The sequence below is a fragment of the Lithobates pipiens genome, unplaced genomic scaffold, assembly GCF_037356315.1.
Source record: "Lithobates pipiens isolate NorthernLeopardFrog02 unplaced genomic scaffold, aLitPip1_a1.2 Scaffold_16, whole genome shotgun sequence".
NCBI classification, from domain to species: domain Eukaryota; kingdom Metazoa; phylum Chordata; class Amphibia; order Anura; family Ranidae; genus Lithobates; species Lithobates pipiens.
Window position 1 is genome coordinate 572669233 of NW_027507748.1, and position 72089 is coordinate 572741321.

Consider the following 72089-nt stretch of genomic DNA (forward strand, 5'->3'; position numbering starts at 1 on the left):
TGCCGTTATATGATGGCAAAGTGGCTCTCTTTGACGGATCACGTACCTAGTACGTGATCTCACAATTCTGGGTAGGGGGTGCACAGCACAAGCCGGTCAATCGATGACTCCCAGTACCCACTGATCAGCGAGGAGGAAGACAGGACAGAACTCAGTAAGTGTAAACAATACAGAGCTCTGTCCGGTCAGTGGGGATGCAGAAGTTTTTGTTTCCCTGCGCAGAAGGTAAGAAAACTGTTACATCCCTTAGTAAAAGCAGCACAGTCAACACAAAAACACTAAATAGGCACACACTTAGGTCTTTGATTGTCCTAGACGTTAACCCCTTCCCAGCCAACGAGGTTAGTACAGGGACAGTATTTTTATCACTGTATTAGTGTCACTGGTTCCCACAAGTGTCAGACTGCTCGCCATACTATCACAGCCCTGCTATAAAGTAGCTGATCGCCGCCATTACTAGTGTAAAAAATAAAATTCGAGCATATATACCATAGTTTGTAGATGCAATAATTATTGGATATGTTTTATAGCAGAAAGTAAAAAATAGTGTTTATAGCGCAAAAAAATAAAACCCAGCGGTGATCAAATACCACCAAAAGAAAGCTCTATTTGTAGGAAAAAAATATATAAATGTTGTTTGTGTACAGCATTTCATGACTGCAAGGAAAGGTGTAACAAAAATAAAAAGGCAAAACAATATGAACAGGTGGGTATCTGCGCTACTGAAAAGAATATTTGAGATTAAAAAAATCCTGATTAAAGCAGCAAGCACTATTTGTTGCTAAGCAAATAATAAAAGTAAAAAGTCCACATGTGACGCTAATACAAAAACAACAGTATTTAAAATGTTGGAGGAGAGTTGTAATCCCTTCACCAGTTTTCAGTGTGAAAAGAGAAGCACACCACACCACGTGAGACTCCAATCTGCTTACCAAAACTCAGTATGTAATAGGCATTGATGAACCACTTCCCATCTTCAATCACTGGTAAGTAGATGGTTTAAACACACTACAAGGCTTGCATCCGTTCACTTGTCCCAGACAGCATAACAGCCTGCAAACCTCCAACAGTCAGTGGGTGTCTCACCCAATCAAGGGGATATCGTTACCAGACAGAAATAAAGCAGCATATAGTGAAGCCTGTATGGGTTGTAACCTTATTTTAGCAACTTACATATACAGGCAGAACAGTCATCAGCATAAGGCCAGCCATACACGTTTTGACTCTCGGCCGGTTCAGCAGCTGCCGATAATCACTTTATTCTCCTGCCCATCCCTGCCCCCCGCCGGGAGTAGACAATTGCTTGCCAGAAGGGATTCCCCTGTTAGCACTGTCTGTATTGATGGGGGAATTGTGCGAATTGCAATCCACACCGTATAAAGGAAACATACCTTAATTGTTCAAGAATGGGCAAGGTTAAGGATATTATAAACAATGGTAAAGAACTGTTTAGGATTCAGCATCAATGATAGTGGAGTGCAGAAGGTTTGACAGTGGCCAGTACAAGCAGGAGAGCAGTGTACGGGGTATCATACTGAGAAACACATGTAAGAGAGGAGTGCAGAGGGTATGAAAGCAGACAGTATTTTCAGGAGAGAAGTGTGGAAGATGTGAAAATTGGAAATATGTACAGAAAAGGGGATTAAAGCAGACCAAGTGTTTCATTGCAGAGGGTACAGCGGTGGTCAGCATGGGCAGGAGCAGAATGCAGAGGGAATCATAAGAGACTAGTTGTGCAGGACTGGAGTGCAGCGGGTATGATAGAAAGTATGTGTGGAAGAAAAAAAGTGTGGAGGATATGACATCAGAGAGTATGTGCTGGAAAGAGTGTGGAGGATATGAGAGCAGGCAGTATGTGCAAGAGAGGAGTATGGGTGTGGAACAGATTATAGAGTGAAGGAGGACTAGCCTGCAAGAAAACTTGGGGAATATGTCCTCAGGGTTCTCTCAGCTGCTATGGCTCTGCAGATCTTCCTGTGGTATCCTTTTGCATGGTGGCTGCTGTAACTGCAAAGGCAAAATGTACATGGCTACAAGTTTAAAAGTTTTTTGTTTTTTTTGCCCAATCATACTCATCTAGGTGGATGCAGCATCGGTCTGATGCTGCATCTGTCCCTCGCTGCCTCTGTACTGAGAACAGAGCGATCGAACACCACCGATTGCTCGGTTCTCACAGCTCCCCGAGCAGAGAGCTGCTGACTGTCAAACAGCATCTCTCCGCTCTGCTCCTCCACGCTCACTGGAGCGCTGAGCTGTGGAGGGGTGGGAAGCGGCTGTCTCAGCCTCTCAGCGGCTCGCTGAGAGGCTGAGACGGGCACTTGCCCAAGCACCTGGCGGAACCATACTTTGTCACGATTATGCGGTGCCTGGACTGATTCCTGTGACTGAAGTCCGCACTCTGCTGAAAACGGGTCACAGGATTACAAAACCAATTACGAATGAATAGGAAAAGCCCAGCCAAACAAGCTCAGTCTGGACTTCTCCTTTAAATCCCAGCATGCTTGCCTGTACAAGAGGGAACCTTGGCCACTTCAGGGATAACTCCAACCAGCTACAACAAAATAGTCACACCTTCCCTGTTGAGCAAGTTGATGGTGCAGTGTCCTGAGCTTCGGCACAGCAGTGGGAGGAGGAAATTATAGCAAAGCATTAAGCACAGGCAGCACTAGCAAACCACAGTTTCCCAGACTGGCAGAAAGAGCAAATGAGCAGGTACAGAGATCAAATGAGGATTAAAAAGTGCTAGCAGGAAAGTATTGGAAAGTGTTGATTGTGGGAGGGATGATTGGAGAATGCTGCCAGGGACAAGGAAAGACTGCACAATGCTGTTGGTGAAAACATACACGGGTGGATTTGGGGGTAAAATTAAATTCCCCTCCAAAAAAAGTGTTTGAACCCCCTCCCCTACATACATGCACATGTTGGAGTGAGGCCCATTATTCATCGTTACCTCCAAACTGCTGATCTGTAGGGGATTTTAAAGTGTCACCTATGGAAAATATACGGTACTGATGTACCGTTGTTGACTTTTCATGGGTGCACCCAATTTTTAGGACTGATTTGTTGGGTATTTACAGACAAACAAATTCTTTATCTTTTACCAACTAACGGGGTAAATATTGTACTTTTGTGCCCTAAAATTAATTTCAGCGTTTTTTGTTTTTGTTTTGTTTTTTAACTGAAATTTTGTGTTTCATAAGCTGGTGCACTAATAATGTGTGACATAATTGGAAATACCACTATTTTATTCTCTAGGGTGTCTGCTTTCAGAAAATATATAATGTTTTGGGGTTTTATGTAATTTCCAGGCCTAAATAGTTTTTTTTTTTTTTAACGTGTGCAAACAAATGCAAAACAACTCTGGCAGATAATGGGTTACAATGAGGCAGATGATTTAGTTAAGTAGTGTAAGGTCCCCTACATTTAACGTTTTACCAAATGACCTTAATTTTCATCAAATTTAAGGTGAATCAGGAAGCATTACTACAAAGATACTATCATTTCAGGCAATGTGACAATGTCTTTCTACAAATTATTCTCAGACAGTAGAAACAAGCAGATATGTAAAGGAATACACAGGCAGTTCTTATTTTGTTGCTACAATATTAAAATGGCAGTACAATGGATAAAACAATAACAAATTACACATTTACAGGGAACATGAAAGAATATATTATTAAATCTTATATTGGATAATTCATTTACCTATAAAATAAAAACAAAAAAAAAATCAGTTTAAGGGACATTACTTATCTTTAGTGAAATATGTTCCCGTGCTGCTGTGTCATCCTTTCACCAAAATCTTCAGCCTCTGATGGCCCCATCCCTGTAATCTTCCATTGTGATGGGAATTAATAGAACTAAGGGGCTGTAGCAGGCAGTCATCAAGAGTGCCCCACTATGCCCACCCTTTTCACCCAGCTCCTTCAATGATACATACATAGTTACATAGTAACATAGTTACATAGTTAGTCAGGTTGAAAAAAGACACAAGTCCATCCAGTTCAACCTTAAAAACAAATAAATAAAATAAAAAATAATCGTACAATCCAGATACCCAATTTTATGCCCACAATTGATCCAGAGGAAGGCGAAAAAAAAACCCAGCAGAGCATGCTCCAATTTACTACAGCAGGGGAAAAAAATTCCTTCCTGATCCCCCAATAGGCGATCGGATTTTCCCTGGATCAACTTTACCTATGTTAGTACCTAGTTATATTATGTACCATCAGGAAAGTATCCAAGCCTTTCTTAAAGCAATCTACTGAACTGGCCAGAACCACCTCTGGTGGGAGTCTATTCCACATTTTCACTGCTCTAACTGTGAAGAAACCTTTCCGTACTTGAAGCTGAAATCTCTTTTCCTCTAGACGTAAAGAGTGCCCCCGTGTCCTCTGGGTTGACCGTACAGAGAACAACTCAACACCAAGTTCACTATATGGACCCCTAATATATTTGAACATGTTAATCATATCCCCCCTTAATCTCCTCTTCTCAAGAGTGAATAAATTTAGTTCCTCTAATCTCTCCTCATAGCTGAGTTCCTCCATGCCTCTTATCAGTTTGGTTGCCCTTCTCTGCACTTTCTCCAGTTCCCCGATATCCTTTTTGAGAACTGGTGCCCAAAACTGAACGGCATATTCCAGGTGAGGTCTTACTAATGATTTGAACAGGGGCAAAATTATATCTCTTTCTCTGGAGTCCATACCTCTCTTAATACAAGAAAGGACTTTGCTCGCTTTGCAAACAGCAGCTTGGCATTGCATGTTGTTATTGAGCTTATGGTCTACCAAAACCCCCAGATCCTTCTCCACTATGGATTCCCCCAGTTGTACTCCCCCTAGCATGTATGATGCATGCATATTCTTAGGCCCCAAGTGCATAACTTTACATTTATCAACATTAAACCTCATCTGCCACATAGTCGCCCAATTAGACAGTGTATTGAGGTCGGCTTGTAAATTGGAGACATCCTGTAAAGACGTTATTCCACTGCATATCTTGGTGTCATCTGCAAAGACAGAAATATTACTTTTGATGCCAGACCCAATATCATTTATAAAGATGTTAAAAAGTAAGGGTCCCAACACTGAACCTTGGGGTACACCACTGATAACCTTAGACCATTCAGAGTAAGAGTCATTAACCACGACTCTTTGAATTCTGTCTTCTAGCCAATTTTCTATCCATTTACAAACTGATATTTCCAAACCTGTAGACTTTACCTTACACATGAGCCGTGTGTGCGGAACAGTATCGAATGCTTTTGCAAAATCCAAGTATACCACGTCCACCGCCACCCCTCTGTCCAAGGTTTTACTTACCTCCTCATAAAAAGAAATCAGATTTGTCTGACAACTTCTGTCTTTCATGAATCCATGCTGTCTGTTGCTTAAAGTGTTATTGTTCAGCAAGAACTCGTCGATGTGGTCTTTTATTAAACGCTCCAGTATCTTCCCAGCTATAGAAGTTAAGCTAACAGGTCTATAGTTACTTGGTAAAGACTTTGATCCCTTTTTAAATATAGGCACCACGTTCGCCCTGCGCCAATCCAGTGGGACTATTCCCGTCATTAATGAGTCCCTAAAAATTAGATACAATGGCTCTGAAATTACAGAGCTCAATTCTTTTAGGATCCGTGGGTGGATGCCATCAGGTCCAGGTGCTTTAGCCACCTTTATTCTGTCTAAGTATTTCTGGACCATATCCCTTTTGAGCCATTGTGGATCATTTGGGGCTGTGTCACTACCACCCCCATTATGGACATGAGCTCCCCCATGCTCTTTTGTGTACACAGAGCTGAAGAAAGTGTTTAATAAATTAGCCTTCTCTTTGTCCCCAGTCACAAACTCTAGATTGTTTTGTAAAGGGCCTACATGCTCAGACTTGACCTTTTTACTATTAATATATTTGAAGAATTTTTTGGGGTTTGTCCTACTATCTTTTGCAATCTGTCGTTCGTTTTGAATTTTTGCATCCTTGATTTCCTTTTTACATATACTGTTAATTTCTTTGTAACATTTAAATGACACTAGTGATCCTTCATTTTTATATTTTTTAAAAGCTCTTCTCTTACAGTTTATAGCTTTTTTAACTTTGGCCGTGAGCCACATAGGTTTTGTTTTTAGCCTTTTAAACTTATTGCCCATGGGAATATACTTTGCAGTGAGGTCCCCAACAGTCTTTTTGAAGAATTCCCATTTCTGTTCTGTGCCCATTGATACAGTTGTGTTACAAATAATAGCAGGGTGTTTAAAAAAAGTGAGTAAAGTTCAAAATCCTTAGAGTAGCTTTTATTTTCATACACACAAATGCATTCAGAACACTGCAGTTTATTCCAAATCAAAATGCCTAAAATGTGTTATTTCTTTACAGAAATTGAAGAAAAAGGAATATTCGGCTTTAAAAAAAAAAAGTGTCTGCATTTTGGTTTACAAACTCAAACATTTACTGTATAAACTGAAAAGTGCGTGAAGATTTAGCTTTCATGTATATCACTGAACTAATATTTAGTTGTATAACCACCGTTTGAGAACTGCTTCACATCTGTGTTGCATGGAGTCAACCAACTTCTGGCACCTGTGAACAGGTATTGCAGCCCAGGACGATTGCACTACATTCCATAATTCCTCTGCATTACTTGGTTGTACCTCAAACAGCATTTTTGATGTCACCCCACAAGTTTTCTATTGGATTAAGGTCTGGGGATTGGGCTGGCCACTCCATAACATTAATCGTGTTGGTCTGGAACCAAGATGCTGCTCGCTTACTGGCGTGTTTGGGGTCGGTCGTCTTGTCGTTTGATATATTCAGACTGATCTATGATCCCTGGTATGCAAAAAAAAAAAAAAAAAAAAGGCCCAACACCATAGTATGAGAAACATCCCCATATCACAATGCTTCACTGTCCTCACAGCTTACCTGTAAAATGCTTTTCCATGATGGTTTTAAGGAGACTCTTCCTAGGCTGAGAACCCAACCTAGAGATTTCAGCTATCTACAGCTGAGATCAGACTCTGGTTTTAGACCTGAGACTGAATGATCTATTCAAAGCAGATCTTCTAATAGGCTAGGACCGCTATGCCTTGAGCCTTTAACCTGGCTAAAGGAGGTGCCAGAATCCTTCAGAACACTCGTAGTGCTGTGGCTAAGTCGAATGGCAGTGCCACGATTGATAAAAATAACTATATATCTCTCTATCAGAGATTTCTGTTAAGCGGGAAACTTTGGCACATGGAAATATGCAACTCCCCTCCTTGCAGGATAGACACAGCTGATTGAATTATGAAAGGTTCGGATGTTTAAGTGCCGATTCAGATCTCCGAGATCTAGAATGGGTATTACCTCTCCGCTTGGCTCTGGGACCTTAAAAGGTTTGAGCCAAAAACCCCTGTTACACTAAGGGAATCTCTGAAATGACTGACTGAGATAACAGCTGATCCAGAGACCAGAAAGAGACACTTCTCTTTTTTTTTTTGGAACCTTAGGAGCATTCTTTGAGGAGACGTTCACTCTTGCATAAGACTGCCGCATCAGCAGCACCAAGGACCCCACAGGCAGCACCCAAACAGGACCCGGACCCTCGGATCGAAAGCCGACTGGGCCATCTGGGCTCTTGAAACTCTAGATGTAACCTAGAGAAGAAAAACACTTCCTGGACGGTAGGCTTGAGACCTTAAAGGAAAACTTCAGGAACCGGGGAACTCTCAGGTTATCCCACAATCCTGGACCTGTGACAGCACCCTGCCAGTAAAAACATTATGGCCTTACTACCAAAAAGTACAGGATCCCAGGGCCCAGCTTTCAAAGAGAAGCATTCGCAAGCAAAAGCTTGTTTCTTCAGATTACGAGGTCCGGGTACCATTCATTTAGCTCATTATAAAAGACATCAGAATGGATCTGGTCAGCATGGCTGGCTCTCATCAAAATACTGCCCTTGGAGCTCAGCACAGCACATCTTTACTTGTGCCCAACACCTTAGACACTGGCGAAAAAAACTGAGGACTCCAAGTAATGGGAGGGGTTATATGGGGGGGGGGGGGAGAGTACACGCCTTAGGGGCGTGCCAGTGTCCAGCAGCACCGATATAACCCACATAGTAATTACTATGGCTCTGTGTCCCGTTGTAAGAAAAGAAACAGTGATTGAGCTGGTTAGAGATGTTAGACTGCTATTATATTGAACACAACTGTACTATAGCTCCATGTATGGAGGGGGCCGACCCATCAATCAACTGCCTGTCCTCCCGTCATAAAACTTGTTTTACTGCAGTAGTTTCTATGAATGGATGAGCTGGGCAGAAAAGGGCAGGCATAGTAGGGTAATTATTATTATTATAGTACAGGATATAAATAGCGCCGACAGTTTAAGGAACGCTTTACATTAGGGCAGACAGTACAATTACAATACAATTCGTTACAGGAGGGAATCAGAGAGCCCTGCTCATTAGAGCTTACAATCTAGGAGGAAGGGTCAAATTATACAAAGGGGTAATAGCTGTGGGGGATGAGCTAATGGAGAAAATAGTGACGTTGCTAGATGGAGGCAGGATAGGCTTCTCTGAAGAGGAAAGTTTTCAGGGATCGCCTAAAAGAGAATACATTTGGAGACAGTCTGACAGATTGGGGTAGCAAATTCCAGAGGATGGGCGAGGCTCGGGAGAAGTTCTGGAGGAGGATATGGGAGGAGGTGATGAGGGAGCCAGAGAGCAGGAGGTCATGGGAGGGAATTAGGTTGGTATTTTGAGACTAGGCTAGTGATGTAGCTGGAGGCAGAGTTGTGGATGGCCTTGTAACTTACTGTTAGTATTTTGAATTTAATTTGTTGGGCAAGCAGCAGCCAATGGAGGGATTGGCATAGAGAGGTAGGAGACACTGTGCAGTTTGTAAGGTGGATGAGTCTGGCAGCAGCATTCATGATGGACTGAAGGGGGGATAGTCTATTTAAAAGGTAAGACAATGAGGAGGGAGTAGCAGTAGTGTCAAGGCGAGAGATAACCAGGGAGTGAATCAGGAGCTTTGTGGTTTCATTGGTTAGAAAGGTACGTCGTTTAGAGATGTTGTGGTGATTGAGGCAGCAAGCTTTGGTAAGTGATTGGACGTGGGGCTGAAAGAAGAGTCCAGAGTTCAGGATAACACCTAGCACACCGACATGTGGGGATGGGTGGATGGTTGTGCCATTGCTCTTGGCAGATAACTCAGGGGAAGAGGCACGTGGGGGAGGAAATATTATAAGTTCGGTTTTGGAGAAGTTGAGATTGAGGAAGTGGTGTAACATTCATACACATATGTCTGTTAGTAAGTTAGTGATGCGTGAAGAGATTGATTGAGTGAGTTGAGGGGTGGAGAGATAGATTTGTGTGTCGTCAGCGTAGAAATGATATTGAAAGCCGTGAGAGGCCATCAGCTGACCCAGGGAAGAGGTGTAGATTGAAAATAAAAAAGAGACCCAGAACAGAACCTTGGGGAACCCTGACAGAGATAGGAAGAGGAGTGGAGGAAGTAGAATTGTAAGTGACACTGAAGGTGCGTTGGGATAGGTAGGACGAGAGCCACTGAAGAACGCAGTCACGGAGACCAAGGGAGTAAAGTTTTTTTGAGGAGGAGGGGGTGGTCAACCGTGTCAAAGGCAGCTGAAAGGTCCAGAAATAGGAGTGCAGAATAGCGTCTGTTGGTTTTTGCAGTTAGTAGGTCATTTGTGAATTTTAAAAGAGCAGTTTCTGTGGAGGGTTGAGGGCAAAAATCCAGATTGAAGGGGATCAAGAAGGTTATTCTTAATGAGGTGGTCACTCAGTTAGTTGTAAACCAGGCATTCAAGGAGTTCAGAGGAAAAGGGGAGCAAGGAGATAGGGCGTAGGTTGTTAAGATTGGTAGGGTCCAAGGACGGCTTTTTAAGTATGGCGGTGACCAGTGCATGTTTTAGAGCATTGGGGAAAATGCCAGAGGTGAGCGAGAGATTGAAGATGTGAGCTAAAGAGTGTAGGGTAGAATCAGAGGGCGACCGTAGTGTCTGAGAGGGAATAGGGTCCAGGGGGCAGGTGGGCGTTAGAAAGGAGTTTAGCAACTTTGTCTGTAGTAGCAGATTTGAATAAGGGGTGTGTCAATTGTACCTGTTAATATGGGGGTCTTAACTGGAGGAGATACCTGTAGAGTGGAGAGTTCATCACGGATTGTATCAATCTTGTTTTTGAAGTGATTAGCAATCTCCTGGGCAGTGAGTGAGTCAGTGGGTGGAGGCAGCGGAGGATGTAAAGTAGAGAGTTGAAGGTAGAGAAGTGTTCATGGGGACTGGATGAGAAGGTGTTAATAAGAGTTGTAAAATAGGTCTGCTTGGCAGTGTGGAGGAAAGAATAGCATTTTTGGAGGGCAGATTGGAATTGGTTGAAGTCTTTGAGACTTGGTCTTGTGCCACAGACATTCAAGAGCACGACTATATTTTTTGAGAATTTTTAGTGTCATCTGTTTGCCAGGGTTGTAGGGGTCGAGGCCTGATTCTGCGTGTAGTGAGGGGAGCAAGCTTGTCCAGGGTGGAGGACAGGGATTTATTGTACATGGAAGTGGCTTGGTTGGGGCAGGACAGGGGAGAGATTTTGTCACAGAGGTGGTCAGTAGCAGAATACAGGAGAGAAGAGTTGAAGTTGCAAAAGTTTCTATGGGTGATGGTTAGGCGATTGGGGGGAAAGGTGGTGGAAGACAGGGAAAGAGAGAAATGAATAAGGTGATGGTCGGAGAGAGGAAAAGGATTGTTTAAGAAGTTGCGTGGAGTGCAAAGGTAGGAGAATACAAGGTCACGGGTGTTGCCATCAGAGTGAGTAGAAGCCTGTACCCCATTGCTTCAGGTCAAATGAAGAGGTTAGGCTAAGAAGTTTAGAAGCAGCAGGAGGAGTGTTTGTATTAGCAGGGATGTTGGAATCACCAAGAAGGATTGTGGGAATTTCCAAAGAGAGAAAGTAGGGTAGCCAGGCATAGAACTCATCAAGGAAAGTCGATAATGGTCCAGGGGGCTGGTAGATCACAACAATTCTTAGGGATGTAGGAGAGAATAGATGTATACAGTGAGCTGCAAATGATGAGAGGGAGGGTAGTGAATAACCTGGAAGGTGCTTTGGGGGAATATGAGGAATCCCACTCCACCTCCTTTGCATCCATTAGGCCTAGGGGAGTGAGTCCAGTGAAGGCCACCCTGGGAGAGGAAAGCAGAGGGGGCGTCAGATTTGTGGAGCCAGGTTTCGGCGAGAGCAAGTAGATTAAAGGAATTGGTGACAAAGAGGTCATGAATAGCAGTGAGTTTGTTGCAGACAGAACAAGTGTTCCAGAGGGTGCAGGAGAGGGGGAGGCTGGCGTTGGGAAGATCCGGATCGGTACCTGCCAGAGCACCTTAGTTCTATTAACACTCACTGCTTATGGCTGCGGTGGAAGGGGGTTTATCGGAGGAGGAAAATTTTGGCAAAAGAAGGACACAGCAGCACAATGGACACTTTTCACCAAAGACAAGCAATATCCCTTGCGCTAATGTTGTATTTTTGTTTTAGGTAAACTTAGGCTTTAAAAATGTACAATACAGTAATGCTTCATTCTAGATGACAAAAAACTGTAAATTTAAAATACTGAAAAAAATGTGTTAAAAACATATAATCCATTAACATGTATAATATTTTAAAAGTTATTTTCTACATAAAGACCATTGCCACATAAAAGTGGAAAATATGAAAAGACATAGCATCTTTGGTATATTGGCACATACAGCAAGGAGCTAAAAAAAATAAAAAATAATTGAAATCTATTCGTCGTCAAGTCTCAATTCTGTTCCCACAGCCCCCACACAAAAAAATGGGAATATTTTATCATGAACCTGGAGAGATTTGAATGTGAAAAGGTGTTCAAAGTGTACAGCATTGTAAAAAGAAACACAGCCTTCATCGCAGTTTAGGTAGACGCCAATCCTTTCAGGGTGTGACCGAGGATTTAAGAGGGTATCAGGATTGGTGAAGGCATAGTATCGATCCATATACATGCCAAGTAGACCTATTGCCCATATTCCACCATTGGGCTCAATTCTAAATGGCCCTTTGCGGCGGACTGATGATTTAGCAACCCCAATTGTCCAATATATGCCACCTCCAACTTCCACTTCCCAGTAATACCTCCCAGATCTGAATCCAGCATTAGCCAAAACACAAGGCTTCGAGTCAAACCTTTCGGCACATGGAAATCGACTTATTGGATCTTCTACATATTTGACACATTTTCGTTTGCAGGTAACCAGAAGATTTTGATTGATTGTTTTAAGGTCAAAGGATAATGGAACTAAAAAGGAACAGGAAAATAAAATGTTATTTTCATTACCTTTATAAAAGGAAGACTTGTACTACATGCAGTAGCCTCACCAGCTTTGGCTTTGTGAAGGTACGGCTGAAACTTGCTACACTGAGGCTGGCTGCATGTTTCGGGGTCTTTGGATTGAAGATGTGAAAATTCAAAATTGGATCTAAAAAGAAAGTAAATCCAGAGTTATGCACTTCAGCAATTTAGAACTTATAGCTAAAGTGATGGTGTAACACACCCATACCACCACCCCCCCCCCCCCCCACACACACACACACACACACACACAAACAAAATTGTTATACTTCTGGAGTTTTGAAGCAAAATAAAATAAATTAAACCAGAACTCCTTTACATTTTTGGTCTTCTTGTTGCTACAGGATATATTGAGAAGAGACTCACTGCCACATCCCAAATAGACAGAGAAGAAAATGGAGGGGTGTCCCCGACACTTTGAAAGCAGTGGTCAAACCAGACAAGAGAGAGTAGAAAAGTATAGTAAAAGTACAAAAGTTTTACTATAATATATAAAATGATAGTGTAAACATCACAAAAACCGAAATTGGTAGACATACAAAATACAATACAGAACCGGTGTCATACACACGGTTGGTCTTGTGGTAGGAGATCAAACCACAGACAATTACATGGAAGATCCCAACATGTTTCAGAATATAATAAACTCCTTCTTCAGGGGAGTAACAACAACAATGGGCGATAGGTGCAGCACGGCATGATGTAATTAAAAGGCAAGGTTAGACATACTCAGAGTGTGGCTACAGTTTACAAAATTCACAACATGGTCTTTTAGTTCTTCCATAATGCCTCATCACATTCCTTGTACCCCAAAGGATGTTACATCGAAGTGGTAGATAGAATAGGGTCTCTAGCTCAAGACAAATTGCATGCAGAATGAGGGGGAAGAGGAGTAGTGACGCTGCCACCAAAAAAGCGCCCACAAGGATCACAAATGCAGGCATGGCCCTAAAACAAATGGTGTAAGCTGTGATATGTGTCCCCATAATATAGACAGACATAGTGGCTGCAGGGTTGTCAGAAATGAGAGAAGTAGAGCACTACAGGGGTGCCACCACAACAAGTATGCTTTAGTATTGGCCCAAACTGCACAGTGTCCATTAGGGGTGTTGAATATATATTCGCAGCATCGATGCTTTGCGTTTCAGACGTTCGCGATTCTGCATCGATGCTGGCAGTTGGGCGAATCAATCCCTGATGTCATCCGTCGCTCTGTGCATTGCTCTGTCTCCCCTAAAGACACACAGAGGCAGAGCCTGCTTGGTGGATAAAGCCTCCTTCCATCCCACCACCATCCCTCTGCCTGATCCTATCCATCCCACCATGCCTCTGCCCCTAATCCCATCCACCCCACCATCCCTCTGCTTAATCCTATCCATCCCACCATCACTCTGTCCACTGATCCCATGTATCCCACCATCCCTCCCTCTGCTGATCCCATTCACCCCCCCCCCCCCACCACCCTTCTACCTGACCCCATTCCCCCAGTCACTATCACTTATATTTTGTGCATTTAGGACAGGAATGCATTTCAGGTCTTTGTTGAAAACAATCTACTGAGCAGCCCAGAACTAGTTTGTGAGAGAGTCAGTCTATTCCACATTTTCACTGCTCTTATGGCAAATAAGTCGTTCTGTGTTTCCTCTAGATGTAAAGAATGCCCCTTCGTTCTCTGTAATGAACTGAAAGTGAATAACTTGTAGCCCTCTTTTAGGATGGTTATGAGAATTACCCTCCCCAAATAGGATACCTCACTAAGAGCAAATGAAAATAAAAAAAAGTTCTTCTGACTGCTTTAATTTGTGGATAAAAACCATTCACAGTAATCGTGATGCATGGCGGAATTGAATCGTGGACAGGATAATTGTAATTAAATTAAATTGTGAGACCAGTGCAGATGGGCACCCCTAGTGTCCATGACCACAGCATCTCAAATCACAGACTTCTGGGACATATAGTCACTGTACAAGTGCTGATGTGTGAGTGCTAAACAAAACCGTTTCCTGCACCCACTGCAAGACAACAGGAAGTAGAAGAATGGAGAAGTCACAAGACTACAAAAATCCAGAAAAAAAAACAACAATCGGGATTTTTGTATTTACCGTAAAGTCCATTTCTTGGAGCCCATTGAGGGAACAGGTAAACGGATACTGTGGAGTTACAGTGCCACCTACAGAAGGGGTGCACAGTGGCCAAAAAAAAGAAAAAACTGTGGACCAGCCCTAGATAACCCATCTTTCTCCCAGCATGTCTTAGTTTTGTGGTAAAAAAAAAAATAAATAAAAAAAAAAACAGTACCAAGAGCATGATCATAAACAGAAGGGTAAAACCTATGTTCCTCAATCGGCTCCAAGAAAACATTTCTTTAATGCAAAACTCCCATTGCCTTTTTCATCCACTAAGACACAGGTACTCAGATTGTAGGGACATCCAGAATCAGTCAAACAAAATGCTAACAGGCCCACAAAAACAGAACTGGGGACTGTCTGCAGCTCAAAAAACTCCCCTGAAAGACTTATGCATGAAGCTTGCACCAGAAAAGGCCTGAACATCAACAGCTCAATTGCTCACCCTGCAGAGGTGGTGACAACAAAAAACACAATCTTGTGAGTGAGAGTCGAAGGGGAATATCTGATCAGTTAAAATGGCGGTTTTTGAAGTGGCAGTAAAAAAAAAAAAAAACATTTAGATCAAGTAAGTCATGAAGGAGCACACAGTTGCCACCACATGGGAGACACCTTGCACAAAAGTCTTGAGCAAACAATGGGAAGTCAGTAATCTCTGAAACAAGATTGCAAGTAGAGAACTGATCCTTAATAGTGCTAAGGTTCAAATGCAAATTCAGTTTCTTTTTTTAAAAGGCCAGGATTCATCCCAGAGATTCATGGATGGAAATGTCTGGTCTTGCACTAATTAGAGTATGCATTCCAAGTGAGGTGACAAACCTTGCAGGATGTAGACTTCCTAAAACGTTAAGCATTGTAGAGCTCACTGATATAAAGATGCCTCTGTCCCTGAGAACCTGGGCTTTACCAGCTCTGTGATTAAAGCCATTTACTGAAGCAGGGTGGCAAGCAGTCTTTAAGCCAGCAGATCTGAACTGTTTGCAAAAGCACAAGTGTCTTGCCAGGAATCATATGAGGTCGGAGTAGCACATCCGTTAGGGGTTATAAGGATCACCAGAATGCCCTGCATCTCGATCCTGTGAAGCAAGGCATAGATCAGTGTATGGATTCCATGGAGCCACCAGAGCATCCACTGCTTCCGCTGTATATCTGTACCTGAAGACAGTTTGCTATTGAAGCAGGAGGTCCAAATCTAGAATCTCCCACCAGTGACACAGATCCTGGAACACCTTCTGGTGTAGGGAACCATCATCCGGAATCCAGGCACTGCCAGCTGAGAAAATCTGCCTACTAAAGGTCTCCAATGAAACAATGAACAGGGCTAGAATGTGAAGTTTTGTACAGGACAGGATTCACTCTACCTCTCTTGCCATGGCTTCGATTTCCACCTTGATGATTTATGTATGGCACTGCTGTGGGGTTGTTCGACTGAATCCGGATCAGATGATCCTTCAGCTGGGAGGTCCACAGTTGCAGGGACATTCAAATTACCCAAAGTTAGTTCCAGAATGTTGATCATTTAGGACTGGGAGCGAAACCAACTTGTAGTCCCTGGAAAACCACCTCTCATAGCCAAGCAACTAAGAAGAATCGGGGTGTCCACAAATACTAAGCCATCCCCTACTTTGGAAACAGTGTGCACACCCTCATGCTGACTTATCTAAGGTTTTGTCTTAACCTTCATGCTGGTTTTGTCTGACTCTGAAGTCCAGGATTTTGAAGGCGGACTGTGCATCAGACTTTGATATAGCTGTAGTGGTCAGCAAGGATGAGCTCCGGCGTGTTCGCATACAGCATGTGCGCAGCCCGCCAGGATGTCGGCACTATGCTGTGATAAATAACAGGCAGTGAGACATTGTCCCGATGCGCGGCTGCAGAGATTGGGAAATGTCTCACTGCCTGTGATTAGCGCAGCGCCGACATCCTGGCGGACTCTGCACGTGCTGTATATGAACACTCCGGAGCTCATCCCTAGTGGTCAGGTTCCTCCAAATGGCCTTAGATACGTCAGCTACAGTTCAAGAGATTAAGGTCATAGACCAGAGATCTCCAAACTACGGCCCTCCGGCTGTTGCAGAACTACACTTCCCATGCGGCATTGTAAAACTCCGACATACACAGACATGACTAGGCATGATGGGAATTTTAGTTCCTGAACACCTGGAGGGCCATAGTTTGGAGACTTCTGTCATAGACAACACAAGTCTCAGCACAGGGCCCGCAAGTGAGAACAGAATTTTAGAAAGGGTCTCCAGCTGCTTGTCTGGGGTCCTAAACTTAAGGTGGATTCTCCAATAGGATGAAGGTGTCATAAACGGGTCAGACCACTTTTTAACAAAATCCTCCTCAAACAGTTCAAATTTGGGAAGTACAACAAGCTTCTTTGGATTTTTTTTTGGTCTCCATAAAGGAAGACCGCAAACAGGGAATGCATCAACAATGTTTTGGTGTGTTTAGGAGCCCTAAAAGGGCCTAAACAGAGGACAGCACTGCTAGAGGGCTGTTCGAGTTTTATGGTGGTGCATATTCCATCAAAGAGAGTTCAATCTTTAAGTTTAGAAATAATGACAGAAGACTGCAACTTCTCAGGTTTAGGGTTGACTGTGAATGATTTGAGAAACTCAGCATTAAACTGTCTCAATGGCTCAAGGCACAAAGGCCACAAATGCAAGAGGCAGATCAGAAGGAAATGCAGGGGAAGGTGCAGGAGTGCACCTATGGCCACTGAGGTCTGGGTCAGCAACCATAGCACCATTTGGCACACAAAATCTTGCAAGACTACAGTGAAAACCTCCCTGGCTACAGTGGAGAAAGTGATCATGTGAAAACTCAGAAGATTATATAGACTCAAGCAAAGGGGCAAAAATGTCAGGCTCCTCAACAGTGTGAGCTGGAGGCACTCAGTACAGTAGGGCTTTTCCATGTTTCTAGAATCAGATATATTCAGGGTACAAGGCTATACCTCAGATGCTCAAGAACTCAGCTGCTTGGGTAGCAGCACTGTTAATTTTGTCGACTAAAACATTTTAGTCGACTAAAACAATGGAGATGACTAAAATACCACTAAAACTAAAATGGCATTTTAGTTAAAAGACTAAGACTAAAACTAAATTGAAATTTGACTTCATACCTCAATACATTAAATAATAACATGAGATTTTTCACTCCAGCAGTATATAATGATTTAAACTAAGTATAAGTGTTTAACTAATCCATTACAATTTAAGTATACCCATTTGATTTTAGACAACTAAAATGAGTTTTAATAGACTAAAATGTACTAGAGATTTAGTCAACTAAACACGGCTAAAACAACTGCAGAAGACTAAAATGGGACTAAAACTAAAATGCCATTTTACTCACAAAGTAAGCCAGGGGCAAGGAAAGCAGTAGCAGCAAGCCAGCAGGGAGTTCATGGACATTTGCATCACTAGAGTGAAGGGGAGTACAATTCCACTGCACACCTGGACAATTTTAGAAGAGCTGTATTCTTGGAGAGGAAATAATGGAGGCAAGTGTAATTATACACATGCAAACATACCTCCAAATGTCCTTCCCACAGCCATTTCCTGGAACACTTCTTTAACCACTTGCCGCCCGCCCTATAGCAAACAGACGGCGGCAAAGTGGTTTCATAATCCTGACTGGACGTCATATGACGTGATCAGGATTATGAGCCGCTGCGCGCCCCCGGGGGCGCGCATCGCGGCGATCGTTGTTGCGGGGTGTCAGTCTGACACCCGGCAACTACGATCTCGGTAAAGAGTCTCCGACGGAGACTCTTTACCACGTGATCAGCCGTGTCCAATCACGGCTGATCACAGTGTAAATAGGAAAAGCCGGTGATTGGCTTTTCCTCACTCGCGTCTGTCAGACGCGAGTAGAGGAGAGCCGATCGGCTGCTCCTCTGACAGGGGGGGGGGGGTCTGTGCTGATCGATTATCAGCACAGCCCCCCCGAGGATGCCCACACTGGACCACCAGGGACGCCACCAGACCACCAGGGATGCCAAGGACAAGGTATGCCACCCTAGACCACCAGGGATTCCAGTCAGTGCCCATAATGGATGCCAATCAGTGCCCACAATGGGCATCACTGATTGGCATGCATTATTGATTGGCACTGATTGGCATCCATTAGTATAATATATTATAATACAATGCCGCCTATCAGTTCCCATCTGTGCCGCCTATCAGTGCCTACCCATGCCCACCTGTGCCGCCTACCCATGCCCACCTGTGCCGCCTAACCCATGCCCACCTGTGCCACCTAACCCATGCCCATCCATGCCAATCCGTGCCAATTTGTGCCACCTATCAATGCCCATCCGTGTCACCCATCAGTGCCACCCATCAGTGCCGCCTATCAGTGCCACATATCGGTGTCCATCAATGCCACCTCATCAGTGCCACTTCATTGGTGCCACCTCATCGGTGCCCATCAGTGCCGCCTTATCATTGCCCATCAGTGTAACCCCATCAGTGCCCATCAGTGAAGGAGAAAACTTACTTATTTGCAAAGTTTTGAAACTGAAACAAAAAAAAAAACATTATTTTTTTCAAAATTTTCAGTATTTTTTTATTTGTTTAGCAAAAAATAAAAACCGCAGAGGTGATCAAATACCACCAAAAGAAAGCTCTATTTGTGTGAAAAAAATGATAAAAATTTCATTTGGGTACAGTGTAGCATGACCGCGCAATTGTCATTCAAAATGCGACAGCGCTGAAAGCTCAAAATTGGTCTGGGCAGGAAGGTGTTTAAGTGCCCGGTATTGAAGTGGTTAAAAGGATAGTTCACCTTTACAAAAAAATGCCTATGCAGGTAAGGGATGTTTGTAGGGTTAAAATAAAGTGAACAGCTCTGACTAAAAATGAATAATACTAGGGATGCACCGAAATTTCACCGGGCGAAAACTGTGTTTTTGCCACATTGCTGAAAGGAAAATATTGGCGATTAAAAGACCCGAAAATGAGGCAGGGCCCCGTCCCTGGTGCCGCCCATTACAGGGGTGTCATCTTGGCTCGCCACCAGGCCTCCCTCCTCCAGAGCGGCAATTTCCATGTATCACAGAGCTGTGAACTGAATTGCCCGGGCAGCAGTAACAATGTCCTGCCTCCTTTGACAGACGGCACACTGATCCAATGGTGGGACATTGAATCAGCGTGTGTGATCACAGGAGACGGGATATTGTTACTGCGGCCCAGACAATTCAATTCACAGCTTCATGACACAGGGAGATCACCGCTCTGATCCGGGCAATGCTAGGTTGCATGAGGGGCACTGGTGAGGCTGCATCCACAGACACATGCTGCATGCACAGACACAGGAAGGTTGCATCTGACGGACACTGGTGAAGCTGCATTGATCTCCTGTAGCATTTCTGCAGTCTCTGACCATCTCCTGTAGCATGTCTGCAGTCTCTGACCGTCTCCTGTATCAGATGGTTAGAGACTGGGGACATGATACAAGAGATGGTTAGAGGCTGCATTTTTCTGGAGCTTTTCTTGCACTAAAGGTGCCAATAATGGGCAACAATAAATTCATATTAATTTAAATTGATGATATTCATTAAAAAGTCAAATACAATTGTATATAAAAATATAAATATTTTTAAAAAACTGTAATTTTTTCGGTTTAGGTTTTGGTCTAGTGCATCCTTCATTTTCGGGCTCGGCACCAAAATGTCCATTTGGGTGTACCCCTAAATAATACCCTTGCTATAGGTGTAGTCCATTTACATACCTCATGAAGCTTGCCTGGAATAATCCCAGGATGTTGCCAAGTGAGGCCTAGTCATCACTGTTCACCTCCATTATCACAGAAGCGAGCTCTTTCTTGGATTCAAACACCCTCACATATTCTCTCTCTCCCCTATTTGCAGTAGCTCTGAGCTCAGTATTTGAGAGCTCACTCCTGTGATGGTGGAGGTGAGTAGTGATGACTAGGCCTCACTTAGCAACATCCTGGGAATATTCTAGTCAGGCTTCATAAAGGTATGCAAGTGGCCTACATATATAGCAAGGGCATTATTCAACTTTAGTCCGAGCTGCAGAGTTTGTTTTTAATATACAGATGCCCCTTCCCTGAATAGGCAGTTTTGTGGTAAAAGTGAACTATCCCTTTAAAGTGGATGTAAACCCACTCTCATCAATTCTAAACTACTGCCATAGTGGGGATCTATAAAGGATATACATGACTCCTGCATGTATCCTTATCCGTCAAATGTCCCCCCTTTAGATGTTTCTGATTCTATGGGTGGGTCTGTTCGGTGCTCGCTGGGCGGAGTCATGATGTCAGCAGACTCCCCGCCCACCTCTACACTCCCCTTGGCCAGAGCGTGCAGGAGAGGCAGAGCGCATTCTGGGTAAAAGTAGAAAATGCGCACGTCCCCCTGTCACATCTTCACAGTGTCCAGTGATAGTGGGGGGATGAGCTGTGCGATTGGAAAGCTGTCAGCACCGATCCCCCCTGCATGCCTTTTCATTATCTGTTTCACTCCCTCCCGTGGCTTTCACCAGAAAAGCCATGCAGGGGGGGGGGGAAAATCGGTGCTTACAGCTTTCCTATCACACCGATCATCCCCCCCACTGTCCTCAGTGTCCTCCTCTGTCCGTCCACAACATCGCCCCCCCCCCCCATGTCTTCCTCCTCCAGTCCCTCTCCGCTGTGTGTACACAACATCCCCCTCTGTCTTCCTCCTACCCCCTCGTCCCCCGCATCCGGCTTCCCTCTCCTCTCCTGCGGGCTGCAAGGGGGGGGGGGGTGTGTGTGCGGGGGATCTGTCAGGATGGAGAGCAGAGAAAGGGGCTGGTATGTCAATTACCAGCCCCTTTCTTTTCTGAATGGGACACAGAGCATTCGTTACCGATCGCTCTGTGTCCTGGGATAACTGAGCAGAGTAACCTGCGTGTTACTCTGCTTCAGTGTATGAATGGAGAGGAGCCGCTGTCTTCCCTCCATTCCCCTTCTGTGTAGAGAAAGGACTGGGGAATCTGTATTCCCTCTCCTTTCTGTCTCAAATGGGAGATGTCAGGGGTCTCTGTTTAGACCCCTGACATGTCACCAAAGCCCCCAATAGGCTGATAAAAAAAAAAAAAATATATTAAATTGTAACAAAAAAAACAACAACCGTCCACTGCCCCACTGACACCGACACCAACCACTGACACCGCCCACTCCCCCACTGACACCGTCCACTGCACCACTGCCAATGACCACTGACACCGTCCACTGCCCCACTGACACGTCCACTGCCCCACTGACACCGACCACTGCCCCACCGACACCGACCACTGCCACTAACATCATCCACTGGCCCACTGACACCGACCACCCCCTTTCCCAAAAGCACTGTGAACATATATTTTAAAAATATAAAACTCAACCACTGCCCCACTGACACCGCCCACTCCCCCACTGACACCTACCACTGCCACTGACACAGACCACTGACACCGGCCCACTGCCACCGACCACTGCACCACTGACACCGTCCACTGCCACCGACCACTGCCACCGACCACTGCCACCGACCACTGCACCACCGACCACTGCACCACCGACCACTGCACCACCGACCCCGTCCACTGCCCCACTGACACCGTCCACTGCCCCACTGACACCGTCCACTGCCCCACTGACACCGTCCACTGCCCCACTGACACCGTCCACTGCCACCAACCACCAACACCAACCAACCCCTTTCCCAAAAGCACTGTGAAAATATATTTAAAAAATATAAAACCCCACCCTCCCATCATTGTTAGAATAGTACAAAAATTAATTGTAAAAAAATAATTTAAAAATCGTACCACATTCCGACCAAACTTGCACAGGACCCTTTTCTTGTACCGCACCAGAATCTCATGGGTGTTCACACCTATGTGATCTGATTCATGTCCTAACTGTCAGTTCGCAGTGCGATATGCTGAAATGGGGGTGCCGTTAACATTGTATGACACTCCCCAGCAGTTTGCATATGGTAGTGTGAACTGCCATGCGAGTCGGATGCGATGTGAGAATCCGCAGTTCATTCGCAGGGTTCCCGAATTGCAGCCTTGGTGGGAGCAGTCAAGTGACATTTGTAGGCTATATGCTTTGAGGCTAAGTTCACACTGGTGCGATGCGGGAACCCTGCAAATCCACTGCGGCTTCCCACATCGCATCCGACTCGCACGGCAGTTCACACTGCCATATGCAAACTGCTGGGGAGTGTCATACAATGTTAACGACACCCCCATTTCAGCTCGCATATCCCACTGCGAACTGACAGTTGGGACATGAATCGGATCGCATAGGTGTGAACACCCAATGTGATTCTGGTGCAGACCAAAAAAAAGGGTCCTGTGCGAGTTTGGTCAGAATGTGGTGCAATATCATCCATACTATCTGTATGGCTGAAATCGCATTGCACGGACATCGCATGTGATTTGTACTGCAGTGCGGTGGAAATTACATGTGATCTCGTACAGCACACTGGTGTGTACTGGCCCTAAGCTCATTCAGCCTTACTGGGTGTAATTATAAAAAGTGAGAAGTCCACCCCTCCCCCACATAAAAAATCTTGGTGATGGAAAGGAATGTTGCAACTGATCAGGTGACCTCAGACACACACTGCACTATAACAATCATCAGATCACTGGATGTTCTACTCTGCCCAGCTCTGACTACATACATCTCCCCTAAATCACTAGTCTGTATATATTCTTCTCCCTGTTCACTGCAGCATACAGGAGGATCACATCCCATGATGAGAAACATCCAGTCAAAACACAGTAAAGGCAGCCAATCCCGGGAAAGCTGGAGGGGAGAGGAAGAGGAGGGGAGAGGAAGAGGAGGGGAGGGGAAGGGGATGTGAATTGTGAACTTTTTACACAGGATGTGCTTGTCCCAGGCTAGTGCACGAGATATGTAAATAACCTGTCATTCACAGCAAGGGGGAGGTTTTGACAAAGTTTTCAAGACTTTGTCAATATTTCTCTAACAGAACAATAAAAGACGATTGCTCAGTGCTGGATTAAATCTGTGTGGCAAGACTGGGCTCAAATGATAGGAAATCTTATTCTCTACGTTATGACATCGGGTTTACATCCACTTTGAGGTTAGTTTTAAAATCCGTTCCGAAGTGAAAAAATGGAAGTCCTTTTAAAAGTGTCTAAAACATACTAGATTGATAAATATTGCAACTCAACTGTTAAAATGTTTCAACTTCAATCATGTCTAATTTAAAAAAATATTCAAATGTATTACTATTGAAAGTACTGTGAAAGTACTGTGCTTAATCCTTGCAGGGATTTTAACAAACTTTTCCCCCATCTTTTTCTGTTCTGAAGAAAAAGTGGTTTGTTCCAATTTGTCCTAAAAAGACTAATTCTAAGACCCCTTTCACACTGAATGCTTTTCAGACATTTTAGCACTATGAATAGCACCTGTACAGTGCCTCTCAAGCCTTTCAGCATGAAAGCCAGAGTGCTTTCACACTGGGGTGGTGCGCTTGCAGGACCGAAAAAAAAAAAAAAAAAAAAAGTCCTGCAAGCAATGTCTTTAAGGTGGTGCGGGAGCAGTGTATACACGACTCCTAAACCTCCCCTGCCATTGAAATCAATGGACGGTGCTGCTGAAGAACCTGCTTTGGTAGCAGCCTTTGCAGGCGGGTTTTCCCCTTTCCTCGACCGCTAGAGGGGTTTGAAACTCCCCGCTAGCAGCTAAAAAGCGCCAATATAACAGCGGTCAAGCGTCAAAACTTGTGACGCTTTACCGCTAACATGGCTGCGCTAGCAGTATGAAATGGCTCTTAATGTGAGATTCAGTGTTCATTATAACCACCTGGTGCACATTCAGTGTTCTGAGTAAAGTTTTTTTAAGCATAGTTAACCTTTAGATCGTAATCACACCAAAAATAACATTCCTAGTGTAGAGAATAACTAAAATTTTACTTGTGTCCTTCAGATATCTGAGAAAATCCGTGAGCCAATCACGCAAGCGGGAACAGAAGAATTTTGACTTTGACTGTAAATTCCATACCTTTGAGTACAGTACAGGACGCAGGCATCTTAGTCATACATCATGGGTTACAGGCCTGTACCTTCCACCCCCCCGGGTGCCTCCCTATAACCCTACACCACTACATCACTAACCTAATCATTCTCTTCATTCCTCCCAAGACTTCCAGCTCTCTAGTTCCCTTGTCACCTCCAGGACTTCTCCCGAGACACATACACACACACACACCTACCTCAGAGAAGCCTATTCTGTCTGCACCTAACAACTGTACTTTTATTTTCTCCATTAGTAGTGCTACACCAGAAGACCAGGTGACAGCCTTACAGAAATGGTTGACAGAGGCTTGGTGCCTAAAGGCCCAGGATACCTTAACAGATCTGGAAAGGGGGTGTGTGCGTGGGTGTGTGTGTCAGGCAGAGGTTTTCGTTTTAGAGCATAGGCTCTAGCAATCAAATCCCTTATCCACTGAGCAATTGTGGATTTTGAAATGGGGCGCCCTTTGCAAGTACCCCAGTACAAGGACAAATAAGGAATCTGTCTGATGGAAGCAGTAGCTTTTAGGTACACTCTAGAATGTCTCTGACTAAATCCAGGCATCCTTTGGGTACTTAGAAGGGCACAAAGATGGTAGAACGATATCCTCACCGAGATGGAATTTTGAAACCATCTTTGGAAGAAAGGATTGTCTAGGGCAGGGGTGTCAAACAAAATTTCATAGAGGGCCGCATCAGGCTTATGGTTTCCCTCAAAGGTCCGGTTGTATTTGTAAGACTACATAAATTTATCCCAGGCATTTTTTCTTAGAATAGGTGCAGGAACTCAATCATACCCCCCCCCCCCCAAACCACATCGAACGGTGGGTGTGGTCAAATTGCACTACCAGTGGGAGGATCCTAAAGGGGCATTATGTGCGGAGTTTGAGGGTGCGCTATGCACAGAGTGCAGGGCTGCTTAAAGCAACTATAAGTTAAAGCTAATTTAAAGATAAGTTTACCTGGCTGAAGAAGCTTTCAATTCCTAGAAGACATTAAGAGAAGAAACCAGTTAGTCTAAAAAAATCAAGGAAATGCATACTACTCTATCCAAATGGAATCAATAGGTTTTATACTTTTAAACATACTAGACCACAAAACCAGGCAAGACATTAGAATCTGCAGTTAAGCAAGGTTTTTGCAGCCAACAGTGAATGCAGCTCCATCCCTTCTGCAACCCAAGCCTGCAAAAAGGTCGAGAAAAACCAAAAAAAAAAAACAAATTTAAAAAACAAAATGTATATAGAAAAACTAAAAATAATGCATCATAGAACCGCAAAAACGTGTCAAAAATGTCAGTTAGTGTCCGATTGTCAGCCACTATAAGTCGCTGATTGCTGCCATAATTAATATAAAAATAAATAAAAATTCTATAAATATATCCCATAATTTGTAGACGTTCACGTAAACCAATAATATACACTTATTGGGATTCATTTTTTATTTTACCAAAAAATATGTAGCAAAATAAATATTGGCCTAAATTTATGAAGAAATTTGATTTTTTTTTCTTTTTTTTATTGGATATGTTTTAAAAGTAGAAAAGTAAAAATATACATATTTTTTTTCAAAAATTGTTGGTTTTTATTTGTTTATAGTGAAAAAAATTGAAAACACAGTGGTGATCAAATACCACAAAAAGCAAGCATTTGTGGCAAAAAAAAAAAATATATATTATATATATATATATATATATATATATATATATATATATATATATATATATATATATATATATATATATATATATATAAATCGTCCAGAGGTCAAGTTGTTAAAATATGTTGCAGAGTTCATGGAGCATCTGTATTCAAAATCCCAGCACAGTTTTAGGCAGGTGTGAAAAAATACTTTCAATTAAGGATGCTTCCAGAAATTGAAGTGTTAAGATTATTTTTATCAGTTAACAAAATGGAAACCAATGAACAGAAGAGTCCTCAATGCTGAGAAATACAGGCAGATACTAATCCATAAGGCAGCACCATCTTAAGTATTGTTTTCTGAGTCCACAGTGGAGTGTATTTCCACCCTTACATTGAGCACTTCCTGTACTGTTAACCAAGCCTCCTCCTCAATCCAACGTTTCTATGGCAACCCGGCTTCCCTGTTCATAGCCGACTTGTTTTATTTCATAGTATTTACTTGTGCTGATTATCTAGTGTTTGCCTTTGTGAGTCCTATCAGCTTCAGCTGATAAGACTGCAGTAATGCTGTCCCATGCCCTGCTTTACACTGCATGTGTCATCACATGGTGTGTAGAAGGAAGCTCTGAATGATTCTGCAGTCTCCTGGGATATCAGTGGTGTGCCGTAGGAAGTCCTTATAACGGATAGACAAGCACATAGAGAGTGTGCCGTAAATCAGGGGAGATTTGGGCATGCTCAATGACATCATTCTAAAGAACAAAAAGGATTACAACAATACTGAACAAGTAAGGAGATATCTACAAGCAGTGTTCATTAGGGGTTTTTTATGCTGATTTACATGGGACAAAATTGTGGGGGAGGGTTTACAGACACTAAGTTTTATACGTTGTGGCTGGACTATAACATCTCATACTTTAGCTGATGTACAGCAGATTTGGAATTTGCTCCTATCATTGTTCCAAGAATAGCAATTTAGCTAAATCTGAAACAAGCGCCTCCCTTACACATTCATTGAAAACCAGGGTTTTTTTTTTTAATACAAAATGGTGCTCTGGTCTTCCTTCATATGGTGCTCAGTCGTATGATCAGAAAACAATTGATTAAAACATATCAGAATACCCAACATTTCTCACCTGGCAAAAAGCACCAGCATTTTTTTCAAGGTCATTAATTGTTTTCTGAGTGGATGACAGCTGTGCATTTAGCTGGGAAATTCTGTCTTTATGTTTCTGCATAACAGTTTTCTGCATGTTTTCCAAGCGATGGGTAATGTGCTTTTCTTGATCAACCAAAAGCTGTCGTAATGCTTCAAATTCTGACGTTTACGTTTCTGCACAATTTCATCCTAGAAGGAAGAATAAAAGCTACTAATTTAAACTCTGTAACACTTCCATAGTTTTCCTAAATGAGTGTCTATCCAGGGGCCTCAAACTGGCAGCCCTCCAGCTGTTGTGAAACTACAAGTCCCATGAGACATTGCAAGGCTGACAGTTACAAGCATGACTACCACAGGCAGAGGCAGGATGGGATGGTAGTTTCGCAACAGCTGGAGGGCCGCCAGTTTGAGACACCAATAAACCATACAGACAAAATAAAAAAAATTTTACAACTGATTTTTAAGTCGATATTGACCACATCTGATTCACACTATTTAAAATAATAAAAATTCTTTTAACCACATATTAATAAAAGAATGCTCCCAGCTCATATTTTCCCTGTAATATTATTCTACATCACAATTATACTCTATGACGATATAATTAAATAAGATAAACTAACCCTTCAACAGCAGACTTGAAGAAACTAATACAAAAGTGAAATTGAGGCCAGCCTATACAAATCTGGACAAAAACAACATTAGTTTTTTTATTATTATTTTTTTGGAGCCAAGTACTATTACTCTAAGATTATTATAGATTACTCACCTGAAGTTTACAAGCGGTTTCCTCTTCTTCATCTTTTATTTTTTTTATATCTGCAGCTTTACTCCTTAATGCTTTCAGACGTTCTTGAATGTCAATCTGTGTTGGAAAATAGATTAAAAAGATCAATATTAATAATAAAAAGACAGAAAAGATTCTACATTCCTGTTGATATAGAGAAAAAAAATCCACCTAAACTGACATTTCAGTTTGCAGGCTGCTAGAATGCTCAATTGCGTAGCAGTTTTTTTTTTATCTTTTGGGGATATAAGCAGCAAGATATTTCCACTAGTAATCCAAGCTTTTCCCAACTACCACAGACATTATATAAAGGTAAAAGATGGTACAACAATCCCTTGATGGAATTTCCATAACGTAGACTAGACAAATAAATAGGTCTATTGCAAAAATATGCTACAACTTCAATATGGCTGTGAAGGACGCAGCAGCAACATTTTTAATAACAAAATGTTATACTTACCTGCTCTGTGCAATGGCTTTGCACAGGACAGCCCTGATCCTCTTCTTCTCAGTCCCCCCCACTGACGCTCCTGGCTCCTCCGCATAACCAGTTCCCTAATAGCAAATCACTTGCGTTGGGGGCACAGGTGCATGCTTGCTCCCGAGACCCACTTTATGCGTCCATAGGACACAGAGGTGTAGCTAAGCCCCTCTCCCAATGACTCCCGCTGCTGTGTCTCAGTTAATGAAGAGAGAGACCCAGGGAGTGGAGATATGCGCAGAAGGTTTTTCTACTTTCATGCATATGCATGAAGGTAAAAAAAACGTTAGCCTTTGCAACCACTTTGACTAAAGTTCAAGCAAAATTTCGTTTTTTTTGCTGAAAAACAGTGCAGCTACGCTAATCAAAACAAAGGTTTAAATATTTGACTGTGTATGGAGCGATCCACTGCAGTTAGCTGTGGAAAAACGTGAATTTGAGACTCAGGCACTACAGTCAGATGTGTTCTGCATTATAGCTGCAATGGATAATAGAGAGGTCAGAATAAAGTCACATTAGTGCACCCTGATTTTTTTTTTGCATAGTTGTGTTTAATTAATAGCTCAAGTAACTTTCAGACTCTGATCACTGGTTTCCTCTATAACCACCCAATATAAAGAAGGTCTAATACAGAGGAGGATGAAGGAACTGGTTGAAAATTTGCATAACAGAATGACCCAGGATTCTGCTGTCCTGAAAAGGGCAACTAATGTGTTGCAATTCACACAAATCTGATGAACTGCACAGTCAGGCTGGCGACACACTCACTTCCTTGTCTTTAAATTTAGCTTCCTAGGTCACCTTTCTTCTTTCAACTTGAATATTGCAGCATTTATTATGCTCAGGATTACTAGTTGGTAAAAAAAAAAAAAAAAACAAACACTGCTGCCACATATGCAAGTCCTAGTAATTTGCAATATATTCAATTTTGTGTTTTTAGGTTAGACAAAAGCCTTAACGTGTTTTAGCCCTTTAAAAAAAAAAAAAACTGACAGCCTCTCTATTAGAGACTGGTATACAACACTGTAAATCCTTTCTAAAAACAAGCAGTGTAAATAGCCATTTAGAGCTGTCTTCAATTCTCAAAGCCGCTATTGAGCCCAGAGACATGGCTACTGCAAGAAGAACAGTGATCTCTCTCTGATGTCAGCTGGGGAGATCACGTGGCCACTCAGCTCCTCCCGCAAAAGCTGTCTCGGAGCTGTAAAGCAGCCACGTGTCACATGACCGGCCTGAAGACAGCTCTAAATAGCTATTTACACTGCTTGTTTTTAGAAAGGATTTATACAGTGTTGTATGCCAGCGTCTAATAGAGAGGCTGGCAGTGACAATTTTAGGTTTTGGATGTTCAATAATAGCGGAGATAGAGAGGGCGCTGATGGGCAGGAAGGAGGGGTGTGAGGGGGGAGAGAGGAGAGGAGAGCAGGGCAGCGTGTGACTGAGGGTCGAACTTTGACCACAGCGGTCAGACCCGAGTAGCCCTTGTTATCGTGGTCGGTTTAGAGAGGGCATATACCCTGTTTCCCCGAAAAGAAGACCTAGCGTGATTGTCGGTGATGGCTGCAATATAAGCCACACCCCACAAATAAGCCCTACCCTGTTTCCCCAAAAATAAGCCCTACCCTGAAAATAAGACCTACAAGGACTTTAACTGGGGCTTATTTGGGGTAGGGCTTATATTGCAGCCGTCACCAACAATCACGCAAGGTCTTATTTTCAGGGAAACGGGGTAGAAAGTGGCAGGCAGATTCAGTTCATTCAGATTCACAATGATACCTCACATGTGGCATGTTTTATGCTTGCATACATGTGCACATCTTACACTGAACGTTTTACAATGGAGTGTGTATAGGGGCAAGAAGAGTGCTTTAAAAAATGTGCATATTTATTATTACAATTTGTTTCCCTACTTCGTTTTCCCATTTATCTCAGCTCTTTATGAAGACAACAGTGTCTCCCCTGCCCTCCAATGCAGAAAATCAAGCACCCTTGGAGCCCTGTAAAAGTGATCAAGCGGCTCCCGACCAGCCCAATTGACCTTTACCTTAAAGCTAGGAGTCGGCTAAAAAATAACTACCAAGCTCAGAGTTAAGATAAAACAGAAAGGCTCCCATAGCGTAACTCCATATAAAATTTGAATTCAAACACAATAAAATAAAAGTTACACTGCCCGCCCTTCCTGGTCAACAGGGAATTGCCGTGACGTCACCCAGGGTGAGCGGCGTGCTGATGTCACCGCAATTCCCCGTTGACCAGGAAGGGCAGGCAGTGTAAACAAGAGAGAGCCGGCCGACTCGTGATTATATACACGCTTATATTCAGCTGGAAATTCGTGAGTTTGTTACTTTTATTTTATGGTGTTTGAATTAAAATTTTATATGGAGTTACGCTATGGGAGCCTTTCTGTTTTATCTTACTAAATGATTATGGTGGAACGGGAGACGCTCTGAGAAGGGGGTACAGGAGTTGGAGACACCAGCAGAGCCTATTAAAGGGACCAGGAGTGATTGATCTGTTTGCAAGCTCGTATGATCTCCCTAAAAAAGAGATCTTGGCAGCTGGTAAGCCTCACTGAATCTGGTGGTGGATGAACCTCTTTCTCTGGGTGCACCTGCTATATACCTGAAGGGTGTTTTATGGAGTCACTGTAATGGACTGAAATTCATCACCTTGCCCCTTTGTCCTCTTTTTGGACTGTTCATGTTTTTCTAAACTAACTTCACATTAATTTTTGCACTATCTGCAGTTTTATTAATTTTTTGTAAACAAGATATATTAGGTCATATAATGATTCTGGCACTTTATAAGTTCTAGCGCAGCTTTTTCTTTTGGATTATTGTATATTGTGTGTATCTCACATTTGGTCGTGGCAAGAATTTATTATTATTATTATTATTATTATTATTTAATGTTTTGTTTCACTAGCACTGGATTTTTAGATTTTTTTTATTTGAGTACTTTTTGGACAGCGCTGTTTTCCAACGGTTTTTTGTCCTATGGGCAGCACGGACGAAGATGAGCTTTCCCTTTGCAGTCATTGACACTTTTTTTGATGATGAAGAAAAAAAAAAAAAAAAAAAAGTAATTCCTTATACATGGCTTATTCACAATTGTATGTGTCAACAGCACATTGCCGCTAAGCACCTGCTCTATGTACGGTGCATTCCAGTACCATTATGAATGGCACACAAAAGCACTGTACAGTAAAGGGCAATGCTTGACACAGCAGTGGCAGTGTATATACCATGTTTTCTGATGCATTGTGCTGCTGAAAAGGGTTATGTGCATTTTTGATCCACTGCAGTGTGTTGTCAGCCTATTCATAAAGAACTGATTACCTTAAAGTGGATGTAAACCTGATTCATGAAATTTGGGCTGGGCACATATCTGCAGTTTTTTTCTTATCTCTCTCCAAAACAGCCCCATGTGTTTCTTCTATCTTAGCTCTGTTATCAGCCTAACTTCTGACAAGTTCTCCAAGTTGGGAAGTAAAAGGTGCCTGAAGTTTTGTATCAAGGGAGGTTGCGATAAATAGATTAGCAGACAGCTTGCCCTCTCACACAGAGCTCTGCACATTACTTCCTTCCTTTGCCAATGTGTGTGCCTTTCCTCCAATCAGCTGTATGCCAATAATCCACTCTCAGTGCTGAACAGGAAGAGAAAATCTGTAACACCATGTGCACTTTTTAAAGGATATATAAAGCTGAAGACAGAAGATATACATGTTTAATTTATGTAGGGAGATTTGTTTAATATCTGTGTATCATCTGAGGCTGTTCACTTCACTGGGTATATGTGAGGGTTTACATCAACTTTAACATAATGCGCATTTCTAAACTTACCACACGTAATCACCAAGCCCTAAAGGGTCAAGAGTATCAATTTACAATTTGATGATCTGCTGTGGTGTGTTAACATGTATAGCATTAAAAAATTTAATTACAACATAGGCACATTCGGGAATGTTTTGTAACGGAAATCTGGAAAAATTCTACACCCCTAAAGCATTTCTTTTTGATTAGAATGCATTTCACCTTAAATTCTGTGGTTGTTTCCTCCACTGGCAATACAGCGTGGCTCCTGTGGTCCACAGACTCCCTGCATATTACGCAAATTTCTTCTGCATCAACTTGGCAATAAAACTTTAGTGGCTCATCGTGTTTTTTACAATGCTTTATACATTCCTCTTTCTCTTTAGTAAAAAGCAGACGGTTAGAAATGTCAACTACATTCTCCAGAAGACGGTTGGGTCTCAAAAATTTCCACTTGGATGTCTTTCGACACTGGGGACAAGGAAAATTGGTCCGAATACCTCTCCATGTTTGGACAATGCAGGCTCTGCAAAAGCAGTGACCACATTCTATTGAAACTGGGTCTTTGAAATGATCCAGGCATATAGCACAGGTGACTTCATCTTGTAAATCCTTAACAGGGTTGCTATTTGCAAGAGCCATCCCTGATGGTTAAAACAAAAATAAAAACTATAAACATTTATCAATTAAGGTAATTCCATTTTACAACAACAAGACTTTGAATATAAAACTTGCTTTGCCCACGTAAGGCAAAGCAGTAACGGGTTCACCAATATCTCTTTACCCAGCACAACATACTGACCTCCCCTTCACGCCCTCACAGCACCACTCAGCTGCTGCAAGCAGGAGAAGCTTCCCTGGATAATATAGCTTACACTGGGTGATGGATTGATAAAATAAATAAAAAAAGGTGACCATGTGCTGCTGGGAGGGTGAAGTAAATCAAACTTGATTCTGGCCCTGCACAACTACATTTTTTATCAAATCTTTGTCAACCTTTTTTTCTACTAAATGCCTGAATCTCAAGAGCACATATCCCCAAATTAGGACTAAAAGGCCACTTCACACCAGATGCAGCAGAGGGGAGGGCAAGCAGAGCTGCTATGTGTGAGAACACAGCATCTCTCCACTCCAGTCAGAGCCCCGGGAGTATAGTGATAACTGCACTAAACGTAAGGGATAAGTCCATAAGGTGGTATGCACCACATTGGAATTAAAGTGTTTGTTAACCCCCCGCAAAAAAACAAAACACAAAAACGAACGCAGATTATGTTCCTTTAAAGCATGTTATACAGCACAGTGCTTGTGCTGTGTAATTTGGCACCCTGTATACCCTAAAATACCTGGCTGATCTTGCCTGGTTACACCCTCCCCTCTGCAAACAGACCACGATAGTCATGGCTGCTGAGCCCCTGATACTGTGGTCTGTTTGTGTGCCTCCGTCATCCGCAGCCTGCTCTTCTGTCCTCCACCCCCTCCCCTCTTTTGCTTGTCACCTAGTGACAGTACAGCCTCATTCCCCTCCTGCTGCAGGAATAACATATAGACTTCTATACTATCCGTTTTGTCTCTTTATACAGTGCCCAGTGTCTCTTGTATTTCATTTAAAAAAAAAAACCTCCTTTGCCGTATCTCACGGCAGCTCCCAGCGACCACTTGACCGGCCGTGTCTCCTCTCCTCCTCGCGTCCCACTGATGTCAGCGGGGAAATCTCGGCCCCGCTTGCTGCTTCTGCAAGAGAGATGGGCAAAGAGGAAACACAGCTGGTTACATGAGTGTGGGGAGCCACCGCGAGATACAGTGAAGGAGGTATTTTTTTTAAATGAAACACATAGACATGGGGGCACTGCATTAGAGACAGAACAGATAATGTAAATTTCTAAGTGGGTTAACAACTACTTTAACTCATAGTATGCCAGTACATTTACAAAGTCGCAAATTCACAGGGTTCAGCTTTAAAGTAGAACTAAAAAGTAAAACTTGTTTCTTTTAACATTTTGTATAGTGGTTGTGGAGATTTACCTTCACTTCCTGTCCATTAAAACAGGAAGTGAGAGAAAATTCTTCAAAAATGAGGAAATCCCTGGTTTTCACTGGATCTACAGTGGAAGATTTCCCCTCCATTACTGTTCTGGTGATCACCCAACATTTGGAATTTTCTTTTACTTTCAAAGATAATGGTAAATAGGGTGAATCTCCCCAATGGAGGCACATAAAGCGATAAAAACCTGACAGATGTTATAACCCCACTAGAGGCAATACAAAGTAAAAAAAGCCTTTAGTTAAAGCATAAGTTTGCCTTTCGTAAAGTGTTACATGCATATTCAGGGTGTAACATGTTACAAATTGACCGCTCCCCAATCTGACAACTTGATGGACCTTGTAGTTTTCCATTCACAGAGCACTATCAATGAGTGATGCAGCCAGGTGTCTTTTTAAAATTGTGATAGCTAGCAGGGAGGGAAAAGATCACGGCTAGCTGTCACAATTTTAAAAAGACACCCAGCTGCATCACTCATTCACAGTGCCCTGTGAATGGAAAAATACAAGGTCCATCAAGTTGTAGTTTTCAATGAACTACCACAGTGCTTTGGCAGTTCATTAAGTCTTCCTGTCAGAAAGAATTGGCTTCCTCGTAAGAGGCATAAGGAGGCCAATACACTGACAGATCTGCAGAACACTGGTGCAATGCTTTATAGGCTCCTGCAAAGGAGCCTGCATGTACGTTTTATTTTTACCTTCAAAAAAAAAGTGCAATTATTCTTTTTTAAAGAAAAGTAAACGTATACTTTAAAGTGGTAGTAAGTATTTGAAAAAAAAAAGTTTCTCCCTGCAAAGCAATACCATAATTTGCTAGTATGCACCACATACTAGCACATTATGAAACACTTGTCTTGAGAAACAGCCCTCAAGCAGCACGCTATCACCGCTGCAAAGACTTTTATCTTCACCCAGGCTTCCTTCCAGGTTCCCAGCCGCTTGAATGACCTGTGATCAATCACTGTGATGCACGCAAGCGGGAGTCTAGCCCGCAGAACACAGCTCTGAATGAACGACATGAGTATGCCATTCCTTCAGAGCGTATGCGTAACTGGCTGCTGCTCGCTAGAATATCTCCTAAATAGTTAGGAGATATTAATTTTACCTAGGCAAGGTAAAAAATAAAAATGTGGAGTTTCCTACAGCTTTAAACTTTCTACAACTTCTTAGAAAACTCAAAGAGTGGAAATCCTTGAAAGTCGTTTACATGTAGATCATGGTCCCTGCTTACACACACTTTGAACATAACACCACTGGCTAAATACTTCAGGGCGACCCCTCGGCTTGAGAGATTCCAATAAAACAGTGACACATTGAGGAATACAATTACAACTAGTAATGTATCTCCTAAACTGTACTAAAACAAAGCCAGATAGACAGCAAATGGACTCACAGCACCAGAACCGCCTGCACGGCACAATCCTCAAGCACCAAAACAAACCTCACCCGGAAGTTGGAAGCCGCACACTGCACGCCCCTCACACCCCGCTCCGCCAATCAGCGTCCTGTTCACATGCGGCCGATGTGCAAAACAAACCTTACCCGGAAGTTGGAAGCGGTACACTGTGTAGTGTCACAGTTTGATGCCTATCACAGGATGGTGCGGAAGTGACGTTGTTGCGTACTGCGCATGCGCGATGCGCTCCAAACGCTCGCGCCGTGCCTTCCAACATAGTTTCGGCAATACAGTTCAGCGAAACCATCACATAATGTTACGGAAGTGATGTTACACACAACACAAACACGGGCCACGTTGTTGCGTACTGCGCATGCGCGATGCGTTCCAAACACTTGCGCCGTGCGTTCCAACATAGTTTCGGCAATACAGTTCAGCGAAACCATCACATAATGTTACGGAAGTGAAGTTACACACAACACAAACACTGGGCCGTTCGTTACAACACTAATACTTCCCTTGTTACCTAGTAGGTTTTGCATTGCTGGGACTTGTAGTGCCTATCCTGAGCTACATGCTTCAATGTTCAGTGTCCTCATCCCTATCCCCATGCTTCAATGTTCAGTGTCCATCCTTATCCCCGTGCTTCAATGTTCAGTGTCCTCATCCTTATCCCCCAGCTTCAATGTTCAGTGTCCATCCTTATCCCCGTGCTTCAATGTTCAGTGTCCTCATCCCTATCCGCGAGCTTCAATGTTCAGTGTCCTCATCCTTATCCCTGTGCTTCAATGTTCAGTGTCCTCATCCCTATCCCCATGCTTCAATGTTCAGTGTCCTCATCCCTATCCGCGAGCTTCAATGTTCAGTGTCCTCATCCTTATCCCTGTGCTTCAATGTTCAGTGTCCTCATCCCTATCCCCGAGCTTCAATGTTCAGTGTCCATCCTTATCCCTGTGCTTCAATGTTCAGTGTCCTCATCCCTATCCGCAAGCTTCAATGTTCAGTGTCCTCATCCTTATCCCCATGCTTCGATGTTCAGTGTCCTCATCGAAGCAGGGGGATAAGGATGAGGACACTGAACATTGAAGCAGGGGGATAGGGATGAGGACACTGAACATTGAAGCTCGCGGATAGGGATGAGGACACTGAACATTGAAGCTCGCGGATAGGGATGAGGACACTGAACATTGAAGCATGGGGATAGGGATGAGGACACTGAACATTGAAGCACAGGGATAAGGATGAGGACACTGAACATTGAAGCTCGCGGATAGGGATGAGGACACTGAACATTGAAGCACGGGGATAAGGATGGACACTGAACATTGAAGCTGGGGGATAAGGATGAGGACACTGAACATTGAAGCACGGGGATAAGGATGGACACTGAACATTGAAGCATGGGGATAGGGATGAGGACACTGAACATTGAAGCATGTAGCTCAGGATAGGCACTACAAGTCCCAGCAATGCAAAACCTACTAGGTAACAAGGGAAGTATTAGTGTTGTAACGAACGGCCCAGTGTTTGTGTTGTGTGTAACTTCACTTCCGTAACATTATGTGATGGTTTCGCTGAACTGTATTGCCGAAACTATGTTGGAACGCACGGCGCAAGTGTTTGGAACGCATCGCGCATGCGCAGTACGCAACAACGTGGCCCGTGTTTGTGTTGTGTGTAACATCACTTCCGTAACATTATGTGATGGTTTCGCTGAACTGTATTGCCGAAACTATGTTGGAAGGCACGGCGCGAGCGTTTGGAGCGCATCGCGCATGCGCAGTACGCAACAACGTCACTTCCGCACCATCCTGTGATAGGCATCAAACTGTGACACTACACACTGCATTCCCCTCACACCCCGCTCCGCCAATCAGCGTCCTGTTCAGATGCGGCCGCTTGGCAAAACAAACTTTACCCGGAAGTTGAAAGCGCCACACACGACCAGTGGCCACGCCCCTTTCACAAATCTCAACTTTCGTTTTCTACCTTTCCCTTTCACACACATTAAAATGTTTCTGCTCCTCATTGTGAAAAGTATTGTGAGAAACCAAGAAATAAAAATACACAATTAAAGTATTATTAAAGGCATTTTTTTTGTTTTGGAGTGGGATTAAAATACTTTTCAGGTTTTGATTGCTCTCCGTAGCCCCCCCCCCCCACCATCCTTAGGAAGATTTGTCCCAACTAGTAGTTCTGCTTACTGTTATAATCAAAATTGAAAGTCAAAGAAAATCCCAAGTTTTAAGTTGACACCAGAACAGGAATAGATAGTAATCTTCCAATGGAGACACTAGTTCTGTTCTGGTGAACCTGATGACACCCCAAGATTCCCTCGCTTTGCTGGGATTTTCTTTCACTTCCTATTTTGGCTTTGGGACATAAAGTGATGGGAAATCTCACCAATAGGACATAGCAAAAAATAAATAAAACTCTCTCTATCCAAAATGGAAAAAAAAGTTTTGCCTATAGTTCCAATTTAAAATAAAAAGTCCCCCCCCCCAAAAATCCTACTTACCTAGGTGGCATTTGTCCCCCATTGGCTCTAACACTGAGAACCGAGCGATCAAAGACAGCTGATCGCTCGGTTCTCACAGAGAGATGATGACTGTCATTCACTCTCTACTCTGTGACCCCCCCCCTTATAGAGCCAATGATCATGTCCTTTTCATTTCAGTCACATACAAGTCTACCAATCAGTGTCCTGTTCATATAAGGACAAAGTTGATCTATCTCAACAATATGCTGTGAACTACACCCCTTTTGTAACACACCCTGCAAGATCTTAAGAACTATGATCACTCAATTTACTCTTGGTCCAGGATCAATATTCTAATAATGGATAATTCTCTATCTTTTTCTTTCAAAGCTTTCCCATCAGTGCGCCCCTGACCCTTCTTTAGGACTTTGCAAATCGCCTTTGTGAAGTTTATTTGGGGTCAACAGAGGCCTAGACTCTGTAGGACAATGCTGACCCTTCCCAAATCAAGAGGGGGAGTAGGGCACCTGATCTCTATCATTACTAAGCTTCAGCGATCCTCACCAGATTAGTAAATTGGTTTCATAGCTCTTTCACAAAGCAGTGGGTCTCCATTGAACAAGGCCTTTACACCCCACGACCTCAAGGCACTCCACTGGATTGACCCAGCTTCCAGGGGTCCGTCCTCCTTGCTGCCTCTCCTTACTTCCCACCTATTGCGTACATGGGATAGGCTAGTCTCCTGACTGAGCACGTCCTTGCGCGTGGGTCCATTGATCCCCCTTTTTCAGAAAATCCCACTTTCCCCCAGCTCAGGGGCAATCGCAATTCTTAATATGGAACAAGGCTACACCCAGATGGGGACTGAATGCTGTTGCCAGACTCGTCCACTTTACCAACCGTTCAGTGTCTGCTACTCCTCTCTGCCAATCCCTTCCTTAGATGCCACTCACTCAACAAACTAAATTCAAAATTCTAACAATAACTTACAAAGCCATCCACAACTCAGCCCTAGCTACATCACTAACCGTGTCTCAAAATACCAACCAAATTGTTCTCTACTTCCTCCCAAGTCCTCCTGCTCCCCCCCCCCATAGAGCCCCTGTCTATGGCACACACACCGCTCAGCAGCCCATGCAGCATTCCCCACAGGCAAAGGGGGGAAGGGAAGAAAGGGACAGGGAGAGAAGAGGGGGAGGTGAGGGACCCCCGACTCGACCTCCCAGGGAATGCCCAGCTGCTCGGCCCCACCGAGGCAGGGAGAGCTGTACTTACCAGTCCTGAAGAGCTGGGAGACATTCTATCACAGACTCACTTTCCAATCAGTACAGGGTGGCTGCTGGCCCAGCACACTGTGACGCAGACATCAGTAGCCCGGTCATATTTGTGCCCCGGGGCATTACGCCCACCGGCCGCCCCTGGAGCTGGGGGCATGTCGTGGCCGACCCAGTGCGGAGCTCTGGTCTGCACACGCTCGCTGGCCAGGCTGGGGAGACTACAAGGATAAGGGTATCCAGCCTGTCACCCAGCCAGCTGTTGTTCTACAGAACAATCCACGGACTGATGGGCCCGCAAGGTTCCTAGGTCCTTCTCCTTCATTAGGCAGAAAAAAAACTGAGGCTGCGGTAGCAGGCTGGGGGGTTGTTACATAAAGGACCGCTCCTTGGGCGGAACTAGAAAGTTCTAGTTTTATTATAACATATTAACATGTTCTGCCTAGTCCTCTCCTGAAGGTGGCGTAACAATCTGATGGTATAAGAAAGGAGCTGTGTCAGTCGGTGAACGTAAGAGAAAGGATTTTTTATAAAGTAAATGCTGTAAACTACTTTAGTAGTGAAAAATTAACATCCTGCACTCTTCAGATCTGCTCCAAATTAATGCACCTTCACACCTCAGATCACTGTCCCCCTGCAAATCTGTTTCACCACTGTAACCCCCCTGCTTGTCTGCCCCACCACTGTACCCCCTGCTCATCTGTCCCACCACTGTACCCTCCTGCTCTTCTGCCCCCCCCCCCCATTGTACCCCCCTGCTCATCTTCCCCACCACTATAACCCCCTGCTCATCTGTCCTAACACTGAACCCAACTGCTCATCTGCCCCACTAATGTACCTCCTGCCCATCTGTCTCAACTCTGTACCCCCCTGCTCTTCTGCCCCACCACTGTAACCCCCTGCTCATCTGTCCCAACACTAAAGCCTCCAGCTCATCTGGCCCAACACTGAACTCCCTGCTCATCTGGCCCAACACTGAACCCCCCTGCTCATCTGGCAACACTGAACACCCCTGCTCATCTGGCAACACTGAACCCCCCTGATTTTCTTTCTCACTGCTGAACCCCCTTCTCATCACTCCCACCACTGTACCCCCTTGCTCTTCTGCCCCACCCCTGTAACCCCCCTGCTCATGTGCCCCATTTTCTCATCTGCCCCACCACTGTACCTCCCTGCGCATCGGCTCTACTGCCGTATCCCCACGCTCTTCTGTCTCATTACTGAATCACCTTCTCATATATCCTAACACTAAACCCAACTGCTCATCTGCCCTACCACTGTAACCTGCTTTCTCATTTACCCCACCAATGTAACGTCACATACAAGCATCTGGAATGGATGCGTAATGATGAGGTCAGGTCAGGAAAATTTTCTGAAAGCAGTGGGTCTGTGTGCAGGATCATAAGTTGGGCCCTCGCAGCTGAAAAAAAGTGCGGCACTCTGTGCCACAGGAAACGTTGCGTGTGATTTTCATTGCATTGAATACTGGCTCTGGCTTTAAGTGACACAGAGTGCAGGGGTTCAGTAGTAAGTGAAAAAAAAAAGGTTCAGGAATAATTTCAACAAAGTTTCCAGAAGCTCAACAGTAATTCCACAAACTGTCACCCGATTGGTAGTGGCAACCAAGCGAGTCATCTTCCTCCAGATAGTGGGCAGGGATAGCAGGACTGTAATTGGCTTTAGCAGTGGCCAATGACAGTCCTCTCTTAGAAACAGGGACCTCTCCCCTTAGCAGAACTGCACCCAATCTCTTCCTCATCACAAAAGCTGACGATCACAGCTACAGCAAAGTTAGAGAACTGAACAATGTTTCCCATCTTTTACAATGTGTGGGGGCACAGTGCAACCTCCTCAACAGGTGCGATGTGGGGAACTCTGAAATTGGAATGCATTAGTGTCTCATTGACACTTCCCTGCGCTGCTCTACTGATGGGGAGGGAGTCGAGTGCCGGAAAAAGAGGCTTTGTGTTCCACTAGCGGCACCAGAGTCAGGGGTTGCCTACCCCTGCTCTAAAGTGTTGTGTTTTTTTTTTTTAAGATCATAGTAAGTGACAAGGACACTGCCCGTCTGGCAAAATCAATACGATATTTCTAAGGACTGGTAAATTGCAACATAATGCATATTTGTTATCGGTTTTAATTATGAGGGAGGACCTTACAAAGGTTTAAGCAGCAGATTGTGGTAAAGTCCCATACACACGATCGGAAATTCCGCCAGCAAAAGACCGATGATAGCTTTTGACCAGAAAATACGATCGTGTGTATGCTCCATCGGACTTTTGCTGGCCCAATTTGGACAGAAAACGATTGGGAGCATGATCTCAATTTTTCGGTCGGAAAAAGTGCAGATCAAAAATTCCGACGCGGAAAATTCCTACGCATGCTCGTTAACAATTCGATGCATGCTCGGAAGCATTGAACTTAATTTTCTCGGGTCGTCATAGTGTTGTACGTCATCGCCTTCTTGACGATCGAAAGTTCAGAGAACTTTTGTGTGACCGTTTGTATGCAAGACAGCTTGAGTGAAATCCCATCAGAATTCCGTCAGCAAAACCATCAGAGCTTTTTCCGACCAAAATTCCGATGTGTGTTCGGGGCTTAAGCATAAACTGTAAGTTATTTTACTCTCCATGCTGTCCTTCACTATAAACAATGCCGCTAAATCTCTTGTTTCTAAAAGAACAGCTGTGTAACAATTTGTTGAGTTGTTCTTTAAGGCCAATGTGCAATATAAGTTTACCTCTTATATTGTAGTTGTTGACTAAAACACACAGTGCTTCAATTCAGGATCTGTATTAGGGACCACAACCAAAGAGTTTTTTCTTCAAACATCTTATTTAAATTTTATATTTCTTTGGTTAGCAACATTGCTTACGTATAAATGTCAATGGCAACTTGCGAAGACCAATGGTATAGTACCTTAATGCTTGTGTCATAGAAGCCTTTTCACTCTAACCCTGATTTAACCTACGAAGATTGAAGGGCATGAGTGCTGAGAGCGGGTTTACCTTTTCTTTGTTAAAAAAGAAAATAAAGCAATGTTCTTAAAGCAGAACAAAGCTGCATCTGCAAACCACAAACCAAACATGTTATTTCATAAATGTTTAATATTCAAAGCAACCTCACCCATCCGTCCATGTCTTCATGCTTTATTTTGCTGAGAAATCCCTTTAAAAAACACCCAATAGCATTTCTGGCCGTAGCCATCATTAGTAAGAGCAGATAATATGGAAAATTGTTACTATGCTTATCGTAATTTTGATTTCCTGGGGCTCATCATGTCAGCCTACGAATGGGTCAGCTCCACCCCTCTGACCCCACAGGACAACCCCCTCCTCAAATTAAAGGAGGGATTTCCCCATACCCCAGAGTTTTCCTAGGCGGACATAATGAGCTCCATTTACGGTAAGTATGGTAACAATTTCTGTATTCCTGGGGCTAATCATGTCAGTCTATGAATTGGATATAGCTAGCATGAAAAGAAAGGGCAGAACCAAGCAAAATAAAGAACAAGAAACTACGCAGACTGAATGCAAATTAATTGTATCACAAATCACACAGAAAGCACACAAACAAGCACCAAGGTGCCTAAAGCCCCGGGAAGGGCCATATAACACATGCAAACAGTAATAGTAGGTGGAAGCGTTAGGGGACTTTCAGCTGGCATTCTTACAGCATTTCCACTGGAATCCTGGCATGACTTACCCATGAAGCCGATGTTGCCATCATGGAATGCACATGAACCCCCCTCTGGAGGGGAAAGACCCAAAGCTACCTATGCCCATCTGATGGTTTGGACTAGCCAAGGGGAAAAGGATTCTAGGTGGGGCCATTTGACCCATTTTATGACTTATGACATACTGATAACTGGTTCATCTATTAGCCAGCCTGAACTTCTGCAGATACGTGGACAAAAAAAAAAAAAAAAAAAAAAAAGGACCTATTGCATCCGCCCCTGACGAATCTTCCTGTCCTGAAACTGCAGACAATGAAGATTGTACCACTTCCCAACTTATATGAAAAGGTCCAACCTTTCGAAGAAAAAACAGAACTGGATTAAGAACTACTGTCTTGAAACAGCTCACAATATGGAGACTTGGCTGAGAAAGCTTGATTTTTTTTTTCCGAGAACCAACTGGTTGTTGATTTAGCTATAAGGTTGTTTGAATAAAATTTGCCAAACGGATCTTCTATAAAATAAACAGAGCTGAAACGGTCGACAGATGGACTGAACTGTAGCTAATCCCTTTGTCTAGGGCCAATTGGAAGAAATCCAAGACTTCAATACGAGAGGAAGACTCAGGATTGAATCGAATAATCACTGCCACCCGAAAGATCTTTTCCGCACACTAAAGTACGTAGCATTCAAAGATATATCTTTTAAGATTCAAGCAGCATCCACCAAACCTTTTCTGCTATGCCCACCTGGGCTAGCCTGCTTCTTACAAATAACCAGGCCATTCAATTGAGCCATATTGGGAAGAGGCATGCTGCCTGAGTACCAAAGATCTCTGAAGTGCCATCAGCGGAGCGATCCACAACTGCAACAGTGGAAACCATGAATGGATCGTGTTCAGGATTAGAGAAAAAAAATGTATACAGACCAGAAAATCCAGTGCTGGGACAGAGCATCCTAACCCATGGCTCTCGGATGAAAAAACAACACTGGGAGCCGAGCACTGACAGGACATGCCATTAAATCCACTTGCGGGGTACCCCACTGAGGAAACAGCCATGTGTTTAGATCCAGAAAGCATGTGCTCAAAAAGTGTCTTCTCACGTATTCTCCACCCCGGGAAGGCAAGAGATTGACAGGGACAAAAGATTGCACTCCAGCAACCGAAAAATGTGTGCCACAATCTGCCCAAGGCTGCTTATTCCTCCCCAATTCGACACATATGCTACTGTTGTCTGTCCGAATATGCACGATGGCCCTAAAGCAGTAGTGCAAAGGTCAATAATGTCTCCTCTGCTGCCATCAACTCTAGTACGAGGAATCACTCCATTCGATCTTCCTTGAGCAAACTGGTTCTGACAGTGAGCTTGAACCACTGCTGGAGTAAAGCAAACTTAAGGTGTTTGAGATGCCATTGAGTCCAGGCCACTGTGGGGACTACTGCATTCACCAACACCCTCATACAATTTTTGCTGACATCAAATGACTTGTCTTCAGCGCATGGACCATCAAGATCAAGAGGGGTATCTTCTTCTGTTGAAGGAACACCTTCTCCACTACTATTGATTGAGACACTCAGATACTATAACCTCTGTAAGGGAACTAGCTGGCTCTTGAAGATGATCAACCAACCAAAGCTCTGTAGCATCTCCAGGGCCCTCACCCGATGATTCAGAAGCCCTTACTTTCACTGCTTTCAGTGTAAAGGCATCTCACCAGCCTTAGAAAGGAGGAATTAAAAAGCAGACATAGGTCATCCTTCTACATATATTTTTCTTTGGAAAGTCTGAAGAACGTTGGTTGGCCTAAGAAAGCTCTTGAGTCCAGTTAGTGGCTTCGGAAGGAAAACTGGACCTTGCACAAGGTGAGTCCAAACAGCTCTTGACCTCATGCTTAATGAATTGTGACAATTCTGTCTAGCATGATCGTAATCTGACTGCCTGAGCAAAGCAGGATTCATAAAGTCATGCACATCTTGGAAGAGCCTGAAGACGGCTGCTTTTCCTGGGAAACAGATGGGCACTGTGCCCTACCTTCTTTAGTAGCGCTGGTCTTTATTTGCATTTCTTCAGAAAAAGAAGGCAAGCAAAAACATTGAGCTTATTCAATGACTATTAAGCAGCAGTGCAGTACCCTCTCCATTTGGAATCTCAGTAACCCAGTAATAAAGGAATATGTCCACTCCAGCCAGTGATTTACACTCATATGCCACCTGAGAGACCAGCAGAGAGGCTCCCTGATAGATGATGCATTTAGCATCTGAACACAGGGACCACATCCCAGTGGAACGGGATGGATGGCCCAAACTTTATTCAGGATAGGTAGGAGACGTGCTGGACCCGATGAAAAATAAGAGTGAAAAATAGGATTTTTATAACAGCTTACCCGTAAAATCCTTTTCATTTGAAGTACATCACGGGACACAGAGCTATAGTAATTACTATGTGGGTTATAGTCCACCTTCAGGTGCTGGACACTGGCACACCCTAAACAGGAAGTTGCCTCCCTATATAACCCCTTCCATACCGGGAGCATCTCAGCTTTGTAGCAAAGCAATACACGTGTATACAAGAAAGAAGTACGGGACCTCTGTGTCCCGTGATGTACTTCAAAAGAAAAGGATTTTACAGGTAAGCTTTTTAATCGAACATCACGGGACACAGATCCATAGTAATTACTATGTGGGATGTCCAAGAGCAATGCCAACTGAGGGGAGGGAGACACAACAAAAGTAGGGCACCAGGAGATCAGAGGACTTATACTGCTGCCTGCAGTACACTGCACCCAAAGGCGACATCCTCATGTCTTTTTACATCCACCTGAGAGAATCTGGTAAATGTATGGATTGAAGACCAAGTTGCGACCTTGCAGATTTGAACCATGGAGGCTTTGTAATGCACTGCCCACTAAGCACTAACAGCCCTAGAGGAGTGGGTTTTGATTTTAGAGTGTAGAAACTACTTCTTTAAACCATAAGCTAGAATGATTACTTGTCAAATCCATTTAGAATAGTAGATTTCCATGTGCCTGTCCACTTTTAGGACCTTCAGGCAATATGAACAAAATATCAGTTTTCCGAATCTGAGCAGTCATCTTTAACCACTTCCCACCCGGCCACTGCACATAAACGGCCGGGTGGGTGCTCTCTCCTGAGTGGACGTTCAGGAACATCCCTCAGAAGGAGGCAGATCCCACGTTCCCACACAGCGGTACGATCCAGATGTGCTTGTGTCACCCGCACACGGCGCATCTCTGATCGGCAGGAAGGCTCTAATATTGGCCCTCCTGATCACATGATGGCCGTCATGTGATGTAAACAGAGAGCCGGTTTCTAGGCGATCGGCTCTCCTCTCCTCACACAGAACTTGTCAGTAAGGAGAGGGGATCGCTGCAGCCAGCTGGTGATCAGTGAGTATGAGCTGTTTTTTACACACTGATCACCAGTGTAAAACACACATGTAAAACATGTACACAATGTAAAACGCACGTCCCCAAAACATGTCCCCACACACCTGTCCCTCACAGATTTAACAGTAAAATCCTATGTCCCAATGATTATCTGCACACATATGTCCGTGATCACCTGCGCACATCTGTACATGATCATCTGCGTACATATGTCCATGATCACACAAACCAATTATTATACACTTATCAGGTCTTTGTTTTTTTACCAAAGACATGTAGCAGAATACATTTTGGCTTAAATTCATGGCAAAATTCGAATTTTATTGGATTTCTTTTAAAATAGAAAGAAGAAAATATTGTTTTTTTTCCAAATTTCTGCTCTTCATTCCCTTATATCGCAAAAAAAAAAAAAAAAAACAGAGTCGTGAATAAATACCACCAAAAGAAAGCTCTATTTATGCAAACAAAATGATAAAACAAAATGATAAAAATTTCATTTGGGTATAGCGTAGCATGACCGTGCAATTGTCATCGAAAGTGTGACAATGCTGAAAGCTGAAAATTGGTCCGGGAAGGAAGGTGGTAAGAGTGCCCAGTATTGATGTGGTTAAGTAGATTGCTCTCACCACATCAAGAGAATATAGTGATTTTTCTTCCATAGAACAGGGTTTTGGAAAAAATTAAGATAGAATATCCTGGTTTAGATAAAAACCTGATACTATGTTTGGTAAAAATTTAGGATGAGCACGCCATACTACCTTATCCTTGTGAACAATAATAATAATATGGTTCTTTACAAGAAAAAGCAGCAAATTCTGATACCCTTGTCAAAAAAGGACCAACGGAATATGTCATATCTGTCCAAAAAAAGTCTGTTTTGTAATGCCGCCAAAAACTAAATTCAAGTCCCAAGGGTTCAGGGGTGACCTAACCGGGGATTAAGCCGTGTTATTACAAACCAAAGAAAGCGAAGCAAGTGTTCATTGAAACAATACCGAAAAAGGCAGAAAGACTATCCTTTGAAAGCACTCAAGGCCAGCTTTATTTCTCACCCCATCTGCAGAAATCCAAGAATTCTACCTTTGACCCATTTCCTGGGGTGTTTCACACCAGGAGACATATGCTTCACAGACTCCATGATATATAATTATGGAGGCCGGCTCCCTTGCATTAACCAAGATAGAAACCACTGAACCTGACAGCCCATGTTTCTTCAGAGTGTGGGTCTCAATAGCCAAACTGTTAAATTTAGCTTTTGTAAAGTAGGATGGAATACCGGACCTTGCGAAAGAAGGTCTGGCCATGGCGATAGGGTCCATGGGTCCCCTACCGTCATCTTTACGATCCCTGCATTCCAAGAATTCCTGGGCTCTGCTGGAGGCCACAAGAATCACCAAATTCCCTTCCTGCTTGATCCTGCAAAGGACGCAGGCAGAATAGGAGGGAATGCATAACTCAGTGAGAACCGATTTCATGGGAATAGCAAGGCATCTGTTCTGAATGCTAACGGATCCTTTGTTTTTGACACAAAGTTGTAGACTTCTTTGTTGAACCTGGACGTAAACAGATCTATGTCTGGGAACCCCCATCTTTGACATATGGACAGGAAGATTTTGGGGGGAAGGAACCATTTTCTCAGGAAAAACTACTGGCGACTCAAGTAGTATGCCTGCCAATTTTCTATTCCTAGAATGAAGACCGCTGGAAGGCAAATTACATTGTTTTCTGCCCAAGATAGGTAAATCATATCCTTTCTCTTCCTTGGTGATTAATATAGGCCATTGCTGTGGCATAGTCGGATTGAATCCTGGCAGAATAATATCATAATCTGAACGTTCAGGCCCTCAGAACCAAGTGCTCTGCCTGAATTTCTAGATTGACAATGGGCAAGGTCATTTCTGATCTGGGCCACTTCCATGGTAACTGAAGGAAGGATTTTTCCCTTTGCAGATTTTTGGATATTAACCATAAACTGAGGATCCAGCATACCCACCCTAACGTACCTGGTATTTCCAGGTGGTCTATCCGGGAGCTAAGCAGGCTCAGCCCTGCTTAGCCTGCAAGATCACACAAGATTGGGTGCTTTCAGGGTGATGTGGTTGTAGGCTTTCAAGTCAGACACATTGGGAATCTAGAGCTTGAACCCTTTGATCCAAGCCAATAGGATAATGTTTTGCAGCAGTCTCGAATGAAACGGAGCATAAGGAACGGCCTTGAATGAAGCCACCATCTTTCCCAACAACCTCATGCAAAGTTGAATAGAAGAATTCATCTTGCTTCAACCCCCTAAATCAGTTCATTTATGGCCCTGATCTTTGCCTGGAGCAAGAATACCCTTTTCTGGGTGTACCTATGATCAGACCAAAGTATCTTAGCCCTTTTCATGGTTTTAAAGAGGAAGTAAACCCTTCCAAACAACTTGGACCTATAGGTAAGCCTAGATTAAGGCTTACCTGTAGGTCCAAGCAATATCTCCTAAACCTATATGGTTTAGGAGATATTTGCCCGAAAATGGGCACCGCTGTCTACGGCGCATGCGCCGTAGACAGCGGCGCGCAGGCGCACTAAATGCGGCAAATCCAAGAATGGATTTGCCAAATTTGTCGACTCCCGTGCGCATGCGCGGGAGTGACGTCATCGCGGCTTCGCGGTATGACAGCGGCGGAGCTGCGAGGCGCGACTCCCGTGCGCATGCGCGGGAGTGACGTCATCGCGGTTGCGCCGCTGTGATTCGTCGGTAAAACCAACAGACCCAATCTTCACCCTTCATGGTGGGTTCCGTTAATAAACCTTGAGCAACCGAGTAAACTCTGGGAACCCACAATTCTGGACCTGTAATAGCACCCCGCCAGTAAAACTTTATGGCCTTAATACCAAAAGTACTGGATCCCAGGGGCCAGCTCTCTAAAAAGAGTAGCGTTTACAAGAAAAACCTTGTTTCGTCGGACACGAAGACCGAGTACCATTTGATTCGGCCAAAAAGACACTTTGAATGGATCCAGCTGCATGGCTAGCCCCAGCAAGGATTGCTCCAGTGGAGCTCAGCACATCTTCACTCATGACCAACACCTTAGACACTGGGGAAAAAAACTGAGATGCTGCCAGTATGGGATGGGTTGTATAGGGAGGCAACTTCCTGTTTAGGGTGTGCCAGTGTCCATCACCTGAACGTGGACTATAACCCACATACTAATTACTATGGCTCTGTGTCCCATGATGTACGATTAAAGAAACTGTGTATTGACCACATGTTTACTGACTGTAACAACCTGTTAGGTGTCGTCATCTTGTCTTTGGCTGCTTGAACCAACAGGATTCACACAGTCCTATTTCATCTGTATCTTCTCTTGGAAGAATCTGGAAGGAGTTGATTTTCCCACAGTCAGTGGAAACCACTCCTTTAGAGTGTATTGCTGATATGTTTAATGAATGTGACAACTTATTCGGCGTCAACATCTTTGACCTTGGCTGCTTGAAGCAGCAGGATTCATACAGTCATATTCAATTGTATCTTCTCTTGGATGAGACTGAAGCGGGTTGTTTGCCTAAGAGGCCCCTGAAACTGCACATTGGCTGAATAGGCAACGCCTCACGGGGCCAGAGGAAAAATTCCTTTATGTCGCGTACACACGACCGGACTTTTTGACAGCAAAGGTCCAACGGAACGAGTCCGTCGAACAATTCGATCATGTGTGGGCTCCATTGGACCTTTGCTTGCCAAAAATCCGGCGGACTTTAGAAATAGAACAGGTTTTAAATTTTTCCACCGGAACTCAGCCGGACCGAGAAATCCATTCATGTGTATGCTAGTCCGACGGACAAAAACCGACGCTAGGACAGCTATTGGCTACTGGCTATGTACTTCCTTATTCAAGTCCGTTCATTTGGAAAGTCCGTTGAAAGTCCGTCTGAAAGACCGTTGGACCTAGTCCCTCGAAAAGTCCAGTTGTGTGAACGCAGCATTAGAGTGTATTGACCACATGCTTAACAAACACCACAACCTGTTAGCTGCCATCATCTTTATCCTTGGTTGCTTGAACAAAGCAGTATTCTTTCAGTCATGCTCACCCTTAATCTTTCTTAGGAAGAGTCTGAATAGGATTGCTCGCCTGGAAAGGCTTTGAGACTGTTCAATGTCGGAACAGGTAACCCCTTCACAGAGTGAGTAGAAGCACTCCTTAGAGTGTATTGACCATGTGCTTAAACGAATGTGACAGCCTGTTAAGCATTGCCATCCTTATCTGCTTGAGCAGGATTTATACCATCACATTCATGTGTATTCTCTCTTGGAAGAGTCTGGAGAGAGTTGATTCTCCCACAGTGTGAGTGAAAACCACCCCTTTAGGCTTCGTCTCCACTAGTGCTACTTGTTATGCGACTTTGGACAAAGTCGCATGACTAGTCACAGCCCATTAATCTCAATGGCACCTGTTCCCATCCATGCAAGTTTGAAAATCAGCAACTTTGAAAAGGTGCCTGCACTACTTTGATGCGACTTTGGAGTCACACCAGTGGAAATGACCGGCTACCAGAAAGAGTTGACACTCATGGCTTAGCAATATAAGCAAATGGATTTGCAGCAAACTGGCAGTAAGAAAGACAAGGAGTTAACTATACACAGTCTTACTGCACCAGGACCTCTTGACTTCACTTATGTCTCTATAAAAATATCAAATCCCTGATAAACAGGATACTAAGCAAGAGTGATTTGGTAACTTACTATACAAAAAGTTAGCAATCTACTTTATATGATAGCCCTGCAGATTAATAAAGCAATTCAAAACAAATTCAATGCAATAGGAAGGGCTTGTTCGGCAATAATCTTCTAAGGGGTTAACCACAACTAAAGGGAGGCTGACTGACACAGCAGCTTCTCAGAACAGAGTCCTGACATTAGCATGAAACAATCTCAGCTATGCCAGAAGCAGGACAAGGATAAAAAAGCTTGTTCAGTACAGAAACAAAAGGCAGGATCACAATAATATTTTGCAATGTACACAGCTTACCCATAACTAATACAGATCTTTTTTTTTTTTTCAAAAATAGAGTGAGGCTGGCCATACACTACACAACTCTCCAACCTCTCTCAGATCCATCTTCCACCATGCAGTGCAACGGTGTGCCTGATTGCAGCGTACGGCCAGACCCCACCAATAGCCTACATGCAGCCAGGCAGGTGCCTCAACTCCACCGCAACCTGCTGTGCAACTCAAAGACACCCCAGGTGTCATATGGGGAACTGTACAGTCTAGATAAACATAATTTAATGAAGTAAGATGCATTAAAGACAAAATGAAAAGATAAAATCTGTCATAATGACATAACCCCCCTCAAGCAAACAGGGGGGAAGCCATGCTGACGCTCACCATGGACCTCCAATTGCACCATTTAGGCTGCATACATCTGCCTGTCAATCACAGATCAGCATAGGATTTACTGCCAACCAAGGCTCCTCTAGGTAGGGATCTTCATTATTCCCTCTTTTCCCATTCTTTCTGTAGCAGGAGAGCTGTCCTGAAGCAAGGACAAAAAAGGAACGTTGGGGTATGGGGAATCCCTCCTTTTATTTGAGCAATGGGTTGTCCTGTGGGGTCAGAGGGGTGGAGCTGACCCATTCGTAGGTTGACACGATTAGTCCCAGTAAATTAATATAGCACTTACTTCATAAAATCCATCAGCCCTTGGGCTCAGGTATGCAGATATGAGAGTGTGCTTAGCTAAGAAAACCCCCTCCTCTCCTCCTGAATACTCCTGGGATCTATGACATAATTTGCCTGGGCCTGGAGTGGTTATACAGGGATCATAGTTGAGGCTGGCAATTTCCTACACAGTAAAAGTGATCAGCAATTGAGCCATTGTGTCCCTTTTACAAATGTCAGAAAGGGATCAACCCCCTCTCTCCACCTTTACCGAGCTCTCCTATCCGATAGGGGAGCATGATAAAGATGTGAGCGGTGGCATCAGCCTCCAGGCACACAGTGAGAGGAACTGCTGTTCATACCACTGTGTGACATCAGACAGACACTGGAAGTGATGAGGATTTAGTCATTTTCAGTTTTAGTCTCATGCAAACAAGCCGTTTGCCAGCTTGTGAAAGCATCTTATCAAACCAATCTTGGTTTGATCAGATACTTTGAAGTCCAGAGGAGAGATCTGGGGTCTAACAGATCCCAGATCTCTCCATAAAAGAAGACCTGTCACAGCCCATGCCATCGCAGGGGATGTTCCACGCCCCCTGTGATAGCAATAAAGTTGATCCAAAAAAAATGTAAAAGGTACAATGTGAAAAAAAAAGAAAAACGACAATTTTAAAGCGCCCCATCTGACCCGTGCTCATGTACAAATGTGAAAGCACACATAGGTCCTGCATGCATATGTAAACAATGATAATACCACACAAGTGAGGTATCGCCATAAACATCAGAGCGAGTGCAATAATTCTATCTCTGGCCTCCTGTATAACTCTTAACTGGTAACCTGTAAAGGCCTTTAAAAAGCCGCCTGTGGAGATTTTTAGGTACCGTAGTTAGGTACCGTTCCAGGGGCATATGCAATTTTAAACAGTGACATGTTGGGTATCTATTGACTCAGGGTAACATCTTTTATATTTTACCAAACAATTGAGTATTAAATTGTGTTTTTGTGTATTAAAATTCATTAAAGTGTATTTTTTCCAAAAAATGTGCGTTTAAAAAACCCCTGCGCAAATATTGCCTTACATAAATAATAAGTATGCAACACCCATCGTTTTATTTTCAAGGGGGTTTTGAAGTAGTTTTCTAGCAAAAAATGCTAGGAATGTCAGAATTGGAGAGGAATGTCAGAATTGGCCTTAACTGAAAGCGGTTAAAACAAGTAAAAATTCTATACTTCCCTATCTATTTAATGTATGCCTATTCTATAATGAGACACTGGAGTGTGGCAACCCCCTGCCAATTATAATAGTGGTGTACTAGCAGTACTTTTAATTTGTCCGCAGATGTACTGTAATTTGAATTACTGACAATTTCTTTGCCCACTTGTATATTTAAGTGTTAGATATTTTGCTGTATACTGTAACACAGATGTTCTGGAACTCTTTTCTGTACTGGTTAATAAATATGGTCTTTGATTCATTAAAAGATATTTGGAATCTTTCAGTTGTTTGCAATGGGTGCTTCCGGGCCCTCGTTATTTGGTAATATATGGTAATAAAAAAACAACAAAAGAAAACCCACAAACATTTTGTCCTCACCAGTTTATTTATGGTAGCAACAATTAGAGATAAAGCATCGGGATCCACTTTAAATATTCCAGAGAGCTTTTCCATTAATAAGCCACCATTTGTGAGCATGATGGTTTAAAAAAAACAGCTCCCATACCTACTGGCTCTTAAAGTCTTAGATGAGTGTTTTTTTTTTTTATTCACAGCAACTGAAGAATTAGAGAACTGAAATAAAATATCAGTTGTCTTGATTTTAATACAAAGTATTTATCTCTTTTTGCATTGCTGAAAGTCATAGTGCAGAAACTGGAAACAGGAATCAATGATCCTTCTTTCAAAATGTATTTAGCTGAACTGAGCACAAAAGTTCCTAGTGCAGTATAAAATCCCATCCATGGTGCCATAGCAGTAACAAAACTCAGTGTGATTTCATTATAAACCAGCATTCTTTCCGCTCCAAAAAGTTTTAATTCTGGTCTCATTAACTGTGCTTCTGTCTCTTCCAGAATCTCTTAACATCTGGGTGTCCAGCTTGTGTAACCACCATAACTCGCCGGGCAGGGTTTTCAAACACAAGTACACCAAGATCTTGAGCATAATTTCTTAGCAGCTCAAAGTCCACCTGTGAAAGGAACTGATTGTATAGAACACCTAATGGATAAAAAGAGAAAGATCTTCAACACAGGTTCTTAAATGCATTTTTCTTTGGTAGAATATAATACATAAATTCACATTATTTCTCTGTTAGCTTGCTGCAATTAATGATATTAGAAATATTAATTTCTTAAACCTCACCACCCACATTTAAATCTGACTGTACAGTTGTCTTACAAGTTGATTCCTCCTACTTCTTTTTAAAACAATAATTGTTTGTTGGTGCTGTGAGAAAGAGGTATGTAATAACTATATGTATAAAGAAACTCTGGGCTGAGGTTGGAAATAGCTAACACATATGGCCAGTGAGTTGGATATATTTAGTTAATTATCTAAAACTGTATAAGCACATAATTTTTCATATTAGCAGACGAACGGCACCTGTACATAGCACTAACAAGAAACAGAAAAAACAGGGTATCCAGACCTTCAGAAAAACGAAGACGATCTCTCTCAAGCTCCCAGAGACGAACCTGATCAGTGATAGTTGGCGGAAGAACTAGAGTCTGGAAAAAATAGACAGAAATTACACGTTTAGTTCCAATACATGGTACAGACATCCCAAAAGCATTCACCCATTAAAGGGTCAGTAGAAAAGTCATACAGTCAACTGCTGACATTTTATATATTGGATACTCCAACAATGAGCGTTCTCTGCTGTAGTTCTTGTGTTTCTGTTTATCTGGGAGTTTCCAACATTTCTGTGTTCCAGCATCTTCTGTTGCGTTCCCCCTAATATAAAAGAAGTATAAAATCCAGCAGGTAGAACAATAATGGCTCCCCAATAATGGCTGCAGCAAGTGTGCTAAACCACAGATACAGTATAAGAAAAATGTAAGTGGTCTAATCTCTAGCTTCTACTAAAGCAGCACGATTAATCAGAGTGGAGGGGAAGCCATCGGCTGCGACGGAGCCAGTGTGAAACACAAATGGCGGAGATACCGGAACTGATGTCAGCAAAGAACGTGATGCTGTGGATGGTATTGGTCAGTATCGTGTTTCTTCTTCCCAGAGGTTCCTGGGGACAGCAAACCACCCCAAGTGTGTACATGAGTGTCAATGGAGAAATGGGAGCTGCTAATATGTACTTTTTTAAGAATCAGCAAATGCTCAGTAGAGTAGAGGACCAGAGTAGAGAGCATGGATGAGCTGGGTATAATGATCCCATTTAAATTTCCGACTACCTATTCTGCGCCGTCTGGGCAGACCAGGACAGGACCGATCAAAGGTGGGAGGTAAAATAGTATTTAAAAACATTGTGTGCACCTAAGCCACCACTGCAATACTAGTACAAAAAAAAATTAGGAAAAATATTTGCATTGCCAGTCTGTTCAAGTAAAATTTAGTCAGGGAGGAAGCATCTCAAGTGTCAGGTATCCTAAATACTATACATAACTTTTCCACTGAGGACAATTAATCACTTAAAGATCGCCTGCCGCAGTTTAACGTCGGTACTTTGCGATAACCCCGGTATCCTCTTCTTCAGCAGGCGGTCCACTTTCAGATAAAAGTGGTCTTCGCTGCAAGATCACTTTTATCGGCGGTGGGAGAGGGGGCCCTCGCCCTCCCGCCGTGCTCCTGTGCCCTCCGCCGCTTACCGGAGCCTTCGGTAGAGGCGGAGGCGATTGGATCCTTCTCCTGGCTTGTTATGGAGATGAGTGAGGGGAAGGTGGCCGCCACCCATCTCCATATCATTGCAGGGTGGAAGCGACATCAAACGTCACTTCCACCCATAGCTCTTAAAGAGGAAGTAAATTCTGATGAGTTTACTTCCTCTTTCATTCCCTGCAAAGGTAAAGCATAATGGACTACTATGCATCGCATAGTAGTCCATTATGTGTCACTTACCTGACACAGGAGCCAGCGAAGTCACCGCTGTCCCCTGTATTCCGGCGCATCCATCTTCTCGGTGGGTCTCGCCGCTCCGCCGTTGTCATTCAGCGAAGCCGCGATGACGTCACTCCTGCGCATGGGAGCCGACACTCGCGGCATATCGCCGTTGACCGCGGCGTGCTCAGTGCGCCTGTGTGCCGTAGACAGCGGTGCCTGTCTTGCGGCAAATATCTCCTAAACCGTGTAGGTTTAGGAGATATTTCTTGGACCTACAGGTAAGCCTTAATCTAGGCTTACCTGTAGGTCAAAGTGTGTTGTAAAGATTTACAACCACTTTAAAGGGCCATTTCTATTTTTTTACAAATGACAAACTTTTTTTTTTATTGCATTTTAGTGTAAATATGAGATCTGAGGTCATTTTGACCCCAGATCTCATATTTAAGAGGTCCTGTCATGTTTTTTTTTTTCTATTACAAGGGATGTTTACATTCCTAGTAATAGGAATAAAAGTGACACAATTTTTATTTGTGTAAAAATAAAAAAGGTAAAATAAGAAAAAAAAAATGCATTTTTTTTAAAACATGCCCCATCCCGCAGAACTCGCGTGCAGATGTGAACGCATAGGTGAGTAGTGCTCGCATATGAAAAGGTGTTCAAATCACACATGTGAAGTATCGCCATGATCGGTAGAGCAAGAGCAATGATTGTAGACCTCCTCTGTAACTCAAAACATGCAACCTGTAGAATTATTTTAAACTTTGCCTATGGAGATTTTTAAGGGTAAACGTTTTTCGCCATTCCATGAACAGCGCAATTTTGAAGTGTGACATGTTGGGTATCAGTTTACTCTGCGTAACATTATCTTTCACAATATATATAAATAAATAAAAATTGGCTAACTTTACTGTTGTCTTATTTTTTAATTCAAAAAAGTGCACTTGTAAGGCCGATGCGCAAATACTGCATGACAGAAAGTATTGCAACGACCACCATTTTATTCTCTAGGGTGTTAGGGAAAAAAAAATAGGATTTTTGTACTCACCATAAAATCCTTTTCTCTGTAATTCACCGACTGACACAGCTCCTCTCTGTAACTAAATGGGTTTTATAGCCTGCCATTAGGAGAACTAGGCAAAATTGTTACACAATACACAGAACTTTTAATCCTGCCCCAGGGGGTGGATCCTGTGCTATCAACCCTCCTCACTGCTCCCAGCAGCTTCAGTACGTCAACAAGCAGTATAACGTAGAAAAAAGGAGGGGTGGGTGTTATGTCGGTCGGTGAATTACAGAGAAAAGGATTTTACGGCGAGTACAAAAATCCTATTTTCTCTTATATTCACCGACCGACACAGCTCCTCTCTGTAACTAAATGGGACTTCCCCAAGCAGTGCCAAACGAGGGGTGGGAAAAAAACAGCATAAAAAACTTCATCCACCATGGCAAGTGGGAACTAGTGAAACCAAACGCACAAAAAAAAGCAGTGTGTGGAAAACCTCCACCATATAACCAGGAATCCTCAACAGGAGTGATCCCCAAAACCGCAACATTGCGGAAGTAATACAACAGTGCATCTAACAAAAAAACAGTACTGCGTTTTTATCACAAAACCAGGAAAAAACTCAATTGCAACTACACGGCCGCCTGCAAAACTTTGCGGCCAAAACAAGCATCAGCCGATGCACTGACATCTACCTTGTAGAACTTGGTAAACATATGGAGAGATGACCAGGTCACTGCCTTACACACTTGAGCGACAGACGCTTGGTGTCGGAAGGCCCAAGACATTCTGATTGCTCTTGTAGACTGGGCCGTGACTGGAAAGGGGGGCACCTGCCCCTTCAAGGCATAGGCTTGGACTACAATCTGTCTGATCCACCTGGAAATGGTGGCCGACGAGACCGCCATGCCTTTCTTAGGACCAGCCACCGAAAAAAAAAAAAGTGAGTCTGACTTCCGAAATGGAACTGTGGCAGACAAGTACAACTTCAGAGCCCTAGCCACATCGAGAGCGCGAAGGGCCACCTCCGTGGGGTGGTTTGGCTTAGGACACAACGATGGTAATACAATGTCCTCATTGATATGAAAAGCTGAAACCACTTTTGGTAGAAAAGGACGGTTGCCGCAACACCACCTTATCCCTGTGGATGACCAGATAAGGCGACTTGCAGGACAAGGCCGCCAATTCCGAAACCCTCCTGGCCGATGTGATGGCCACTAGAAAGACCACCTTCTGTGAAAGGGTCAACAGGGGAATTTCCCTTATCTTCTTAAACGGCAGCTTCATAAGCGCCAACATCAGGTTCAAATCCCATGGGGGGTAACGGAGGACGCATCGGAGGGACTACATGCCGTACCCCCTGAACAAAGGTACTCTCTAATGAGTGAGACGCCAGGGGTCGCTGAAAAAAAGACAACCAGGGCTGAAAAGGAGTGCGCATGCCACACTTTCTCCTCACACATGGAGATGTAGAAAAAATAAAAATGCAGCGCTAAACAAACTTTAAACTCAAAAACATATTTTTTGAGTGAATATAAGTGACCTGTACTAAACAAAGAAAAAGCTATTGTATTAATTATAAAACAGGTGTAAACCACAATATGTGCAGAGTATAATGCCTGGTGCTATGTAAATACAACAGTGCATGGACAATGTAGTAATAGTGGGGTCACATGACGTGGATCCTGAAAAGACCGCTATTGCCAGTTCGTCAATCTGTACACAAGTCCACTTATATGGGGAGAGAGTGACCAATCTTCTCAAATGGACTTTAAATCAAGGTACCAAGGAGACACGTCACAGCAATCTGTTGGTCTGTGGAAATATCTGTAGATGCAACAATCTGAGGGCCCCGACATTGAGAGACAAGATCGTTAGAAATGTTCCTGATCCACCATTTAATGGTGTGACTTTCTTTACGGGAAAAGGCTTCTTTCCTTGCAAACGTTGTTTTGCGTGCACGAAAACAAAACGCCCACCTGAGAAGAAATTTAAATTTATGTCCACAAGTACTGGGAATTTCTATGATATTAAAGATTTTATATGCTGTAACACGGAGGGAGCTGTGTATGTTCTACAATGTAGCTGTGGCCTACAATATGTAGGCCGCACCAAAAGACCTTTGAGAGTGCGCATAAAGGAACATGTCAAAAACATTAATGGATTTGACAAACATAGTGTGTCAAGACATTTCTGTACACACCATAACAAGGCTCCCACCCACCTTACATTCTGGGGTAGTGAGCCCTACAAGAAGCATTGGAGAGGAGGGCATAAAGTTAGGACACTAAGCCAATTAGAATCAAAGTGGATTTTCACTTTAGACACTTTTACACCTCAGGGGCTCAATATTGAGTTCGACCTCAACTGTTTTATCAGTGACTTTTAGATTATTCCAGTATTTATTGCAGTTTTATATTCTTATTATTTTTTAGGATTTTATATTGGAAGGGATATATGGGAACTTTGGACTTCTTCTCCGGTATCCACCCACTAAATTGCATGTATACACGCCTGCCTGTAGCCTTGTGTACCTGTTTTATTATGATACCTTGATGACCGCTAAATAAACCCCTTAGGTTGCTTTATCCTTATGCTATAAGAATTACGGATTTGGAGTATCTATCGACTTCTGTCGTTTATGTTGAAGCGAGGCAATGTCAGGTTGTTGATGCTGTGCATACGACCACCTGGCAGTATTATAGGAATCTATTTGGATTCCTGATCAGTGTAGTATTACCATTATTTAGCATTTTATGCTATAGAATAAGATTGGCGTATTCTAAGATAGATATGTGTGCAGCTCTGTTACAGTCAGCATCTAATTGTGTGGTCTTGATTTACTGTTATTTATGTGTTCTGTAGTCTATGTTTACCCGTAGGGCTGCGGGTATAGACTATATTACCTTAATAAACACTCTGCCTTAGATATGTATGCTTGTGGCTGTGTTTGCAGCTACTAGCTAAAGAATATATCATCATTTTAAATAATGCCCTTTGTTTTAAGCTAAAGATTACATTATCATTTTAATTAATGTCCCCCTTGTTTTAATCTTTTAATCACATTTTTTTAATATAAAATATTTTCTTTTAAAAATCATTTCCGTTGCTTAAGGTTATTAGTTTGCAGTATAGAAGCTTTTTTAGCCATTTTTTTAACTAAGCCGGTCTAATAACACAGGGCGTTCAGTCCAAAGGATCATTCCCATTATGGGTTGTTAGAAACCTATGGGAAGAAAGTTATGGACCTAGCCCACATTAGTGGATGTGACTATACCCATAATCAATGGGAAAATGGCCGCGAGCGTAGCACTTAGTAATTAGGATGATTGTGGATAAGGGCACTACAATAAAATGGCCGCCGGCAGCCACGTAGCTAATGATGTCCTCAAAAGCCTATAAGAAAATGGCTGCGATGTTAGTCTCGATAAGGGCTATAAGAAAATGCACGCGGTGCGAGGTCTATGGTCACCATTACTAATAGGCGCTGCGGGCTACAAGAAAATGGCCGTTAATTGTGGATATTATTTAAACGTCTGTTCGCCTCCTATACTCTATTCCCTGATGAAGTCACATGATCGATGACGATACGCGTAGGATTGGATTAGCAGGATACTGGAAGTGACGTCCGGGGTACGAACGAGGAGTTTGTTCGTTTTTACGGTAATGTCCTTTCTATAATAAAGTTTGTTTGGCAGTATATACTTCACTATTGGAGCTCCTTTTTCTTTTATGGTTATGATCTATGGTCCATGGCTGAGTACCTAGAGGGGATTGCCTGTGGTGCCTGCACCAGCCGATAACATACATTCTAACCGCTGGAAATAATTGCTGTTTACCTTACAGCAGTGAGGTAAGGTAGCCACTGCACTCAGTGTGTGAACACCTGCTTTGAGGATTCACAAGATCACCGGTGGAATTATCCCCCGTTTCTATTCACGGAATTAGTCTGTTATATGGCACAGTGTGGATTCACTTATTGCATGGCTTGATATGGATTGCTTTTTTTGTTAAAAATAGAGACACTCTAAGAACTCCTTTTTTGGACTGTGCTCTTTATTATATTTTTTTCCAATTTTTTTATTATTTGTTTCACTGTATGCACTTTATAGATTGAGACACATTTTGGCTCTTATTGCATTGTTTATTTAGTTTCACTGGTTGAACCCTATTTGTAATTTTAGTATTTATTTATTTTGCCCTACTTGCACTTTATTGGGAATATTTTATTACCCTTATTTGAAATATTTAACCGGTCACATTGCACTGGTTTGAATATTGTTTGATTGGCACTGATACACTTTAAAAGGTGCACACCCTGAAGGAATTGATTCTGAACAGTCACATATAGTTATTTTTGTATTTGCATGGCATTATTTATTATTTATCATTATCTATGTATTTATTGAATTAATTTAGTATTTCTTGTGGAGCACAACACCATCTTTCTATTTATTATCATATTTTAGGGGAGGGTTTGCACCCCTGCCAGTGTTTTGCTGCAACCATAGTAGTTTTCTAGTCTATTCATTGTGGCGCGAGGATAACTAACAATTACTATAAGATGGATACACTTACCAGAACAGTTGGACCCGCATGCCATATGACAATGGGTCTAAAGAGCTTGTAATCCCAAAGGATTGTACTCCAGCCTCTGGAAAGAGGGGTCACGATATGGGATCCTCTTGGGAGCGTCCACGGTCCCGAATGGAGATAGGTGGATCGAATGATTACCAACCAGTGATTCCCTTATTCAGGGTCGGAGGTACCTCAAAAACCCAATGTATCCCACTTCCAATTCAGGGGTTCATGTAGATAGCAAATAAAAGGAAAAAGAAAAAAAAAGGGCTCCGGATGGTGTAGGTAAAAAAAAAAAAACGATTGGTTTTAATAAAAAATACGTATTATACAAATATAAAAAGCGATCACGAAAAAACAAATCAACTAAGACTAAAGCAATATGGGGTGCAAGTAATGCTGCCTGACGCGTTTCGACACAAGCGGTCATCAACAGGGGCTTACTCTGTCCCCCCATATTGCTACTATATAAATGCTTTGTTCTAAACCAAATCCACCCACAAATGAACGGAACAGGAAATTGGAATTAATTAAAGGTTTATACAAAACATGTGCATAGAACCATTCATTTGCAAACTTATTTCAGTCAGAATGGACGCATACCCACATCTACAAATGGGTCACTATCACATATACTACATCACCCAGTCCGGGCACAAGCAGAAACCAGCAGAAATCTGCTTGTACCCGGACTAGATTACTGGAATCCCCTCGGCTTCCACTCTGCAAAGTAGACGTGGCAACAGTTTCAGTGGAGAAAAGGCGTATATCAGTTGGTACTGATCCCACGGAGCCACCAGCCTGTCTGACACGTCTGCCCACGGATTCCTCCTCCTGCACACGAATCTCGGCACCTTCCGATTGAGATGGGAGGCCAAGAGATCCAGCTCTGTCGTGCCCCATTTCAGGCACAGCAGCTGGAATATCCTCGGATGCAAGCCCATTCTCCTGGGTCCAGCATCTGACGACTCAGGCAGTCTGCCTGCCAATTTTCCACCCCCGGGATGTAAATGGCTGACAGGGCCGGAACATGTCGCTCTGCCCACTGAAGTATGTGAGTGACCTCCCGAGCAGCAGCTGAGCTTCTTGTTCCCCCTTGGTGATTTATGTACGCCACAGCCGTGGTGTTGTCTGACTGTATCCTGGTCGGACGCCCTCGAAGACGCGTCGATCACGTGTGGAGGCACAGCCTGATCGCTCTCAATTCGAGCAGATTGATCGGCAACTTGGATTCCTCCGTCGACCAGAGGCCCTGAGCTGACTGAATCCCCATCACTCCACCCCAGCCGGACAGACTGGCGCCTGTAGTGATCACCGTCCAGTTCAGAGGAAGAAAAGATTTTCCTGACTGAATCACCGGGGACCTCAACCACCAGATCAGGGAATCCTTGACTGGTTGGCTCACCTGGATCTGCCGATCCAGAGACAACGTAGATTTGTCCCATTTTGTCAATATCTCCTTCTGCAGGACTCTGGTGTGGAACTGGGCATAAGGTACTGCCTCGAAGGAGGCCACCATGAGCCCCAGCACTCGCATGCAAAAGCGGAGCGATGACCACATGCTGTTCATCAGCAGATTGACCGCAGATCTGAGAGTCAGCAATTTGTCCGAGGGGAGAAAAACCCTCGCTTCCCTGGAGTCCAACAGCAACCCCAGGTACTCCAGATGCGTAGTTGGTACAACCACCGACTTCTTTAGGTTCAACAGCCACCCAAATTCTTGCAGGGTCTGCATGGTGATCGCCACATCCTCTAATTCTGAGGCGGAAGATGCTCTCAGGAGGAGATCGTCCAGGTATCCCACGATTGCGATCCGGTGCTGCCTAAGCAACGCCACCCTGGGCGTTCTGTGAATGCCACTAGCAGTGCCTGTAGTCCCTAGGAGGTTCCCAGTTGCAGAGAGGAAAAAACTGTGTCAGCAGCAGCTGCTTATAACAGCAGTGAAACGTTCTGCAGAGCTAGCTTCAGTGTTCAGCAAGGAGCCATCCAGCGTCCTGTCCACACAGTGGACACAGGAAACAGCAAGTGAAAGCACATGTAATGCTGCCACAAGAGAACTGCGGAAAAAAGAGCGCTCAGGCTTCAAGAAAATAGCCGCCAATGTAACTAAATAGGAGATCCTAAAGAAGATGGCTTCTGAAGCTCACCAGGGGAATACAGGCTTTCCCACATCCAAAATGGCCGCCGGACAGCGCCATGCGGTGATAGAACAAAACTAGAAATGTGCTGCCTGCTTACAGCAAGAACAACCTCCACAAACACTTTTGGGACCCCCCAGACCGGGCCCAGGACCAACGGCAGCCGCACAGAGCCCCCACAGGTGAGAAACCAGCGAACCCACGCACACACCGCCCGCAGCGCATGCAGCCACTCCCCTCAGAGGGGGGAAGGAGGGGAGCTAGGGACTTGGGAGAGAAGATAGGGAGGTGAAGTGGCCCCCGAATCAACCTCCCAGGGAATGCCCAGCTGCTCACCCCACCGAGGCAGGGAGAGCCATACTTACCAGTCCTGAAGAGCTGGGAGACATTCCATCACAGACCTACTCCTGTGCAGTTACAGGGTAGCTGTTGGCCCGGTATACTGTGATCCAGACAGCAGTAGCCTGGTCATATGTATATCCCGGAGCATTGAAGCTCACCAACCACCTCTGGAGCTGAGGCATGTCGTGGCCTGCCGAGCCTTAGCTGTGGCCTGCTCACGCTCGATGGCCGGACTGGGGAGACTACAAGGATACCATTAACCAGCCTGTCACTCAGCCGGCAGCTGATAGAAGATCCCAGGATCTTTCATCTTGCGCAAAAAAACATCAAACCTGCAGCAAAAACAGGGACCGAGAGGGCCCGCAGGGTTCCTAGGTCATTCTCCTTACTAGGCAAAATAAAAACTGAAGCTGCTGGGAGCAGTGAGGAGGGTTGATAGCACAGGGTCAACATGGGGCGGGATTAAAAGTTCTGTGTATTGTGTAACAATTTTGCCTAGTTCTCCTAATGGCAGGCTATACAACCCATTTAGTTACAGAGAGGAGCTGTGTCGGTCGGTGAATATAGGAGATTATATATATATATATATATATATATATATATATATATATATATATATATATATATATAATGTTTGGGGGTTCTAAGTAATTTTCTAGCAAAAAAACTAACAAAACAGTTTTTAACTTCTAAACAACAAATCTCAGAAAGAGGCTCTGTTCTTAAGTGGTTAATATGTTTATCTAGATATGACATTTTTTATAATTGTTTTTTTTCAATCTTTGAATTCATGCAGTGAACTTAGGAAAAAAATCTATAGGGACTGCTACAAATATGGGACATTTAACACCTTAGCAAAGGAAAATATCTCACCTGTTGCAACATCACAGGGTGTGCTCTAGTCCTCATGAAATGGATTATCTAAAGATTGGAATACAAACATTAGGAACTTTCAGTCTCCTACACTGCAGTATGTTAATCCTAGGCGCATCAATTTCCCTTGCAATCAAACATTGAGATGAACTTGTTTCTATATACAAGAGGCAAGAATAACTATCCATACAGAAGCCACAGAGTGGTCCCCTTTTCTGCGTTTCTTAATGACCATAAACTATTACGCAGACTGCAATTTATAGAGGTAATCCTTTGCGCCACCTAAACTGACCTGGTTACTACACGCATTCCAAAGTCTATCAATATTGTGCAAAGAATCCCCTACTAATAGTCTCATTTGAATTGTGTGTAGCATTGATATAATCGTATCTTATATGCGATTCTCTACAAAACCCTTGTACAGATTTTGCATTTTTTAAGAGACAACAGAATGGGAGCTGCCAATTCATTTATCACAATCTAAACCAGGGGTAGGCAACTTTTTGAGCACAATGTGCCGAAATTTTCTTTCAAAGAAATTGAGCGTGGCGATTTTATAACAAAAAATGGATGAATAAAGGAATTCTGAAATTGGAATGCATTAGTGTCTCACTGACACTTCCCTGCGCTGCTCTGCTGATGGGTAGGGAGTCGAGTGCCTTCAAAAGAGGCTTTGCGTGCCGCTTGCTGATGTTTCCATTATGTTCATTTACATGCTTTCAGGAATGCCAAGAGGAAAATACAACATTACACATTTTTGGCACATTTGGCAAACGTTTTACATTTTTTGAGTATCAATATTTAAGTTCCCAATTGATAATAGGATTTTTCCTACAGCTTACCTGTAAAATCCTTTTCTTGGAGTACATCACGGGACACAGAGCAGCTATAGTAATTACTATCTGGGTTAATACGCCACCTATAGGTGAATGGACACCAGCACACCCAAAAGACAGGAAGTCTCCCCTCTATATAACCCCTCCTATACAGGAAGTATCTCAGTTTTGTAGCAAGCAATTGCAAAAAGAGGGGAGGGACCACTGTGTCCCGTGATGTACGCCAAGAAAAGGATTTTACAGGTAAGCTGTAGGAAAGATCCTATTTTCTTTATCGTACATCACCAAAGAAGCACCTACTCTATTTTGAATACGCTAAAGGACCAAAGGAGATGTGGACACCGCCAGATCTCTGAACCTGAGAGCGGTGCCCCTGCTTCCCCTGGCTGCCTCTCTTTTCTGGAACCATTTAATTGGTATAACGCAGCAACTATATTACCCAATCTAATATACAGTCCTCTAAGGATGCAGGCGTAAAACAATGTGGATTTATGCAACCATGTAGGTATACAAGTATTCTTGCCATTCATGCATTTATGTATGCAGTATAAGGTCAATAAGCACACACGCAAGTACCCTCAGGCAAACAAGCACTCAGGCAAATAAGCCCATATGCACATAGTTCTATGCAAATAAGCACATATGTATGTAATTCCAGGAAAATAAGTATATAAGTATACAGCTGTAAATAAACATACGTAAGCAATACAAATGAAAACATGCCAGCATGTGTTTAAGCAATATGTATCTATGGAAGCATGTGCTTATGCAACTATGCATTTAGGCAAAATATGAAAGCGTGCACTGTACACACGCATTCATGCAACATATGCCCATGGAAACAAGCAGTTTCGCAATAAGCGAGCATGCGTTTATGAAATGTGTTTATGCATCATGCAACACGTATCTACGCAGACATGTATAAACATGTATCCTTATGCGATCAAGTATCCTTATGCGATCATGTATAAACATTCATCTTTATGCAACCATGTATCCTAATGCAATCATGTATCTTTATGTGATCAAATAGCTTTATGCGATCATGTAAACATGCGTCTTTATGCAATCATGTATCCTTATGCAATCATGTATAAACATGCATCTTTATGCAATTAAGTATCTTTATACAACCATGTATCCTTTTGCGATCATGTATATTTAAGCAAACATGCATCTTTATGCGATCATGCATCCTTATGCAATCAAGTATAAACATGCATATTTATGCAACCATGTATCTTTAAGCGCTCAAGTATCTTTATGCAACCATGCATATTTAAACAAACATGTATAAACATGCATCTTTATGCAACCATGTATCTTTAAAAAATCATGTATCTTTAACCACTTAAGGACTGCCTCATGCCATTGTACGTCATCACAATGGCGTGTACAGGCACAAGCACGTACATGTACGTGCTTGCCTTCCAGCTGGTGGGGGGTCCGATCGGACCCCCTCCCGCTGGATGCGGAGGTCCGTTTCGCTGCAGGAGCGATCTGGGATGAGGGGATGGCCGTTGGTTTCTGGCCATCCCCTCTCGATCGCTCCTGGCGAATGAGAAGCTTCCTCCCCTGTGTATAGTAAACACAGGCAGGGAGGAAGTGATGTCATTCTCCTCGGGGCGGTCTTATTGACCGGACTACGAGAAGACAGAAAGTAAGTGTGCACCAACACTACACTGACATGTAGGCACACACAGGCACACAACCCCCTCCCCCCCCAGTCACAGTGTCACTGATTGCAGTGATCATTTATTTACTGATCAGTTGTTTATCAGTTTATCAGTTGTAAAAGTAAAAACTGTCAGGGCAGTTAGTGTTAGGTCCAGGGTAGCCCCCTACCACCCCCCAATAAAGGTTTCACCCCCTTTTGCCAGTGTCACTAAGCGATCATTTTTCTGATCGCTGCATTAGTGTCGCTAGTGTTGCTAGGTAGCTAGTTATTTTTTTAGGTTTACCGCCAGGTTTTTATAGCGCTAGGTACCCCGATATACTACCCAATAATAGTTTTAACCCCCTGATTGCCGCTAGTTAACCCTTTCACCCCCTTTTTCCAGTGTCACTAAGCGATCATTTTTCTGATCGCTGCATTAGTGTCGCTAGGTAGATAGTTATTTTTTTAGGTTTACCGCCAGGTTTTTATAGCGCTAGGTACCCCGATATACTACCCAATAATGGTTTTAACCCCCTGATTGCCCCTAATTAACCCTTTCACCAGCGATCACAGTATAAGTGTCACTGGTGACGCTGGTTAGCCAGTTAGTTATTTAGATTCCCCGTCAGGTTTTTATATAGCGCCAGGGACCCCCATATACTACCTAATAAAAATTTGAACCCCCTGATTGCCCCTAATTAACCCTTTCACCAGTGATCACCGTATAAGTGTTACGGGTGACTCTGGTTAGTTTGCTTTTTATAGCATCAGGGCACCCACCATTTATTACCCAATAAAGGTTTAACCCCCTGATCACCCGGCGGGTGATATCAATTAGGTTTTAGGGTCAGGGTCTGCGTCGCCCCAGGCAGCGCTAGGTTAGTGCCAGTACCGCTAACACCCACGCGCAAAGCATAAACCTCCCGTAGTGGTATAGAATCTGAACAGATCAATATCTGACTGATCAGATCTACACTAGCGTCCCCAGCAGTTTAGGGTTCCAAAAAAAGCATTGTTAGCAGGATCAGCCCAGATACCTGCTAGCACCTGTATTTTGCCCCTCCACCCAGCCCACCCAAGTGCAGTATTGATCGATCACTGTCACTTACAAAACACTAAACGCATAACTGCAGCGATCGCAGAGTCAGGCCCGATCCCTGCGATCGCTAACAGTTTTTTTTGGTAGCGTTTTATATTTAAATCTGGAAGGCAGTGCTTGGTTTTCGGGGTCCCGTACATGGCTAGGCTCCCAAAAGTCCCCCACATGTGTATACCCGTACTCGGGAGAAGCAGCAGAATTTATTTTGGGGTGTAATTTGACTTATGCCCATAGAATGTGTGAGCAATATATCATTTAGTGACAACTTTGTGCAAAAAAAAAAAAAAAAAAAAATTGTAATATTGTGGAAAAACATGAAATATTTCATGGACTCAACATGCTTCTCAGTAAATAGCTTGGGGTGTCTACTTTCCAAAATGGGGTCATTTGGGGGGGTTTGTGCTATTTTGACATTTTATGGCCTTCGAAACTGTGATAGGTAATGAGGAGTGAAATCAAAAATTTGCACCCTTAGAAATCCTGAAGGCAGTGATTGGTTTTCGGGGTGCCGTATGCGGCTAGACTCTCAAAAAGTCCCACATATGTGGTATCCCCGTACTCAGGAGAAGCAGCAGAATATATTTTGGGGTGCAATTCCACATATAACTATGGCATGTGTGAGCAATATATCATTTAGTGACAACTTTTTGTAAACTTTTATTTTTTTTGTCATTATTCAATCACTTGGGACAAAAAAAATATTCAATGGACTCAACATGCCCCTCAGCAATTTCCTTGGGGTGTCTACTTTCCAAAATGGGGTCATTTGGGGGGGGGGGGGTTGTACTGCCCTGCCATTTTAGCACCTCAAGAAATGAGAAAGGCAGTCGTAAATTAAAAGCTGTGTAAATTCCAGAAAATGTACTCTAGTTTGTAGACGCTATAACTTTTGCGCAAACCAATAAATATACGCTTATTGACATTTTTTTTTACTAAAGACATGTGGCTGAATAAATTTTGCCCTACATGTATGACTAAAATTGAGTTTATTCGATTTTTCTTATAACAAAAAGAAGAAAATATATTTTTTTCTCAAAATTTTCGGTCTTTTTCCATTTATATCGCAAAAAATAAAAATCGCAGAGGCAATAAAATACCATCAAAAGAAAGCTCTATTTGTGGGAAGAAAAGGACGCAAATTTCGTTTGGGTACAACATTGCATGACCACGCAATTACCAGTTAAAGCAGTGCAGTGCGAAATTGTAAAAAGACCTCTGGTCCTTAGGCTGAAAATTTGTCCGGGGCTGAAGTGGTTAAGCAACCATGTATCCTTATGCGACCATGTATATTTAAACAAACATGTATAAACATGCATCTTTATGCAACCATTATCTTTATGCAATCAAGTATCTTTATGCGACCACGTATCTTTATGCGACCATGTAAAACCATGTATATCTCTACAAACATGTGTAAATATGTATCTTTATGCAACCATGTATCTTTATGTGATCATGTATATTTAAGCAAACATGTATAAACATGTATCTTGAGGCGATCATGAATAACCATGTATATTTATACAAACATGTCCAAACATGCATCTTTATGCAACCATGTCTCTTTATGCAATCATGCATATTTATGCAAACATGAATAACCATGCACCCTTGTGCAACCATGCATCTTTGTGAAACCATGATCATGTATCTTTATGCAAACAAGTTTAACCATGTATATTTATGCAAATATGTAAAAACATGCATCTTCAGCAACCATGCGTTTCAGCAACCGTGCGTTCCAGTTAGTTTGCAAGCAAGAACCTGCTTAACTGCAGTTGGCCCCATACATAGTTCTGCAGGATTTAGCCAAGCACATATGCACTATACTGGAGATACAACTCCTTAAAATTCACCCATGTTCATGTTCTTCCAAATGTGTATATTTAAACATGCATTTAAGCAACAAGTTTGCAAGCATGTATACTACGCTGTACCTGCCTACAGAGCAGTCAACAACACTTTAACCACCTTCAGACCGGACCCTTTTGCTGGTAAATGACCAGAGGTCTTTTTACAATTTGGCACTGCGCTGCTTTAACTGGTAATTGCGCGGTCATGCAATGTTGTACCCAAACAAAATTTGCGTCCTTTTCTTCCCACAAATAGAGCTTTCTTTTGATGGTATTTGATTGCCTCTGCGATTTTTATTTTTTGCGATATAAACGTAAAAAGACCGCAAATTTTGAAAAAAAATGATATTTTCTACTTTTTGTTATTAGAAAAATCCAATAAACTCAATTTTAGTCATACATTTAGGCCAAAATGTATTCAGCCACATGTCTTTGGTAAAAAAAAAGTCAATAATTGTATATTTATTGGTTTGCGCAAAAGTTGTCACATCTACAAACTAAGGTACGTTTTCTGGAATTTACGCAGCTTTTAGTTTACGACTGCCTCATTTCTTGAGGTGCTAAAATGGCAGGGCAGTACAAAACCCCCCCAAATGACCCCATTTTGGAAAGTAGACACCCTAAGGAAATTGATAAGTGGCATGTTGAGCCCATTGAATATTTTATTTTTTTGCCTCAAGCGATTGAATAATGACAAAAAAAAAATTTTTTTTTTTTTTTTTTTTACACAAAGTTGTCACTAAATGATATATTGCTCACACATGCTATGGGCATATGTGAAATGACACCCCAAAATAAATTCTGCTGCTTCTCCTGAGTACGGGGATACCACATATGTGGGACTTTTTGGGAGCCTAGCCGCGTACGGGGCCCCGAAACCAAGCACCGCCTTCAGGCTTTCTAAGGGCGTAAATTTTTGATTTCACTTCTCACTACCTATTACAGTTTTGAAGGCCATAAAATGCCAAGATGGCACAAAACCCCCACAAATGACCCCATTTTAGAAAGTAGACACCCCAAGCTATTTGCTGAGAGGCATTTTGAGTCCATGGAATATTTTATATTTTGCCACAAGTTGCGGGAAAATTACAAACTTTAATTTTTTTTTATTTTTTTTTCACAAAGTTGTCACTAAATGATATATTGCTCACACATGCTATGGGCATATGTGAAATGACACCCCAAAATAAATTCTGCTGCTTCTCCTGAGTACGGGGATACCACATATGTGGGACTTTTTGGGAGCCTAGCCGCGTACGGGGCCCCGAAAACCAAGAACCGCCTTCAGGTTTTCTAAGGGCGTTACAGTTTTGAAGGCCATAAAATGCCAAGATGGCACAAACCCCCC

The 72089-nt window shown here is 43.1% G+C and overlaps 2 protein-coding genes across 2 annotated transcripts in view; both read right to left on the bottom strand.

Annotated features, from left to right (window-relative positions):
- Positions 1-6196: 6196 nt before the first annotated feature.
- Positions 6197-35895, bottom strand: LOC143983720 (E3 ubiquitin-protein ligase TRIM39-like). The gene is given in 9 exon segments (XM_077483744.1): positions 6197-12305; positions 12386-12486; positions 25482-25504; positions 27299-27489; positions 27492-27510; positions 28091-28186; positions 32624-33045; positions 34020-34132; positions 35835-35895. Coding segments are annotated over 7 exon segments (1377 nt in total). The 5' UTR covers positions 33044-33045; positions 34020-34132; positions 35835-35895; the 3' UTR covers positions 6197-11778.
- An 18001-nt stretch (positions 35896-53896) lies between these two features.
- GTF2H4 (general transcription factor IIH subunit 4) overlaps positions 53897-72089 on the bottom strand; it is a 58087-nt gene continuing 39894 nt past the window's right edge. The window contains exons 12-14 of the mRNA XM_077483745.1: positions 65297-65344; positions 54960-55038; positions 53897-54529 (exon numbers count right to left, since the gene is read on the bottom strand). Of these exons, the coding sequence (XP_077339871.1) occupies positions 54360-54529; positions 54960-55038; positions 65297-65344 (297 nt within the window). The 3' untranslated portion in view covers positions 53897-54359. The remainder of the gene's footprint in view (positions 54530-54959; positions 55039-65296; positions 65345-72089) is intronic.